A 72,089-nucleotide genomic window follows, 5' to 3' on the forward strand; every position below is an offset into this window, starting at 1 on the left:
AATAAATCCACGGGTAAGTTTCACATACGGCTGGGAGCATAACAGTCAGAAAAATGGACAAAAAGAAGCTCCGTTCAAAAGGCAGACGGGGCGCAGCCCGGCAACCCTAATGCCTAGATGATAAAAGTAACACCACACGTAACAACGAACAATCCCGCACAAAATCCTAGCTAAACACACAGACTAAATAACCCCCCCACTAATGACAAAACACAAAACAGGTGCAAACAAAAACCAGACATAACTAATAGACACTGAAACACAGATCGGTGGCAGCTAGTAGGCCGGCGACGACGACCGCCGCTCGACCGAGGAGAGGCGCCCCCTTCTGTGGATGCTGTGACAACAAGGCAGTTAACCCACCGTTCCTAGGCCGTCATTGAAAATAAGAATGTGTTCTTTAACTGACTTGCCTAGTTAAATAATGGTTTAAAAAATAAATAAAATCGGCAAATCGGTGGCCAAAAATACCGATTACCGATTGTTATGAAAACGTGAAATCGGCCCTAATTAATCGGCCATTCCGATTAATCAGTCGACCTATAATACTTTCTGTAAAACACAATCCTTATGTGGAAATAACACTGACTTATCAATATTAATTTTCAAACCCGAAACTAAGGAAAAGGCTTCAATACAGGAAACTGCTTTAGAAACCACATTCCTGTCTCTTAAAAATATGGTGGTATCATCAGCCAGTTGACATGGTTTAAATTCATTGCCAAGTGCTAAAACACCTTGAAAATTCCCTTTCTTGATATGAAGAGCCATAATTTGAGTAACCAATAAAAATAAAATTGACTAATTGGGCAGCCCTGACTAATGCCACGGCCAATATCAAATCTTTGGGATGTCCCGTGAGCTAATTTTACAGAGCTAGTACAACCACTATATAAAGTTTGGACTGCTTTCAAAAAAAGTCACCAAACCCCAAAAAACGTATTGCTTTGAACATAGACTCATGTTCTACAGTGTCAAACGCTTTATAAAAATCAACAAACATAAGAAAACTATCATCAAGGATGAGGTCATTATCGTCAATCATATTTAAGATCAACCTGATGTTATTACTAATGTGTTGACCATGCATAAACCAGATTGTTCTTCATCAATTACATGATGCAAGCCTTGTTTCAACCTCTTAGGAAATACAAGGGCAAATAATTTCCCATCATTATTCAACAGGCTAATGGGTCTCCAGTTGTCTATATAAAGAGTATCCTTACTGGTTTGGAAATCAAAGTAATTACATCTTGCTTTAAGGAACCCGGTAACTCCCCTTTTTCTATTGATTCTTGAAACATAGCAAGAATGAAAGGAATCTATTTATCATTGAATACTTCATAAAACTCTCTTATTAAACCATCATTTCCAGGGGACCTATTGTCTTTAAGGCTTTTAATAGTCTTTTATCTCAATTTCAGATAACTCATGATCACAAAAATCCCTAAAATCATCTATCTTCTTAGCAATGTTTGCTACATTGTCTAAGAAAATATCCATATTGGAAGTTGACTGGGCTGATGTATACAGATTCTGATACAACTGGGCAACATGCTGAGAGATTTCTTTTGGATTTTCATTGGGAGTATTATTAATCATTAATTTACACATGGAAGTCTTTTCGCCTGTCCTTTTTTCTAAATTAAAGATATATATTTTGTATTTTTCTATCCCTCTTCCATCCATTTTAGTCTTGATCTTACAAACACTCCCCGGGCCTTTTCCTCGTAGATACAGTCTAACTCCATTTGCAATGATGATAGCTCCAGTAATTCCTGATTAGTTAGTTCAGTTTTTTTTTGTATAATCCATTATTCCCTTTACGATGTCATATTCTTTCTCTCTCTTGGCTTCGAGCAATTTCTTTCCCCATTGAAATAGCCAAAAGCCTTATATCAAATTTCATTAGCTCCCAGTAACTTACAAACGTATTAATAACACAGGCACAATTCCAGTATTTATCAATAATTCCTGCTACTTCCTTCTTAAATACTTCATTCTCTAGTAAAGTCTTGTTCATTTTCCAGTAACCTTTACGAACTTTTTTTGTTGACAAACCATGCATATTTATCTTTATTGAGATCCCTTTTTGGTCTGTTAAAATCGATGGTTCAATCAAGACTGTATCAACCTTGTCAGCCATATCTTCAGATATCAGCCAGAAATCAATACAGGATTGTATAGATACATCTTTGGTACTTCATGTAAACATAATCTTATCTGGGTTCTTATGTCTCCAAATATCTAGAACACCTAATCTTAGACATATATTCCTTATCTCACAAACAGAATTGCTATCCTTAGGAGGCCATCTATCTAGATTATCATGTAATACTGTATTAAAATCGCCACCCCATATTACTTTGGCCAATGAAAATTTAGACATCATTTTACTTATTTTCCTCTCAATGTCTCTAAATAAAATAACTTGACTTGTTATTGGAATCATAAGTATTTACAACAATGAATTGAACGTGGTTGACATCTACCAATAGTATAATCCATCTGGCTGTATTATCTGCTTGATGACTCACTATATGACCCTTAAAGTTGCCTTTTAAAATAGCGACACCTGCTGACCGATTAGTACCACATGAAAAACAAATAGCATTCCCCCACTGACACTTCCAAAACGCAGTATCTGTGGAACAGGCATGAGTTTCTTGAATAAAATAAAAGTCGGCACTCTTACCCTTACAATACAAAAATAAAGATTTCCTTTTCAAAATATTACGGATTCCCCTGGCATTAATAGAAAAAACAGAAATTGACATTTACTATCACAGCGACTATATGAAGAATATTAAACTTGTATACGTTCACATGAATCGGGTTCTCACAAAAAGAAAAGTTCTTACTAGTTGCAAATAAAAAGTCCTTTGCGCCACGCAAGTGGTTGGCCTAAATTATATATATTTCTATACAATTGCAAATAACATTGTACTATAGATTGGTAAAAACGAATAGCCATCAAGCTAACATTAAGTGTCAGTGCGAATTTCCCTGCCATAAAAAAAAAATATATATATATACACAAAAAAAAATTGGCTCACACAAACAATGCTCTTTCCTCAAGAAATATTACGTTTTATCAGATGCAAATAAAACTCCTGCACAACTCACTTGATAAATCCAACAGTCATCAAGCTAGGCGTCTGCGTGAATTTCCCTTCCATTAACAAAAGCCTTGGCTCCCGCAAAGTATGCACTTTTCCCTTCCTTCCTTGCTCTCTCAATCATCGGCCACAGACGATTCCGAGCTTCGTTATCAAATGTTGTTGAACCTCAGGTTGTTCTTCTTTAAATAGTCATTTTTCTTTGCACTTTCCATGTCGTATCCCTCGCTGTCTTGGAGATGAATCTCATGATCACTGGTCGTGGTGGCTGGTTGTTTCCCCATCTCTCAGCCTACCCAGGCGGTGCACTACATCCAGAGAACCTGCAACAACATTTCGCTCCTCCTCCGGGACTATCGCCCTGCAAATGTCCTTCACTCTTGCTTTGATGTTCTCGTCAGATTTTTCTGCTATTCCATAAATTCGCAGATTCCATCTCCGACTATACCGGTCATTCTCGTTTACCTTTGACTCCATTTCAGTTCTCCTGCTTTCCAACCTGAATTTTCAATGTTGCGTTCTGCTGCTTCAGAGTTTTTACTCCTCAGCAGTGAAATCAATCGATTTCTTCAGGTTAACGATACTGATAGTGTTCTTTTTTACCAAATCCATGATGTCATCTGCGCTCTCTTTGATTTTTGCAGTGAGGATGCGGACGATGTTGTCCTGTAGGCTGGCTCATTTACGGTTCACTTCTCAGCTTCTTTGGAAGTTGCTCCTTGGTTGGGGTATTCGGGTATGAATCAAATTCACCCCCCCCCCTTTTTTTACACTGCAAGCATATGTGTGAGTTTCAACAATGCCTCTTTTCTCCTTGGAAGTTTCAACCAACCATTATCTCAGCAACAGTTTGGTCATGTCCTGATTCCATGCTACTAGCTATGAAGACGTTAGCAGGCTAACTTCACTACACACGCGGAAACTTTTCGATAGCTAGCTTGTTCGTTGGAAATCAGCAAAAATATATTTCAATGGTTTGATTAATTACAAAATAGCTACATTGTACGGTTAGATATCATTTTTTTGGGTGAAAAAAAACAAATTGCAACTGCAGTCTAAAACTATAAACTTTGTGAGAAAACCCTAAAATTCTTCCTCCCCGGTTATTTTCTAGTTACAGAATCAGCGCGCGCTCTGGAAAGACAGCAGTAGGGTGCAAAGACAGTTTGCCAGTTACAGCAGCGCGTCCCCTGAACGATAACGAAAAGGTAATGTTAGGTGAGAAGCCTGACCACGGAGACGGGGGTGAGAAGGTAATTCAAACAAAAATAAGTACAGTGCCATCCTAGAGTCTTCTTGAAGAGTTGGGTTTAGAGCTACAAGACCAGGGCCAGTGTTTATCAAATGTATGAATGCTAATCTAGGATCAGGTCCTCTGTCCATAATAATCTGATTTATTATGATCTAAAAGGCAAAACAGATCCTAGATCAGACTCCTATTCTGAGATGCTTGATAACACAGTCCCAGAAAGTTATTTTCCTCAAACTGTAGTTTTAGGCTCTTCTAATCACATCTAGTGGATAAATAGAGTACTAACCTATTGCCCTGGTCTACTTATTACACTACATTTATATGGACAGCAATACATGCATAACTACTCAGACTGTGTTTATAGTACAGTATAGTATTAAAGAGAGAGACTGGTGTAGAGTGATACTATCTCTGCTTTGGAGGCTTTAGACCTGTTTCTCTCCTTCCTTCAGACCTCTGTCTCTTCAGGACCACTCTAGCCCAAGGCCCCAGAGGCCAGTCTCAGCTGCCAGAAGCCAGACTCTTCACAGGGCCAGCTCAGCCACCAGAGGATAACGGGGCCCTGGTCAACATGGAACTTCTTGGGTAAACCACAACACACCGCAGATGCATTCAAAATAAGCTCTTTATTGTTTAGAGATCAATGTCTGATATACTATGAGGATGGGGCTTACTATCAAGCATGTCAGTTTTATTACGATATTTATAAACCCATGAATTATGGTCATCTTGGTCTAAAGGACATCCACTTCTTTGTGTACGCATAGAATGACAAAGAACTTATACCTGACCAAGATGGCTGCCATTGTCAGCATTTTCTAGAGTTATGAAGGTTTATGACATAGGCCACTCTATATTTATAGAATATTGTCTCTCTATGTGTGTACTGATGGCTGCTTCTTCTTCACAGGTTGCCTAACATTGGCAACACATGCTTCCTAAACGCCACCCTGCAGTGTCTCCTGGTCCTGCCTTCCTTCTCAAAGGAAATCCTACGCCAGGAACAACTCTGGAGCTCCTCCCCCTTCTCCAACCTGCTCAGGTAAGGGAAGGCTAAAAAGCATACACAACCCCACCCACCCAATTTTTTGTGGTCATAAATTAAAGAAGGAACACACTCTTTTCACGCCACTTCTATAGAAAGTGATTTTCGTAGCAGGTTAGGAAAGCGTTTTCGCTAACCCGAACCACTTCATATTCCGCTGTGTATTGCAATTATTTATTTGTTTCCTATTTCTATTTATTTATTTTCAAAAGCAGACCTCATGTGGAAGGTCAAGTACTCCTTGTCGGGATATGATTTGAAGTATCTGGGGGACACGCAACAGGTAACTGAGAGCACTACTCTCTTCTGAACAAGCACTCTTTTTGCAAAGGTTCATTTTATCTCAATAATTGGATTTTATCTTGGTATTTTTCTTTTTCATCATAGGACGCACACGAGTTACTTGTGAATATGCTGTGCCAGCTGAAGGAGGAGGGCATGATACTGAAGACGCTCGGGGTGAACTATACCTGCCCTGTTTCCCAGGTAAGAGCTCCCGTTGGTTGTAATGTATCTACTGGTAACATGATCTTTCTACAAATAATATTACAAAACACATGGCATAACATTGTAGAGACCTGAAACAGAAACCTGATGCATTTTTCTTCTTTGTCCTGCTTTTGAAGCTGTGGGCGTGAGTCGTCCACTAGAGAGGACTACGATCACCTCTCATTGGACTTCAGCTCTGAGCGCACCTTGCTAAGCAGCCTAGCACTCACTTTCAAAGTCAGCACGTAGGGCTCAGCCCTGGGTGTAGAGACTAATACCCAGGGAAAGCTGCCCACTGCCTTAGAATACGGTATCTTATTATTGAAGTGGTATCACTCATTTTGTAATGCTTTTGTTTCTAACCCAGGGCGAAAAGGTTGAATTCACATGTGATGGCTGCAAAGGCTTCTACCTACGCCTCAAAGGTGGAGCAGTTCCACACACTGCCTCTGTGAGTTGCCCCTTTATAACCTCTCATAGGACTGGCAGTGTTTAATGAAATGAGTGGTCATTGTGTCCTGAGCCTTTCGGAGTAGTTACCTTCCTGAGCATTTTGTAGGACTTAGGGATGAGCACCACCGAACAGATTTCACTCATCTGTTATTTTGTTGACTGGTTTCATTGTCTGTCTGTTCATCTCTTTTCCTCTCTGTCTCTGGGCAGTGTGTTGGTTCTGCATCAGAAGAGGTTTGGAGGACCTGGGGGGTTGGAGAAGCTGGAGGCTCCTCTTTTGTTTCCTTAGGAGCTGAGGCTCTCCACCCTCTGTGGGGACATGGTGCCACCCCTGCACAGTGTCAGCCCACAGGCCCTGACCAACCAGGCCCCCAATATCCAGGTGTCCATCCCCCAGACCCTCGCCAGCCAAGTCTCCAGCCCACCTGGAGAGGCCAAAGATAGCGCCCTCTGCTGTTCAGGTAGGTCATGGCACCACAACACTATTCTTGCGCCAAAACCACACAAGCCACCTACTCCCAAAATGGTCCTGCAGACAGAGAAGCTATAAGCTACAAATTAAAATGTTTCTCAGACATCTTCAGTGATGTATGGGAGCTGTTTTAGACCAGAGCAATTCAGACAAGCGACCACGTTTTCACAGCTCTTTATATGTATATTTGACCCCTCAGATTCAAATGACCAGGAACCAGGGAAAGTGCTGTGGACAGCCTCAGTGGTGAGGAGAGAGAGTGAAACCAGGAATGAAAAATAAGTTATGACAGAACACTGAGATAGTTATGAGGAGTACACGATATAGTGCACCTTCTGCAGTAGACTAGTAATGTAGTAGACTAGACACTGTGGTTGACTGTAGAGGAAATCCAATCCAATGATCACATGTGTTTTCTTACAGAAGCAGCAGCCAGTGAAGTCAGTGAATGGCTACTACCAGCTGACTGGCGTAGTCTCTCATTTGGGAGGCTCCAAACTCCGGTAAGTAAATACCTTAAAACACACATGCAGATGCACAGTACATTTGGCATAGGCTGAAACCCAAATCCCTCCCTTCTCCTCTGCTCTCAATTTGCGCATTCACATGCGCCTCTGCCATATACACAAGTATCCCAAAGCTGAGGGAGTGAAAATTATTGCGGGTGAAGGCCAGGGATAATAATAATTTGTAGACTGCAAATTGACCGTAAGAAGCCCAAACAGATATCATATTTGACTAATTTCAAACCGTGCTTACATTTGTGTACAATCACATATCTCTTTATTGTGCGTGGGAATACTTTGGATCAGATTTCCAAAATGAAAATCACTTGGAACTGATTTGCTGGTGTTTTTACAGTCTTTTAACAATTACATTTTTTTTGCTCAGAAAACATGGGGGGGGGCAAATAAAATCACCCGTGGGCCAAATTCATCCCACGGGCTGCCAGTTGGGGAACCCTGATGTAGGGGATAATTAGACCCTCCAATAGCCACTTCAGCCAAGCGAGCAAGGCTGCAGGCTTCAGAGCGAAGTGCCATCCTGACAAGCACTGCAATATGTTTAGAGTTCGCGCAATTTAATTCAAAGGAATGGAGAGGCATGCCTAATTATATGCCACGTGTATATTTCTTTATCTCTGATTTCCAAACTTGACACATGTAACAGATAAAATACCTTCCAAATGAACTGTTTAACTGTTATAACACACTCCATTACCCACAAGAGCCTGACCTTTGACCTCGAGTCTGTCTGTCTTTGTTCCACAGGGCACTACATTAGTGACATCTTGAATGCCAGTGGAAACTGGTTCTGCTGTAACGACAGCCAGGTGTCAATGTCCAATGAAGCCACTGTGCTGAGGACCAGAGCCCGGAGTGTTTACCTCCTCTTCTATATCTTCAGGTACTGCTTACTCTCGCCATCTATATTCTTGTGTTGCTACATATGTGTACTGTATGTACAGTAAGTGGTTCCTTTCACCCTTCAGGGCAGGAGAGCAGGAGGCCCCAGCACACAGGGCCACCAGCCCCAGCCTCGACAAGGGCAGCAGCTGGACCAGCCTCCACACCCCAAGCCCAGCCTCAAAACCCTCAGCCCAGCCTCAATAGGGGTAGTACCAGGCCCAGACTAAACACCCCCAGCCCAGCCTCAACAGGGGCAGCACTGGCCCAGCCTCAACACCTCCATGTTTGCCCCTCTTCATGTTTTTCCTTGACAACATTCCCACTGCTGTGTAAAAAAAAATAATACTTAAGGAATCAGACTTCCAACCCCTACTACAAAAAATGATGACTGGTCTGTCAATCATGCGGCTCAAGGGAAACTTAATCTTCAACACTAGCATGAGCATCCTTTTCAGTAGCGTATGTCATAAATATCTGCCCTTGTTTTGACTACTTCACCTAATGTATAAAGCGCATGTAAATAAAGGAATAAAGTATACACACTAAATGTAGAACGTAAATGTGGTGGATAGAGTGTCTGATTATTTAGAGGGTATAACATCCCTTCTATTTGGTTAGGTTTGAAATCCTCCTGTTGTGAAATACACTGTGGTGTATAACCTTACTCAGCATGGTCACACCGGATGCACTGCAATATTCAACATTGAATCAGGTCCCCAGGATATCGGGAGATGACTTGTGCATGCCATGCAATTTCAATAAAGAAAAACAAATTTAAGATAATTCTGTTAACTCTTTCAGCTCAGAAAGATTTATCGTCTGGGATTCAGGCTGGTCCTAATAGGAAACGCGACAAAGGGAAGCAGCTGGGCAGCTGATGTTATGGAGCCTTCTAGCCCTCAATCAGGTCTGGAGGAGGAATGCCACATAAAGATTCAGAGATGCTATGAGTATATTTTTAAATTACTCTCCAGTTGTATTTACCATTTGAATAAATACAGACATGAAAATGCTGGGCTACGGATGTAACCTTGGTTCTCTGAGTAGAGTAACAGGTCGCCAAACGACCTATGAGAACTTCTTCCCTTTCACGTGATATCATTGAGATGCTTAATATCAAAGATGTTTACAGTGATGCCACACCCTTACTGTACCCATGTGACCTGTCACTATAAAAGGGGGTGTGATGTGACATACTGTCTTTTCTTCACTCACGTACACTCCCCTACGTATTTATTTTGACAGTGAAGCTAAACTTTTAATTTGGCTCTATACTCCAGCATTTTGGATTTGAGAAACTGTTTCATATGACTATACAGAATGTCACCTTTTATTTAAAGGTAATGAATGGTAAATCCTGTATTGTGCCAATTTGGAGTAATTTTATTGTAAATAAGAATCGAGTATGTTTCTGAACACTTCTACATTAATGTGGATGCGACCCTGATTACGGATTATCATGAATGAATCATGAACAATGATGAGTGAGAAAGTTAGAGGATCATACCCCCAAGACATGCTAACCTCTCACCATTACCAATAATAGGGGAGGTCAGCATTTTATACCGCTGTAACTTTCTCACTCATCATTATTCACGATTCATTCATGATTATCTTTAATTATGGTATTCTATTCTTATTTACAATAAAAGTGACTCCAAAGTGACACAATACATTATTTATGATTAATTTCTATTACATTACATTTTAGTCATTTAGCAGACGCTCCTATCCAGAGTGACAATTAGTGGATTCATCTTCACATACAGTGCCTTCAGAAAGTATTCACACCCTTACACCTTTTTCCACATTTTGTTGTTACAGCCTGATTTTAAAATGGAGTAAATATATTTTTCTCTCACCCAATTACACAAAATACCCCATAATGACAAAGTTAAAACATATTTTTTTAGAAATGTTTGCAAATGTATTGAAAATGAAATAAATTAAGTATTCACACCCTAAGTCAATACTTTGTTGAAGCACATTTGGCAGCGATCACAGCTGGGAGTATTTCTGGGTAAAGCTCTGAGAACTTTCCACACCTGGATTGTGCAGTATGTGCCCATTATTCTTTAAGCTCTGTCAAATTGGTTGTTGATCATTGCTAGACAACCATTTTCAGGTCTTGCCATTGATTTAAGTCATAACTGTAACTTCGCCACTCAGGAACATTCACTGTGTTCTTGGCAATCAACTCCAATGTATATTTATTTGGCTAGTAAGCCACCCATGGAACATCAGATGGCTAGCTAATAGCAAGCCTTTACTAGCAATACAAACCGATTGTCATAGCTAGCTAAAGTTAACCAAATAGATTCTATGTTAGCTAGCAGGCCAGCCATTGAACTTCAGCTGGCTAACTAACAGCAAGCTTTAACTTGGTCTTTTTAAGGCATGTAACGTTAACTCGCTAGCTATTAAAATTAAATTACAATCCATAGAGTAACGTTACTGGCAATACCAACCAATTGTCATAGCTAGATAAAGTTAACCAAATAGGTTCAATGTTAGCAACTAGCAATGCGAAATGGCATTCTGAGAAAACAAGCCAGTCATCTAACCTCCATTAACGTTAGCTAGCTAACAGCAAGCTTTAACTTGGGATCTTTTGTTTAGACATGTCACGTTAACGTTAGCTAAAACATTAACTAAAATCCCTATCCATAGAGTTGTCACTAGCAATAGAAACCGTTTGTCATGGCTAGCTAAAGTTAACCAAATAGGTTCAATGTTTCAGCTGGCTAGCTAACAGCAGGCTATACCTAGCAATACAAATTGATTGTCATAGCTAGCTAGCTAGTTAACCAAATAGGTTCAATGTTACATTAGGCTATAACTAGCAATGCGAAATGGCATTCTGAGAAAACATCGCTAATGCTACACACATGTAAGTTAATGTTAGCTAGCAAGCCAGCCATCGAACTTCAGTTGACAAACCGATTGTCATAGCTAGCTAAAGTTAACCAAATAGGTTCAATGTCACAGCAAACAATGACCTGTCGATCCGGCAGCGTTTTTTGGGTGGCACGCCGTCAGCGGCACACACTCATCGGTACACTAGCGTTTCTTGAGCTCGACTGAAGACAGAAGAGACAACCAACTTACTAGTTACAGCATCAGCACTCTGGAAAGGCAGTTTGCCAGTTACAGCAGCGCGTCCCCTGAACGATAACGAAAAGGTAATGTTAGGTGAGAAGCCTGACCACGGAGACGAGGGTGAGAAGGTGATGAAGCGTACTTCATGAGCTGGAACCGAAAAACAACTGGAAATTTGGAAAGTTTGAGGTGAGGGAGAAAGTGTGATGGAACAAGTATTAGCATTGTTAAGTATCTTGCTAGCTGGATCGAATTCTCCATTAGCTAGCCATAGAAATGTTGAGCAACATTAGCCAACTTAACGGATCAAATAATTGAGTTTATGTTGTGAAAATTTGCTTGCTAATAAAACCAGACAGCCAACATTATCTAGCTAACGTCACTTCATCAGATGAGCTAACATTAGTAACCTAACCAATTCGCTATAGTATACAACTACTTGCCGTTCTTAGTTGCTTACTGTACCCTGACAATCTCTGAAACTAGTTAACCACTATCTGTTAACTAATGTTTTCCCTCTACAGTATGTGGTTCATTTTCAGATTGAGAGAATTAGGTGAAAATGAGGCATTGCTTGTTGGGGCGGCAGGTAGTGGTTAGATGTCCACAGGCAGAAAGTGTACAATGTAATTACGTGCAGTGTAGCCCAAAGAGATTATTTTTGTTGTGTTGAACTTGACAGTAACGTGTGAGGGGGATTATATATTTTTTTTTACTCAGTGAACATTATTTTTGCACACATGTAGCCTTGTGGCCACTATAATAGAGCCTGTTTGTTTCTTTCTATTTTAAGATGTTTTTTCCCCCCCAAGTGCAATATTTAGATGTGTGTGGTCACAAGCGTTCTATTATAAAGGCTGTCATGGCATGGCTAACTACAATATTAGTATTGTTTTTTTCTCAAGACTCATTTGCAGTAGTCTAGGTAACAAATAACATTGGATTGCTTTCTTTACATTTTTTAGCTGTGAGTTAGTTCACATTAACCATTTTTCATTTTACACACAGAGACTGATCATGTAGATCATATTCTTTGTTGTTTAATTAGTTAAAACCTGCACTTCTCCCTTGCAATGATTTTTTGTTGTTGCATGTTTCAGTGCAATAAAACAAAAGTGTCACCTTTTTGGCCCTCACCAGATTGCATTCCTGCAAAAGGTACAGAACGGCAGGTAGTTTCAGTCCAGGGTGGCGTGACAAGGTACAGAACACCAGGCAGGCTCAGGGTCAGGGCAAGCAGAATGGTCAAAACCAGGAAAACAGGAACTATAGAAAAAGACAGGCGCAAGGGGAAAACCGCTGGTAGGCTTGACGGACAAAACAAACTGGAAACAGAGAACACAGGTATGAATACACTGGGGAAGATGGACGACACCTGAGGGAGTGGAGACGAGCACAAAGACAGGAGAAACAGATCAGGGTGTGACAACGGACCTGCACTGAAATGATCAAAATCACCAATTAAAAGGCGCTCTTACCCTCTGTGATTTGCAAATCACCATTAAAAGTTGTCTGTTTACCTTCTGTGTGGTTTGCAAATCACCATTAAAAGGCACCCCTTACCTGATGTGTGGTACCACATATAAACGTTGTCCTGTGGAATCCTCTGGAGAGAACAGCTCATCATCTGGATCACCTTGCTTGCGCATCTGTCTCTAAAAACCCAGTCGGCGTCTCTGTTGTCCCAGTAGAAAGCCAAGGTGAGTTGATGTTACCTAAGAATGTATATAAGTTATATGATAAATTAAAGTATGTTTAAGTTATGGTTATTGTTTGATATGTTATATCATGACAAATAGTATGGCTAAGGTTCATGTTAACAAGGACCCTAGGAACTGTCATGTGTCAATAAGTCAATAATGCCTTTAGGGTTAACGTTAGGGACTTAGTTGATGGACGCTAAAGTTAGACTAGCTAACGTAACGTTAGCCATGTTGGCAGACAACTTTAGGTTTGGCCAACTAACGTTACATGGACAATAAAAGTGCCCTACGAGTTAACATTGTCAAGTTACAAACAGTAACCAGCTAAAAGTTTAAAAATAGTAAAGCAATTTGCTTAGTTAGCTAGCTATGCTAGCTAGTCAACGGTCTTCAGAACAAACTAGCAAGCTGCAGGGATCTCGTGAGTGGCCGTTGGAACTGCATTGTTGTAACGTTAGCTCGGCTAAATTGTAAAGATCAACCTTAAAGCTAGGTTACTTAAAATGATTGCTTCAATTAACTATTTAGCCCTGTTCGCTCACCAACCAAATTGACTGTAATTTATCTAATTTACCTCTCATCCAGCTGCACAGAGGCATCCTCATCACGTTGATAATATTGTAGCATAGCTCTTTGGTGTCGCTTTAATTCAGAGCTGAGACATTTAAATACTGAGTAAAAGGTAATGTGGTCAACAAAAATGAGCACCAATCATAATCGCCATTTCACCAGTTTACGCACCAATAGAATTAACTGTAAATATTTTTAACACTGTTCTGCGATCAGCCACCTCATGTCAAAGATAAAATGTTTTGCTCCACACAGCTGAGGAAACATAGGACTACATCAGTCTAGTATTGGCGTTATATATTCAGTGTAGTATCTGCATGCATAGTAAAACATTTCCACCATCCTTAGACACACACACAAAGAAACATACCATGGAGATTAATTTACATTTAACTTTCCTGTTGTTGCCCTTCTTAGATAACCAGTCTTGCATTGTTTTGTTGTTGACTTAAAGTGATGTTAAACATTCCAGCGTTGATGGTATCATACCGAAAGTTTCCAGGTAAAATGTCCAGTTACTGGAGTAAACGTAGAAATATTCAGAGGGGAGTTGCTCAAGATTTGTAAAAACTAAAGTCATGATCTGTGGAAAGGGAAGAGAGGCATGATTGTTATAAGCAATTTTGTGCAAGTGGCTCTTCCAATGCAGGAGTCAAATAGTAGGGTTTAGCCAGCTGATGTTTGAACACTAAGTGGTAGTGAGGGTGGGGTTAACGAGAGCTTCACTGAGGGCACAGAGGTTGAGCATTGATAAAAGTACAGACGAGGAGGATGATATCAGAAAGTTACTTTCGGATTGGGCTCTTAGGAAACAAATTTTATTAACGAAAGCATAAGATGCCATTATTAGTTACATTGTTTTAGTTTGAACGTGCAGACTGGCACTAAGAACAGAACAGCGGGAACGTTTCCCTAGTCAGCTCCATTATTAGTGCATTGCCCCTTTAAAAAAAATAACTATATTTTGGAGATGATTTCGTTTTCAAATAACGTAAAATGAGTGAGAAAAAGGCCATTCTTGAACATGGGGTGAGACATTGTTACTAATTTGTAAATGAAGCCAGTTTGTTATTTAGAATGACTTATTTCTGTTTTTAGAGGGAGAGAAACCAAAAACTAGTCATCTCATGGGTCTCCCAGTCAAGACCAGCACAAGTATTGAACCAACACAGCTTGCACTGCTATGCAGTGTCTTAGACTGTTGCACCACTCAGGAGCTGTACAATGTGACTGGTTGGGAGTGGCCTACAGTACTACAGTAAGAACAAAATAATCCTAACAAAGACTTTTTAGTAAGTAATACTGAAGTCGTGCACAATTATCAGTTTCTATTTAGGTTTCTATTGCCCATTTATTGTCAGTTAGAGACACAGTAGGACCGAAAAGCATAATCAGTGCTCTTAACTCCCCCTTGCGCTGGTCTGGAGCAATGAAGTGGTGACGCAGGGTACCGTACTAAACCACAAATTACCTCTAAATCCCGCAGCATAATCGCACAACTATTAGTGGAGCAACCACTGTTTGTTAGGTCCTGATCTGGCTATGCCAAATGGCTATGGGCTACACTAGTTATTTAGCAGGATTTGCTTAGAATTCTGTGGCATTATTTTATATTATGAAGAATACAATTGAACAAAGCTGAATAAAATTGAAAGGATATTTTCTCGAAACGATGAGGGAGTGCACACGTGGCTATTCTGTGTTGAGCGGTTAACAAAGAAATAGGTACTCCTGTATGCTTAATTTAGAGTTATTAATGTAACTTTAGTTGTTCTACAAACGTTGGGCTATATGTTTAGCTTAGTTTTTTGCGCCCGCTGTACACGCTCAATTTAAGCACTTGATAATGCCTCGAAGTTCACTGCGGCATCTCCTTTGTGTGGCCGTAATGCACCCTAAACAAATGGCCGTAATGCACCCCTCCCTTGGCCTGGAGTTCTGTGTTGTGCCCTTCTCCGTGAGTGCTGCCCGCTCTGTAGCACCTCTCACTCACATGGCTTTCCATCTCTTGATCAGGTCTTTCTCACAGGCTACAAGTGAAGACAGACACATCAGGGACATGTACTTGTCCAATTCCGAGGTTGCATATTGAAGACATTGGAAGAATTCTCCACATTTACTTTTCGTCAGCCAACAAGATTAGTAGGCCTAACAAACAGCAAAAGCCCTAGCCTATGTCAATCTACTCTCTCCCATAGTACAAAAGTCGGAACTATTCTACTCTGTTCGAGAAATAAATATTCCAAACATAGTCTGGGACAACCACTAGCATCAAAAACCTTTGTGTGTAAAAAAAAAAAAAATCTGGCTGACGCAATAGATCAGAACACTTAGCTTGAAATGTTGATAAACTATTAGGATATTTCTTCACATTATAAGCACACCAATGCAGTAGGCTATAACATAGCAAAAAAAAAAAACAGTAACCACAAATGCGATTATGCATGTAATGCTTTTACTATAAAGGGGTGAAAATGATCTATCGCAAACTTGAAACACACATTTTGCACACAGATCCAGAGAGGTCTGGATAGGGGCCTGAGTGGGTGGGAGGTGGTGAAGGTAGATCGGCTATTCCCAAACTCCCAGGGGTACGCGCAATGCTGTCGGGGGTACGCCAAATAAAACAAATTTGAACAGTCTTTTTAGATTTTCCAACAGGGCTATACATTTGGGTGATGTTTTTCTCTCGCCTGAGTAGCCTTGTTTCACTGCCAAAAATAAAATTAAACCATCTAACTCATGCTTCGTAATAACTACATGTAGCTACATACAGTTGGAGTCGGAGGTTTACATACACCTTAGCCAAATACATTTAAACTCAGTTTTTCACAATTCCTGACATTTAATCCAAGTAAAAAATCCCTGTTTTAGGTCAGTTAGGATCAGTACTTTATTTTAAGAATGTGAAATGTCAGAATAATAGTAGAGGGAATGATTTATTTCAGCTTTTATTTATTTCATCACATTCCCAGAAGTTTAAATACACTCAATTAGTATTTGGTGACGTTGCCTTTAAATTGTTTAATTTGGGTCAAACGTTTTGGGTAGGCTTCCATGAGCTTCCCACAATAAATTGGGTGAATTTTTGCCAATTCCTCCTGACAGAGCGGGTGTAACTGGGTCAGGTTTGTAGGCCTCCTTGCTCACACAAGCTCTTTCAGTTCTGCCCACAAATGGTCTATATGATTGAGGTCAGAGCTTTGTGATGGCCACTCCAATACCTTGACTTTGTTGTCCTTAAGCCATTTTGCCACAACTTTGGAAGTATGCTTGGGGTCATTTGGAAGACCCATTTGCAACCAAGCTTTAACTTCCTGACTGATGTCTTGAGATGTTGCTTCAATATATCCACATAATTTTCCCGCCTCATGATGCCATCTATTTTGTGAAGTGCACCAGTCCCTCCTGCAGCAAAGCACCCCCACATCATGATGCTGCTACCCCCGTGCTTCACGGTTGGGATGGTGTTCTTTGGCTTGCCAGCCTCCCACTTTTTTCTCCAAACATAACGATGGTCATTATGGCCAAACAGTTCTATTTTTGTTTCATCAGACCAGAGGACATTTCTCCAAAAAGTACAATCTTTGTCCCCATGTGCAGTTGCAAACTGTAGTCTGGCTTTTTTATGGCGGTTGTGGAGTAGTGGCTTCTTCCTTGCTGAGCGGCCTTTCAGGGTATGTTGATATAGGACTTGTTTTACTGTGAATATTTTTGTACCCGATTCCTCCAGCATCTTCACAAGGTCCTTTGCTGTTGTTCTGGGATTGATTTGCATTTTTCGCACCCAAGTACGTTCATCTCTAGGAGACAGAACGCATCTCCATCCTGAGCGGCATGACGACTGCATGGTCCCATGGTGTTTATACTTGCGTACTATTGTTTGTACAGATGAATGTGGTACCTTCAGGCTTTTGGAAATTGCTCCAAAGGATGAACCATACTTGTGGAGGTCTTGGCTGATTTCTTTTGATTTTCCAATGATGTCAAGCAAAGAGGCACTGAGTTTGAAGGTAGGCCTTGAAATTCATCCACAGGTACACCTCCAATTGGCTCAAATTATGTCAATTAGCCAATCAGAAGCTTCTAAAGCCATGACATCATTTTCTGGAATTTTCAAAGCTGTTTAAAGGCACAGTCAACTTAGTGTATGTAAACCTCTGACCCACTGGAATTGTGATACAGTGAATTATAAGTGACATAATCTGTCTGTAAATAATTGTTGGAAAAATTACTTGTGTCATGCACAAAGTAGATGTCCTAACCGACTTGCCAAAACTATAGTTTGTTAACAAGAAATTTGTGGAGTGGTTGAAAAACTAGTTTTAATGGCTCCAACCTAAGTGTATGTAAACTTCCAACTTCAACTGTACATATTACCTCAATTACCTTGACACCAGTGCCCCCGCACATTGACTCTGTACCGGTACCCCCTGTATATAGCCCCGCTATTGTTATTTGCTGCTGCTCTTTAAATATTTGTTATTCTTATCTCTTACTTTTTTACAAGTATTTTCTCAAAACTATTGATGGTTAAGGGCTTGTAAGTAAGGTCTACTACACCTGTTGTATTCGGCACATGTGACAAATAAAAATTGGATTTGAAGTCATGACAACATCAAATTCCTTATTATGTAAACCCGATGGCACACTTTTTTTTGGAGGGGGAGGGGGGTTTACAGACAGCCAAGGGCACAATCCAACGCTCAAGACAATTTACAAACGCAGTGCGTGAATTGGACCATATTGGGGTCCTGCCTGAGCAATCGAAATGTAATGAGTACTTTTGGGTGTCAGGGAAAATGTATGGGAGTAAAAAGTACATATATCTTTAGGAATGTACACAACCGTTCATAAATTTGGGGTCACTTAAACATTTCCTTGTTTTTGAAAGAAAAGCAAAATTTTTGTCCCTTAAAATAACTTCAAATTGATCAGAAATACAGTGTAGACATTGTTAATGTTGTAAATGACTATTGTAGCTGGAAACGGCTGCTTTTTTAAATGGAATATCTACATAGGCGTACAAAGGCCCATTATCAGCAACCATCACACCTGTGTTCCAATGGCACGTTGTGTTAGCTAATCCAAGTTTATCATTTTGAAAACCCTTTTGCAATTATGTTAGCATAGCTGAAAACTGTTGTACTGATTAAAGAAGCAATACAACTGGCCTTCGTTAGACTAGTTGAGTATCTGGAGCATCAGTATTTGTGGGTTCGATTACAGGCTCAAAATGGCCAGAAACAAAGAACTTTCTTCTTACACTATTCTTGTTCTGAGAAATGAAGGCTATTCCATGACATAAATTGCCAAGAAACTGAAGACAGGGTTCCCAACGGTGCCTTGAAATCCTTGAAAGGTTTTGAAAATATAAATAGACATGGGTCATTGAAAGTGCTTGAATTTATATATTTTGTGCAAGAATAGAAATGGAAGTTTTTGCGTTTTCAATAAAAAAAAAAACTTAATGTCAGTAATAGGCTACGTTCCGCTGTCTGTGTGTTCTTTTTTCACGCGTCACCTGCCTCGAGAAAGTGCGACGGTCACGTGCGTGCATGAATGATTGAAGTCAAATGATGCAGGTTAAACAGCGGCAAACAAGCGAGAAAGCTAACTTTAAGCGAACCTTCAGCTATGCCTGGAAAATGTAAATTCCAGGACTCGTGGTTCACCAAAGACATTTACGAAGACTGGCTGGTTAAAGATCCACTGGACATCCATATGGCCCGATGCAGAGCCTGCAGCAAATCGAGGGGATTTATACTACTATCTGTACTTACTGGTGGCACAGACGCTGTTTCATCCTTTTCTACACTGAAATTACCCTTGCCTAACGATTGTGTCTGAAGCTTCGGCTGGTGGAGGTCCTGACGAACCACGTCCAGATAAAGCGTCCGGGGTGAAAAAGTTGAATGAAAAAAAAAGTCGAGCGAGGGAAAAACAAAAAATATAAACGGTAATTAAAAAGTAAAAACCGTAAAGTTGTCAGGTAGCAAAGTAAGGTTAGCAACAAAACGCACAGCATCACGTAAACAAGTCTGCAAGTTGTGACCTACAGTATGTGAATACAAATAGGCGATCTCAGTTAGCCAATGCGAGAAAAGCAGTGAATAAAATAAAACAATTGCCTGATCCGCCGATCGAGGCAGTGGCAGTACAGGTAGAGGAGGAAAAGGAGGGAGCCCGCAGCAGCGCGTTGAGACGCAAATTAGTTGAGATGAAGATGACAACTAGCAGCGATCAACCAGACAGCAGCCCGCCAACAGTGGCTTTTATTCCACATCTCGAATTAACCAACTTGTACATGATTTGATTTGCCCTAAGTGTCTAAACACTGAACTGAATATCACCATAAACTTCACCAACCAGTGATTCTGTAATTCTGTCACGATAGAATCAGGGGCGAAAATCTGATATCAACTTTGGAGGGGACAATTACATGACATTTTCTCAAGAGCAATTCCTGAGGGGGACACCAAAAGTTGTGCTGTAACACATAGCCTACATTGTAATATGGTAAATGTATATTGAGGAACCAAAGAAATAAGGTGTTTGCCGTACTCCTAACTACCGGAACCCAAAACTACACAACTAATCACAACAGCAATACCATTGCCTTTAACCAATCTTAGTTTAAGTTGAGAGTGGGGGTATCCATGGCATTTTCCCATTATGTTCCTATTTTACAAGTCAAAAAAATTGAGAACCTTTCATAATGTTGCCAAACAAAGACTCAACAAACTTACCTGAGACGCCCTGTCTCTGCCAGTCTGTCCCTGCATATCTGTCCCCAACTTTGCTGTCTGTGTGCCATCTGTTGCCTGCTCTGCCTAATGACATCATTGTGAAACATTTCCATTAGAATTTCATTTCTTTCTTATGAACATTTTTATCAACTAGTCTTTCAGATATTAGGCTACTAGGGTTCTTACTTTGCGTTTTGGTGTACTGAAAAATACTCTGATGTCCGTCTTTTATTTTTCTGCCATTTTTCTACCTGGCTGGCTACACACACACACACACACAGTGTGTAGGTTATTTACAGTAGGAGTAGGGCTTCTATCATCTTATCTTTTATCATTCTATTTGGGCTTCGATCTAAAAGCTAGCTAGCAAATGTGAAACGGATTAAAATGACAAGAGTTGACAGCTGTATGAGTTCACCATTTACACAACATATGCTGCAACCTTTTGTAATATTAATAGTTTGTTTCATATTGGCTGGCTTCCAACAATAGCTGAATTTGCAAAGCAAGCGAGCACCAATTCCGTTTCAGTGGCGTTTGCTATAATCTTTGCTACCCGGGTTAAATAAAATAAATAAATAAAAGTTCCCTTGCGACAATTTAGCTTTTGCAACGAGACCATTAAATATACTTAAGACAATGGTAGAAGAGAGTGTAGTTCTGTTCAGTTTGGACTTCAGTTTATCGCTAACCTTATCACAGGGACTTTGAAGCACTAACTTACATCATCTGCATGCTGATCTTGGAATAAATTGACGATAGCAAAGATTCCATCTTTGACGAGGCCACATAAATGGAATAGGTACTAGCTAGCTTAATAGTTAATATTTGCGCGCTAGCTCTGCATATTCAGCTAGTGTGTGTGCGCGATTGACTGGATTAACCTCACGTCAGTTACGTTCATTGAGTGCCTTTCAGACAGTAGACAAGACCCCTCTTTTACCTTGCCAACTAAGGAACTGGCAGTGGATCAAACCATTGTGAGGCAAAGGGTGGGGGGGTCGCAATCTTTTGAAACTTAAAAACACGCTATTAAGTGTCTATAATCAGCACAATTGCTTTCATTGCGTATTATTAATATTATTTAAATTACATAGTTATGTTTCAGTGATATATTGGGGGGGACAAATCATATTTTTCCCAGGATGGGGGGGTCGTGTGTCCCCCCTGGGATTTCCGCCCCTGGATAGATTGGGAAGACTGTGAAGGTGATCATGATGCATTTAGGAGTGTTTAGACTTCCTCCAGGCTGCAGGAGAGCTCCAGGGGAGATGTGGCATTTGATATAAATGTGAGGATGGTTCTTCTAGCCCAAAAACTTGGACTTGGTTATGCAGCTCTAAAGAAAATAAGCAATGTCCTAGGGATTCCTTCCTTGCTTCTCAGCTCATATCAGAGACATGATAGGAGAATGACAGGTAAATAATAAGTCAGAGTGGACCAATATTGTCAGGTGACTTGCTGTGTATAAAAAATATGTATTTCCTTGCTCCAGCAAATGTATTTGAAATGATTTGCTGTTTTCCTAAACAAAAGTACTAGTGCATGAACAATTGTAAAGTATTAATTTCATTAAGAAATATTCATGGAAATATATTAATGACGATTTATAAAAACAGTAATTTGAGGATTGTATCACACTGTATTGTGCCCTTATACCGTGCCTTTACACATGAATCAATCGTGTCTTCTCTTTATGCTTCGGGTCCACAGTCAGCATACAGCTTCAGGGCTTTGTGTGAGCAAGCCCCACAAACAAATCGGTTGCACTGAACAGTTTTTATGGGCCTCGTTTCGTGTGCACCTGCCGACATTACATTGCCTTATTTTTCCTGAGTGGGAGCTGTTGTGCTTGGGGAAGAGGGCGAGCAGGACCTGCTGCCTCCGTGGCCTGCTTGCTTCTTTCTTGGCGTTAGTGCTCACGAAGCTCATATGCCTGCCAAGGAAATTGATGTGAAGAAGTTATCCATGGTCAGATTTCTGCCTTTGCCCATGTAAGGCTCCACGAGTCTCAAAACCAGTCTCGGACAGTCGCTCACCCTATGGCCTGATTTAATCTTTCCCCAGATATGGAAAGCCATTGAGCAACTACTTGGTTTCGACATCGGCGGCTAACCAAAACTTAACTAAAGTCACATTTGCCATTATCAGTTTCTATCGGCCATTCATCCATTGATGACAGAATAGCATTTTTAAATTTTACGTTCATTATGTTACTAGGTTTTGCTTAGTAGCCAGAGCAATGCTGTTGCGCATGTGCTGAATGCATGGACAGCATGGATATTCTTGGAAAATGTGTAATTTGGAAAAAGAGTTGCACCTGTTGAATTTTGAGTTATTTGACAAAGGTAAGTGTCAGAAACCGGAGAATTTGCTCTTTCAGATACTATATAGAAAACACAATGTTTTACCTGTTTGTTTCCCGCTTATTAACTTGGATAGTGTCAAGAATATGTTTTGCATTATTCTAAAGGCCTACTGCAACACATAGCATGTTTTCGTTTTCCTTACAATAAATTGCTTAGTAATATTGTTACAGTAAATAAAACAGTCCTGTAACATATTCTTTTTACAAAGTAAAATGTAAAAGAAAATGGTATCAACCTGCAAGGCGCACGGTCAAAATGATTAAAATGAGTGCCAACGCTGCTAAATAGGCATAACACAAAATTAAATCAACCTCTTCACCCTCATCATTCAGTTAGGCGTATTTCAAATTCAATTGTGAAGTAACTTGCACTATTATCGCCCATTCCATCCATTTGTCATTCATTCAGTGGGCTGGTATTGTTTGTCGCTGGATAGAGTCACGGATATTTTAGCTTTATTTTAAAGGCCTACAGCAACATGTAGCATATTTTTGTTTTCCTTACAATACATTTGATTAGTAATAGAATCACAGTAAATAAAACAGTCCTCCTGTAAAGGATTCTTTTTACAAAGTAAAATTTAAAAGAAAATGGTATCAACCTTGCAAGCCATTCGGTCAAATTATTAACATGAGCGCCAACGCTGACAAATAGGCATAACACAAACTCCATCATTACACTATTGTCTTTCTAAATTAAATGAACTTCTTCACCCTCCTTATCATTCAGTTAGTCCTAATTTAAATTAAATTGTGAAGTAAGGTGCACAATTATTGGCTATTCTTTCAGTAACTAAAGAGAGTTACATTAGCGCCTGCCTGAGTAGCAACGTCCTACAGCAACATTGTCTTAGCGAATTAAGTTAGGAATAGGTAAAAAGGCTCTAAACAATTTTCTGTTTGGGATATCAAAATTCGGACATATGAGCAGTGTAAAATACAGACATTTTCAGGGAAGGAGCAGGGCATAACTTTTTTTGGGGGGGGGGCTGATTTGTATTTATAAAATCAAACGTCAGGGGCCTTTGGCCTATGAAGGTTGTAGTGTTAAGTAGTACTTCAAATTATTTTTACTTAGTTAATTTACACCACTGCCAACACTGGAGACATTCTTCAGCAAAGATACTAGGATGGAAGCAAACGTAAGTAATTATAACGTCATAATGAATAGTGCAAATATGTTAGTTAATGTAAATTGTTAGGATTGAACTGGCTATTTGTTTGCATAACCTATATAATATAACAGAGAAGCTATGCTACAATATTTGAAATGTACATACAAGGGGGGTTTAGGGGTTTTAGAGAACTGTGCATTGTGCAGTCACAAGATAAGTCAACTGCTAAAGACAATAACTACACCCGGCAACAGGAAGTGCGTCACGAGGTTGGGACCAACCTCAACGATAGGATGAGTAACTTTAAACCATGCTCATCCTCCCTCTGACAGGCCAGCAGTGAGCGGGAACTATCTCTGTCAGAGTATTTAAGGAAGAACAAAGGATGTGTCGTTCTCTTCTCTGTTTTGACCTGCGTTGTGTTACAGTGAGACCGTATATACGAACATCATATTTACCATTCAAGTGTTTGCATTAATTAAAGTACAAAGAAATCAGAAGTTACTCTGCTAACTATTTAGTTCTGATACCAGATTTGAATTGACGTGACCCGACAAAATGACTATACATATTTTTTGTCATCAAGTTAATTTAGGAAAATTGCTATCAGCAAGCTAACTTTAGGAGCGTTTTGACATAAGTATGACATTGTAATTCGTGTTTAATGATTTAGGGACTCCTGAGAAAACCAGGCTGTCGTCTTGTGAAAAAGTGGATGTAAAGAATCTAGCTAATGCTGGGCGATGACCAATCACAGGGGTTGGTATAGGGTCCTGCTAGAATATGTAAAGTTTAGTTCCAACAATCACTGTTCGTTGTTTCTACGTATGTCCATCGCTAGCTTTAACAAGAAGAATGGAGGAGAAATTGATTACTGCTGTGGTGGGGTTCCCAGAACTCTTATCATGTGACTGACTCTTTTTAAGTACCAACAAACAAACAAAAATGCAGCGTGAAGGAAATGTGGCATAAGTCATTGGTGTCCCTGGTGGGTTTAATAAAATAATGGTTGTGTCAATATTAAATATGTCAATATTAGCTGGCTGGCTAGCTATAAACCTTCCCAACAAACATGACTGAGCTTTGGGGCTGAGATGGCCCAAAATCAGCCATCAGTGGCCCCTCGCGGTCGAGAACATTCCAGGATTGAACCCGCAACTCAGTGAAGACGTACGCGAGCTGCGTTTAAATGTGAATGATTTTTAATGAGGGAACGGTCGACTTCACAAACTGACATGTAAGCAATCGGCTCAGCCATAACATTTGTTAACGTTACTTGTTTTGTGAAAAAACGTGATTTGTTAACTTAGTAAACGTGTAAGCGACCTCCTAGACTGAATGGTTTGAATATTTTACCGATAGTCACATTGCTTGTCTGGCCAACAAAACGAATTTAGCAAGAGCTAGAAGTTATTTAATGTTGACTTTGTGGCCGTTTTACAAAAGTAAGTCAATTATCAGCGAATTCGCTGTTTCAACCCAACCTGTTTCAACGCAAAGATATTTATTTTAAAGCTAAACCGCCACCATAGGTCACTTACCCAATGTTAACTTTTGTTTATAGCCATTATGATGTTAGCTTACGTTAGCGCGTTAGCCACACTAGCTCACGTTTAGCATAAAAATATTACAAAGCATAAATTGACTACGATCACTTTGTAATATGTAAGTCATTAGCTAAGTAACATCTATTAAAGGGGGCATAACTAACTTGAGATGAAAATGTACACATCTAGTGCAAGGGAGTAAGCTTATACATCTATGTACTAGGTTGCTATCTTAACCTGTTAGGGCTAGGGGGCAGTATTGACACGGCCGGATAAAAAACGTACCCGATTTAATCTGGTTACTACTCCTGCCCAGTAACTAGAATATGCATATAATTATTGGCTTTGGATAGAAAATACCCTAAAGTTTCTAAAACTGTTTGAATGGTGTCTGTGAGTATAACAGAACTCATATGGTAGGCAAAAACCTGAGAAGATTCCAAACAGGAAGCGCCCTCTCTGACAAGTTGTTGTTCATCTTGGCTCTTTTTATTCAAGACTGAGGATCTTTGCCGTAACGTGACACTTCCTACGGCTCCCATAGGCTCTCAGAACCCGGGAAAAAGCTGAATGATATCGAGGCAGCCTCTGGCTGAAACACATTATCGCGTTTGGATAGTGGCTGGTCAGAGTACTCTGAGACTCACGCTCGTGCACGAGGGCACGAGATGTATTTATTTTCTCTCTCTTTGTACGTATTACAGGCTTTCCCGGTTGGAATGTTATCGCTTTTTTTACGAGAAAAATGGCATAAAAATGGATTTTAAACAGCGTTTGACATGCTTCAAAGTACGGTAATGGACTATTTCGAAAAAAAATTTGTCACGAAATGCGCCATGCTCGTCACCCTTATTTATCCTTTCGGATAGTGTCTTGAACGCACGAACAAAACACCGCTATTTGGATATAACAATGGATTATTTGGTACCAAACCAACATTTGTTATTGAAGTAGAAGTCCTGGGAGTGCATTCTGACGAAGAACAGCAAAGGTAATAACATTTTTCTTATAGTAAATCTGACTTTGGTGAGTGCTAAACTTGCTGGGTGTCTAAATAGCTAGCCCTGTGATGCCGGGCTATCTACTGAGAATATTGCAAAATGTGCTTTCACCGAAAAGCTATTTTAAAATCGGACATATCGAGTGCATAGAGGAGTTCTGTATCTATAATTCTTAAAATAATTGTTATTTTTTTGTGAACGTTTATCGTGAGTAATTTAGTAAATTCACCGGCAGTGTTCGGTGGGAATGCTAGTCACATGCTAATGTAAAAAGCTGGTTTTTGATATAAATATGAACTTGATTGAACAAAACATGCATGTATTGTATAACATAATGTCCTAGGGTTGTCAACTGATGAAGATCATCAAAGGTTAGTGCTGCATTTAGATTATGTCAGCAGAGTACCCAGCCAGAAATAATCAGACACCCATTTTTCAAGCTAGCATATAATGTCACATAAACCCAAACCACAGCTAATGTTTTGCTTTCGTTGTAAAGCCTTTTTGAAATCGGACAGTGTGGTTAGATTAACGAGAGTCTTGTCTTTGCTACAAGTGGTTTACCCCGCTGCCTAGGCAGCGAATAGCCTGAGAGAAAATTATGCACACACCTGCAGCCAATAGGAGTACAGGTGTCCCTATATAAGGGGATGCTTCCCCTCAATCAGCCTCCCGAAAAATTATCTTCAGCGTGACTGGGGATCGGCAGGGCCTTAAGCCCTATGGGGCTCCGCTCCACTCATAGAACTGGAGTTACACTCCGGTAACTATCGTTCTACATCGTGGAGCTCCGCCCCATAGGGGAGCTCTGCTCCTAGTGGTTTAAGGCGGAGCGAAACGCTCCCAAGATGTACTCCCTGCCGAGCCAAACACTTTCCACTTAAGAAAAGGTCAGCTCAGCAATGGCTGCGACCAATTCCCACAGTACTGTAACTTACTGTGAACCACAGTAAGTTACAATGTGCTGCGTCCTTGATCTAATCCGCTCACTCAGTCTAAAGGCAAAGCCAATGACTAGTGACCAGATCATAGAATATGAGTCATACTTACTGTACCACAGATAGATGAACTCAACTCTATTGATATTCAGATTGGTCTAATAGTACTGTAATATCAATTACAAAACTATATCCCTAATCCTTCTGCCCAACACAGTCAGCCTGGTGGGCAAATTATAGTACATGACTCCACTGTGCCATTCAGCCAGGAGTCATGTCCTGCAGTCCTTCTAATCAACGGGGAAAAAACGGACCTGATGGAAACCCTGTCCATTAGTCCTGTGTTTTTCCGCCTTATTTCTAGCCTTCACCTCAGCAAAGCTGAGTACAGGCTGAACCAATTTAGAAGACATGTTCACTGCTTTCTCAGTGTAATTCACCACACTCAATCCATAGGCAGAGCCAATGATTTGTGGGCAGACGATATATTTTAGGCCAACTATCCTGCTTTAGCAGATGTATGAGGCCTCAATATTCCTTCAACTTTAGTGACCGGTCTAATAGTCAAGTAACACTAGGTTACAGTACTATTTCCCAGCACGATGACACACTGGTGGCAGTCTAAACATTCCCTGTTGTATTGACAATGTCAAACAAAGGCTATGTTACACGTGTCTCTCACGTGTCTGTCAAAAAAAAAGAGCGGACCTAATGGGAACCCAGCCCATTAGTCCTGCAACCTTTCTCAACTACGCTGAGTACAGAACGAGCTAAAGAATTAGACGACATGTCCAATAGGTAGAATCGGATAAAAGGAGACGGTGACGACCACGACGCCGCTGCACAAATATCCTCTACTCCAATTCCTCTGAAAAGTGCCGTAGACGCCGCTACTCTTACGCCATGAGGCATTGGTCGGCCCGCCGTCTCAATGCCTTCGCAAAGCCAATGAGACAGCCGCTGTTTTGAAAGTGGTCTACCCAGTGCGTTAGCACCGTGACACACAAACAACTGAGGTGATGACCTAATCATCGCTGTGCGCTGCACGTAGCACGCTAAGGCGCGCACCGGGCACAGGCGATGAAGTCTCTCCTCTCTCCGCTCCTCATGAGGAGGGGGGGAGAAAGCCCATAGCTCAACAGTCTGTGACCTGTATGAGTTCTTAATAACCTTCGGCGTAAATGCCGGGTTAGGACGTAACACCGCTCTGCTCAAGTCGCCATTTATGGCAAGGCAGTCGGGTCTCGTCGAAAGAGCACACAAATCACTGACACGCTTGGCTGTAGTCAAGGCAAGCAACAGTGCCGTCTTCAAAGACAACATCTTGAGGGGGATTTGACTCAATGGTTCGAACGGCGTCTCACAGAGCGCCTCGAGTACCAACGTTATATCCCACTGTGGTAGCGTGGCTCTAGCCACTGGCCTAAGCCGCCGCGTCCCCAATAGAAACCGTTTCACTAAAGGATGACTGAACACAGTGTCTCTGCCAAACCCCTCATGACAAGCTGAAATCGCTGCCGCGAACACCTTAATGGTGGCGGGTGAGCGCTGCTTGTCAAACATGAACTATAGGAAAGAGAGCACACTCTCAACCTGACAGCACACGGGGTCCACATTCTCTGTAACGCACCATTGTGAAAACACGTTCCATCTACTGGCATAAGTCCTGTATGTGGAACTGGCACGTGAGCCCTGTATGGTTCTGATTACCGAATCAGATAACCCACGGCGCTCTAACCTGTCCCTCTCAGTTTCCAGACCTTCAGTGGCTGGCTGATCAGAGGCCATTGCTTTATCATGCCTGCCGCCTGAGACATTGCGTCCTGTCGATGTGGAATTGGCCATGATGGCGCAATCAACATTTGAATCATCTCTGCGTACCACAGAGCCCCTGGGCGGTCAGGGGCTATCAATATGATTGACAGCCCTCCTGTTCTCACACGGGCTAGCAGTGGGAGAATGCAGGACAGCGGTGGAAATGCGTACAGGAGAACCTCTGGCCACTGGTGCGCAAAAGCGTCTATCCCTAGTGGCGGTTCGTCCTGGGCTCGTAGAGAAAACCATAGGGGACACTGCGCGTTCACACGTGATGCGAACAGGTCCACCTCGGCTCTCCCGAACCGTTCCCATATTTGGAGAACAATCTCGGGGTGCAGTCGCCACTCGTCGTCTCGGGGACCCCCTCGAGACATGAGGTCTGCGTGCTGCTGTCAACGAGCGAAGGTGCTCGTGAGCCCACAGCCACAATTCCTCCGCCAACCGGTGGAGTGCAGGAGACCTGACTCCCCCTTGGCGATTTATGTAGGCTACTGTCGTTCTGTTGTCTGACCAGACCAGCACGTCGTGCCCCCGTAGGGTGGACACGAAGTGGGTCAGAACCAGTAGAACCGTTTCCAATTCCAGGAGGTTGATGTGACGTCCCGATTGGGACCACACACCCCCGACTGCCCGAGCCTGACATGTCCCTCCCCATCCAGTCAGACAAGCATCTGTGTACACTGGGAGGTAGGATGACACCGCCTATTGCGACCCCTTGCGTCATTACGCACGGGTCTCTCCAATAGTTCAGATCCGCTCTGAGCGAGAGGGGAACTGTCACCAACCGACGACGGTGCCTCACTGGGTCCAGTCGTAGTTGAGCAAACCATCGCTGTGTTTTGCGCATGTGCAAAAGTCCCAGCGGAACCACGGAGTGGGCAGACGACATGAGACCCAAAAGTGTCATGACGGAATGCGCCGTCACCATGTGATTCGGATAAAACTTTCTCAGGGCTAGCAACAGGGCAGCCCGTCGAGGATCCGAAATTCGCGCCCTCATAGTCACAGTGTCGATCTGTAACCCCAGATAGACAATCTGCTGACTGGGCCAAGGCGCACTCTTTTTCCAATTCACAGCGAACCCCAGACGCGTGAGGTGAATCACTGTCTGTGTCGTGTGTGTGATCGCCAGCTCTGCTGACGGGGCCAAGACCAGTAGGTCGTCTAGGTAGGCTAATAGCCTTATCCCCTGACGGCGTAGCGGCTCCAATGCCGTCTTTACACATTTGGAAAATGTGCGAGGTGCCAGAGCGTACCCGAATGGCATTCTCGCATACTCGTACGCCATCCCTTGAAAGGCGAAACGCAGAAATTTCCTGTGACGCGGAAGTACCGGCACATGAAAATACGCGTCCTTTAGATCTATGCTCACACAAAAGTCTCTGTTGTGAATACATTCCAGTAGGCGTTTTGTCGTGAGCATTCGGAAAGGCCGTTTGGCTACGCTCTCGTTGAGAGTGCGTAAATCCAATATCGGCCTCATTCCCCCCGTCTTTTTTGGCACTAGGAAATAGGGCGAATATAGCCCGCTGTTCCTTTGCTCTTGGGGAACTACTGTGACCGCCTCCTTCGCCAAAAGTTCCGTAATCTCTTTCACAAGAGCGGCTACTTTCTCTGGCGTCTTCATCACCGTCTCCACCACACCCGAGAACGGGGGTGGGGTTCGATAGAATTGAATGGCATAACCCTTCTCCAGCGTCCGACTTAGCCAGGAGGAGAGGGTGCAGCTTCGCTGCCACTCCCAATAGTGCTCTGAGAGCGGGAGAGCGCGAAGCTGTGGTACAGACAGTAGGAAGGACCTGTATTCCTCTATGGCCCAAGCCGCCGCTGTCTCCCAACACTGAAGTGGTGGGACAGCCCAAGGTGGGCCCCTTGCGAAAGGGGGAGGGAACACTGACGCGTTCTGTGAGAATCGGGGGCGCCGACACTTCGGTTATACATGTAACCTTGTGGTTCCAGCCCTCCGTGAACTCAGCACGGGTCTGCGCTACACTAATTGAGGCGCCAGCCTGAATTAGTGCGCCGTCTCCCAACAGCGATTGCTTCATCGGCCCGCTAAGGGGCAGTGTATGCATGCTGCTATTAAAACCCCTATCTACTTCACTCCTCAGAGTGTGTAGTGCTGGGTTTTTATGAGGTATAGCATGACGGCTCATTACGAGCGTCCGTCTTGCTTTCCTCTTGTCATTCACACTCACAACTTTCCTCTGTGTGCGTTCAGCTCCGCTGCTGCACACAGAGTGGTGAGAGGAAGAGCGAGAGATAGAGAGAGAAGGAATCTGAGCGGTCTCTGTTTTGTTATGGAAAAGAGGTTCTCTTGTGACAAAGTCAGATGGAACACATTCTTTATTGAACACAGACACAATGACTCCTCCATCCCTTTGCAGGGGTGGGGGATGAACAGTGGGCGCCCTCACATGAAGTGCAGCACTCTCTCCCGTCCTCTCCCCCTCGTCCCGTCATGGCCGTCGTCTCTTCTGACTGCCTCTCGACTGCCAGGGCGACGAAATGAACGGGGTCTCTCTCGCCGGTTTCACCGCCGCCTTCTCTGGTGCCGCCGTAGGGGCTGGGCCCGCTCTCGGCATTCCAGGTGTAGCTGCTCGACGGGCTCTCCGTCTGGCCGTAGACCCTGGTCTACTGGAGACGGTGTAGCGATGGGGATCTTTAGTAGCTGTCTTCGACCCTCCTGCCAAAGGCAGGTGTCTAGCCAGCTGCTTTTTCTCCTCCTCAAGCTTCCCGAAACGCGCCGTCGCATCTGTGACGGCGGCTCCAAAAAGGCCGCTGTCAGAGATGGGGGCGTTTAATAGGGCGGCTTTGTCGGTCTCCTTCATAGCCGTCAAAGACAACCAGAGGTGTCGTTCCAGGACCACCAAAGTGGCCTTGGATCTCCCCGCACATACAGCCGATGCCTGTGTGAGATGGAGAATGGCGCCAGAAATCCTAAACGCTTCCTCCATCTCCTCTCCCGACAGCCCCTCTCTACCCGTGGTGAGACGGGGGAGAGAGGCTGCTAAGAGGGCAATATTATTTGCTGCTGCTACAGCCTGTGTACTTAGAGCAAAGGCCTTCTCATCCAGCTGCGCTGTGAGGCGGTCCTTGTTCGTAGGTAATGTGGGTCTCTTGGCAGACGGCCAAGAGCTCGAACCTGGCACGAGGTGAGCTGCCTCGAGCCTAGGTATCTCTTGGAGTCGTTCTCCGTCTACCTTGGTGAATGGAATATACGCCTTCACCGGCGCTCTGGCCGTCAAATGCGTTTCCCATGCACCCTCCACATATCTTGCGAGCGAGGACATGGTCGGCGCTAAAAGTACCGTTGCCCGTCTTGGTCTGGAATAGGGGCCGCCCACCATCAAATCCACATCCGGAACGGAGGGAGTGGGGGGCAGTGGAATGTCCAGTCTGCTCGCAGCCCGCTCAATGAGCCCTGTAAAATCAGAGCGCAGAGAGGCCACCGCGAAGGAGAGGGCTGCTGAAAATTCAGAGCCCATCTCCTCCTCGCCAAAGGATGAGAAAATCCCCTCTCTCTCCCTAGGGAGGGGGGTCCTTTCAACATCGGTCGGTTGACTGGATTCTTTTGGTGGAGAACCCAGACATTTCCCAACATCCTCCTCCTCCTCTTTAGAGGCGCCGTCATCAAATGATGCCTCAGAATCTGAGGCTATCATTGATATAGCGTCCTCAAGAGGGAAATCCTCACTGAAAAACGCCCATCGCTGTTTCCTCTCCTTTAAAGAAAGAAGTGAACAGCTAGGGCATTCCGGAGGATCTGTGAGGCCGCCCCTAGCGTGCTTTGAACCTAAGTACACAAAACAAAGTTCGTGTGGGTCCAGAGCCGCCATAGTGGAGCAATGACACTGAGCTCTTAAAAGAGCTTTTGGGGGTGGAAAAGATGTGCTCATATTCGGACGACGTCAACAACAGGATATTGACGACGGGTTCGTCCTGAGATTCTTCTCTTCTAGGCTTCTTCAGTCCAGTCCTGTCGCTGAAGATAATGGGAGGCTGACTGAGGGGAAGCATCCCCTTATATAGGGACACCTGTACTCCTATTGGCTGCAGGTGTGTGCATAATTTTCTCTCAGGCTATTCGCTGCCTAGGCAGCGGGGTAAACCACTAGGAGCAGAGCTCCCCTATGGGGCGGAGCTCCACGATGTAGAACTCCAGTTCTATGAGTGGATCAGAGCCCCATAGGGGAGCTCTGCTCCTAGTGGTTTACCCCGCTGCCTAGGCAGCGAACAGCCTGAGAGAAAATTATGCACACACCTGCAGCCAATAGGAGTACAGGTGTCCCTATATAAGGGGATGCTTCTCCTCAATCAGCCTCCCGAAAAATTATCTCACGGGTCGCGTGATGTGAATCACTGTCTGTGTTGTGTGTGTGATCGCCAGCTCTGCTGACGGGGCCAAGACCAGTAGGTCGTCTAGGTAGGCTAATAGCCTTATCCCCTGACGGCGCAGCGGCTCCAATGCCGCCTCCACACATTTGGAAAACGTGCGAGGTGCCAGAGCGTACCCGAATGGCATACTCGTACGCCACCCCTTGAAAGGCGAAACGCAGAAATTTCCTGTGACGCGGAAGTACTGGCACATGAAAGTATGCGTCCTTTAGATCTATGCTCACACAAAAGTCTCTGTTTTGAATACATTCCAGTAGACGTTTTGTCGTGAGCATTCGGAAAGGCCGTTTGGCTACGCTCTTGTTGAGAGTGCGTAAATCCAATCCAATATCGGCCTCATTCCCTCCGTCTTTTTTGGCACTAGGAAATAGGGCGAGTATAGCCCGCTGTTCCTTTGCTCCTGGGGAACTACTGTGACCGCCTCCTTCGCCAAAAGTTCCGTAATCTCTTTCACAAGAGCGGCTACTTTCTCTGGCGTCTTCATCACCGTCTCCACCACACCCGAGAATGAGGGTGGGGTTCGATGGAATTGAATGGCATAACCCTTCTCCAGCGTCCGACATAGCCAGGAGGAGAGGGTGCAGCTTCGCTGCCACTCCCAATAGTGCTCTGAGAGCGGGAGAGCGCGAAGCTGTAGTACAGACAGTAGGAAGGACCTGTATTCCTCTATGGCCTAAGCCGCCGCTGTCTCCCAACACTGAAGTGGTGGGACAGCCCAAGGTGGGCCCCCTACGAAAGGGGGAGGGAACACTAACGCGTTCTGTGAGAATCGGGGGCGCCGACACTTCGGTTATACATGTAACCTTGTGGTTCCAGCCCTCCGTGAACTCAGCACGGGTCTGCGCTACACTAATTGAGGCGCCAGTCTGAATTAGTGCGCCGTCTTCCAACAGCGATTGCTTCATCGGCCCGCTAAGGGGCTGTGTACGCATGCTGCTATTAAAACCCCTATCTACTTCACTCCTCAGAGTGTGTAGTGTTGGGTTTTTATGAGGTATAGCATGACGGCTCATTACGAGCGTCAGTCTTGCTTTCCTCTTGTCATTCCCACTCGCAACGTTCCTCTGTGTGTGTTCAGCTCCACAATGGGCTGTGCTGCACACAGAGTGGTGAGAGAGTGGTGAGAGGAAGAGCGAGAGATAGAGAGAGAGAAGGAATCTGAGCGGTCTCCGTTTTGTTATGGAAAAGAGGTTCTCTTGTGACAAAGTCAAATGGAACACATTCTTTATTAAACACAGACACAATGACTCCTCCATCCCTTTGCAGGGGTGGGGGATGAACAGTGGGCGCCCTCACATGAAGTGCAGTGCTCTCTCCCGTCCTCTCCCCCTTGTACCGTCATGGCCGTCGTCTCTTCTGACTGCCTCTCGACTGCCAGGGCGCCGAAATAAACGGGGTCTCTCTCGTCGGTTTCACCGCCGCCTTCTCTGGTGCCGCCCGAGGGGCTGGGCCCGCTCTCGGTACTCCAGGTGCAGCTGCTCGATGGGCTCTCCGTCTGGCCGTAGACCCTGGTCTACTGGAGACGGTGGAGCAATGGGGATCTTTCGTAGCTGTCTTAGATCCTCCTGCCAAAGGCAGGTGTCTAGCCAGCTGCTTTCTCTCTTCCTCAAGCTTCCCGAAAGTGACGGCGGCTCCAAAGAGACCGCTGTCAGAGATGGGGGCGTTCAATAGGGCGGCTTTGTCAGTCTCCTTCATAGCCGTCAAAGACAACCAGAGGTGTCGTTCCAGGACCACCAAAGTGGCCATGGATCTCCCCGCACATACAGCCGATGCCTGTGTGAGATGGAGAATGGCGCCTGAAATCTTCGACACTTCCTCCATCTCCTCTCCCGACAGCCCCTCTCTACCCGTGGTGAGACGGGATAGAGAGGCTGCCAAGAGGGCAATATTATTCGCTGCTGCTACAGCTTTTGTACTCAGAACAAAGGACTTCTCAGCCAGCTGTGCTGTGAGGTGGTCCTTGGTCGTCGGTAATGCGGGTCTCTTGGCATACAGCCAAGAGCTCGAACCTGGCACGAGGTACGCCGCTAGTGTGGCCTCGAGCCTAGGGATCTCTTGAAGTCGTTCGCCGTCCACCTTGGTGAATGGGATATACTCCTTCACCGGCTCTCTGGCCCTCAAAGGCGTCTCCCATGCACCCTCCACATATTTAGTGAGCGAGGGCATGGTCGGCGCCAAAAGTACCGCTGCCCGTCTTGGTCTGGAATAGGGGCCGCCCACCATCAAATCCACTTCCGGAACGGAGGGAATGGGGGGCAGTGTAATATCCAGCCTGCTCGCAGCCCGCTCAATAAGCCCTGTAAAATCAGAGCGCAGAGAGGCCACAGCGAAAGGAGGGGGCTGCTGAAAATTCAGAGCCCATCTCCTCCTCGCCTAAGGATGAGAAAATCCCCTCTCTCTCCCTAGGGAGGGGGGTCTTTCAACCTCGGTCGGTGGACTGGATTCTTTCGGTGAAAAACCCAGACATTTCCCAACATCCTCATCCTCTTTAGAGGCGCCGTCATCAAATGACGCCTCAGAATCTGAGGCTATCATAGATATAGTGTCCTCTAGAGGGAAATCCTCACTGAAAAATGCCCATCGCTGTTTCCTCTCCTTTAAAGAAAGGAGTGAACAGCTAGGGCATTCCGGATTATTTGTGAGGCCGCCCCTAGCGTGCTTTGAACCTAAGCACACAAAACATAGTTTGTGTGGGTCCAAAGCCGCCATAGTGGAGCAGCGACACTGAGCTCTTAAAAGAGCTTTTGGGGGTGGAAAAGGTGTGCTTATATTAGGACGACGTCAACAACAGGATATTGACGACGGGTTCGTCCTGAGATTTCTTCTCTTCTAGGCTTCTTCAGTCCAGTCCTGTCGCTGAAGATAATGGGAGGCTGACTGAGGGGAAGCATCCCCTTATATAGGGACACCTGTGCTCCTATTGGCTGCAGGTGTGTGCATAATTTTCTCTCAGGCTGTTCGCTGCCTAGGCAGCGGGGTAAACCACGATGTAGAACCATTCGTTAGTATACAATCTAGAAAAAGGATACAATTCATCATGGCAAGCACATACAGCTTGCGCCTTTTGTAGCAGCTAGAACTGTTCTACATCGTGGAGCTCCGCCCCATAGGGAGCTCTGCTCCTAGTGGTTTACTCCACTGCCTAGGCAGCGAATAGCCTGAGGGAAAATTATGCACACACCTGCAGCCAATAGGAGTACAGGTGTCCCTATATACAGTGAGGGGGAAAAGTATTTGATCCCCTGCTGATTTTGTACGTTTGCCCACTGACAAAGAAAATGATCAGTCTATAATTTTTATGGTAAATTTATTTGAACAGTGAGAGACAGAATTACAACAAAAAAATCCAGAAAAATGCATGTCAAAAATGTTATAAAATGATTTGCATTTTAATGAGGGAAATAAGTATTTGACCCCTCTGCAAAACATGACTTAGTACTTGGTGGCAAAACCCTTGTTGGCAATCACAGAGGTCAGACGTTTCTTGTAGTTGGCCACCAGGTTTGCACACATCTCAGGAGGGATTTTGTCCCTCTCCTCTTTGCAGATCTTCTCCAAGTCATTAAGGTTTCGAGGCTGACGTTTGGCAACTCGAACCTTCAGCTCCTTCCACAGATTTTCTTTGGGATTAAGGTCTGGAGACTGGCTAGGCCACTCCAGGACCTTAATGTGTTTCTTCTTGAGCCACTACTTTGTTGCCTTGGCTGTGTGTTTTGGGTCATTGTCATGCTGGAATACCCATCCACGACCCATTTTCAATTCCCTGGCTGAGGGAAGAAGGTTCTCACCCAATATTTGACGGTACATGGCCCTGTCCATCGTCCCTTTGATGCTGTGAAGTTGTCCTGTCCCCTCATGTGTCCACCTCCATGTTTGACGGTGGGGATGGTGTTCTTGGGGTCATAGGCAGCATTCCTCCTCCTCCAAACACGGCGAGTTGAGTTGATGCCGAAGACTTTCACCCAGTTGTCCTCTGAATCATTCAGATGTTCATTGGCAAACTTCAGATGGGCATGTATATGTGCTTTCTTGAGCAGGGGGACCTTGCGGGCGCTGCAGGATTTCAGTCCTTCACAGTGTAGTGTGATACCAATTGTTTTCTTGGTGGCTATGATCCCAGCTGCCTTGAGATCTTTGACAAGATCCTCCCGTGTAGTTCTGGGCTGATTCCTCACCGTTCTCATGATCATTGCAACTCCACGAGGTGAGATCTTGCATGGAGCCCCAGGCCGAGGGAGATTGACAGTTCTTTTGTGTTTCTTCCATTTGCGAATAATCGCACCAACTGTTGTCACCTTCTCACCAAGCTGCTTGGCGATGGTCTTGTAGCCCATTCCAGCCTTGTGTAGGTCTACAATCTTGTCCCTGACATCCTTGGAGAGCTCTTTGGTCTTGGCCATGGTGGAGAGTTTGGAATCTCATTGATTGATTGATTCTGTGGACAGGTGTCTTTTATACAGGTAACACGGTGAGATTAGGAGCACTCCCTTTAAGAGTGTGCTCCTAATCTCAGCTCGTTACCTGTATAAAAGACACCTGAGAGCCAGAAATCTTTCTGATTGAGAGGGGGTCAAATACTTATTTCCCTCATTAAAATGCAAATGAATTCATAACATTTTTGACATGCGTCGTTCTGGATTTTTTTGTTGTTATTCTGTCTCACTGTTCAAATAAACCTACCATTAAAATTATAGACTGATCATTTCTTTGTCAGTGGGCAAACATACAAAATCAGCAGGGGATCAAATACTTTTTTCCCTCACTGTACTGTGCATCTGCATGTGTGTGTTTTAAGGTATTTACTTACCGGAGTTTGCAGAGCCTCCCAAATGAGAGACTACGCCAGTCAGCTGGTAGTAGCCATTCACTGACTTTACTGGCTGCTGCTTCTGTAAGAAAACACGTGATCATTGGGTTCTCATTTCCTCTACAATCCACCACACTGTCTACAGTTCATTACACTACTAGTCTACTGCAGGAGATCTACTATATCGTGTACTCATAACTATCTCAGTGTTCTGTCATAACTTATTTTTCACTGGTTTCACACTCTACCTCTCCTCACCACTGAGGCTGTCCGCAGCACTTTCCCTGGTTCCTGGTCATTTCAATCTGAGGGGTCAAATATACATATAAAGAGCTGTGAAAATGTGGTCACTTGTCTGAATTGCTCTGGTCTTAAACAGCTTCCGTACATCACTGAAGATGTCTGAGAAACATTTTAATTTGCAGCTGCAGGACCGTTTTGGGAGTGGGTGGCCTGTGTGGTGTTGGAACAAGAATAGTGTTGATGTGCCACTGGGGGATGGACACCTGGATATTGGGGGCCTGGTTGGTCAGGGCCTGTGGGTTGGCACTGTGCAGGGGTGGCACCATGTCCCCACAGAGGGTGGAGAGCCTCAGCTCCTAAGGAAACAAAAGAGGAGCCTCCAGCTTCTCCAACCCCCCCAGGTCCTCCAAACCTCTTCTGATGCAGAACCAACACACTGCCCAGAGACAGAGAGGAAAAGAGAAGAACAGACAGAAAATGAAACCAGTCAACAAAATAACAGATGAGTGAAATCTGTTCGGTGGTGCTCATCCCTAAGTCCTACAAAATGCTCAGGAAGGTAACTACTCCGAAAGGCTCAGGACACAATGACCACTCATTTCATTAAACACTGCCAGTCCTATGAGAGGTTATAAAGGGGCAACTCACAGAGGCAGTGTGTGGAACTGCTCCACCTTTGAGGCGTAGGTAGAAGCCTTTGCAGCCATTACATGTGAATTCAACCTTTTCGCCCTGGGTTAGAAACAAAAGCATTACAAAATGAGTGATACCACTTCAATAATAAGATACCGTATCCTGAGGCAGTGGGCAGCTTGCCCTGGGTGTTAGTCTGAACACCCAGGGCTGAGCCCTATGTGCTGACTTTGAAAGTGAGTGCTAGGCTGCTTAGCAAGGTGCGCTCAGAGCTGAAGTCCAGTGAGAGGTGATCGTAGTCCTCTCTGGTGGACGACTCACGCCCACAGCTTCAGAAGCAGGACAAAGAAGAAAAATGCATCAGGTCTGTTTCTGTTTCAGGTCTCTACAATGTTATGCCATGTGTTTTGTAATATTATTTGTAGAAAGATCATGGTACCAGTAGATACATTACAACCAATGGTAGCTCTTACCTGGTACATGTGCACACTGACACAAGCTGGAACTCCAGCTGGGAAACAGGGCAGGTATAGTTCACCCCAAGCATCTTCAGTATCATGCCCTCCTCCTTCAGCTGGCACAGCATATTCACAAGTAACTTGTGTGCGTCCTATGATGAGAAAGAAAAATACCAAGATAAAATCAAATTATTGAGAGAAAATAACCCTTGCAAATAGAGTGCTTGTTCAGAAGAGAGTAGTGCCTCAGTTACCTGTTGCGTGTTGGCCAGATACTTCAAATCATATCCCGACAAGGAGTATTTGACCTTCCACATGAGGCCTGCTTTTGTGGCCTGGTTTGCGCCACTGTCAGGTATACCCGAACGGTTCAAATCAGACAGACACCTGTAGAGGAGACAGAGAGTAAATTAGTAGCTGACTGGATGGTGTCAACCTTCTGGCTTCTGCCTGAAGAGGCAGATTATATCCAGAGTATATCCAAATATTTTTTATCTAGCCCATCATTAGAAATGATTAATTCGATAAACCCCGACTTAGATGGGGAAAAGATTTCGGTATTGATCTTGATGAGGGTCTATGGAGTGACCTATGCAGGGATGGTGTTACATCCACATTGAACTCCAGATACAGACTGCTCCAGTTTAATTTCCTCCATCAGCTCTATATCACCCCATCTAGACTGCACAATTTCAACCCTGATATCTCCTCCCTATTGTTAGGGTTGAACTGGCTATTTGTATGCATAACTTATATAATATACCGGGGAAGCTATGTTACAATGCTAAGTACATAAACTACGAGTAAATCAACTGTTGAAGACAAGAAGAACTACAACCGGCAACAGGAAGTGCATCACGACGCTGGGATCAGCCTGCACGCCGACGACAGGAGGAGCAAGTTTAAACCACGCTCCTCCTCCCTCGGACAGGCCAGCATTGAGCGGGAAATATCTCTCAGTATAAAAGAGAGAACAATAGAATGTGACGCTCTCTTTCCTGTTTGCCCTGCGAGGTGTCACAGAGAGACCGTATACGAACGACATATTTACCACACACGTGTTTGCATTAATTAAAGTACAGCTAAATCAGAAGTCACTATGTGCTGACTCTTTTGTTCTGTTACCAGAAACGAACTGTCGCAACATTTACACTATGTTTTAGATGTGGCTCAGATGAAGGTACATTCCTCCATTCCACTTGGCAGTGTTCAAAACTACACGGTTTCTGGCAGGGGGTATGCGATACCATATCCTCAATTCACGGGGTTGCATTTCCTTTAGACCCAGAGGTCTGTCTACTGGGTAACTATACTAACTCCATTCTTAGGCAAATCCATACTATAAAGCTAACAGAAATATTGCTAGCGATTGCCAAGAAATGTATTGCCTTGAAATGGAAATCGGATTCCCCCTGCCAGTTGCAATGTGGCTATCGGAAGTTAATAGTTGTATCCCACTGGAGAAAATCACTTACTGCTTGAGGAATAAGTTAGACATTTTACAGAATTTGGCAACCTTTTATTGACTATATGGAGAATCACATTGATTGAATCTCTATATAACCCTTATATAATATTTCACACGTAATGTATAATATGTAGCTTAAGGCAGGTGACCATATGATCCAATGTCTTGTTATTATTATTTTTTATTTGACTCTTTATTATGACTTATTTATTGTATGTTTGTATATATAATTGTTATTATTTTTTTTTTAATTACGCTCGTCTCTTACTGTCACTTTGTCCTATTGCTGTCTAATAGCTTTTCACTTTTTGTTTTGAATGTTCTTAATTGGAAAATGGAAAAATAAATATTCAAAAAAAGAAATGATTAATTCGATTCAATGCAATTTCACCTTTGAGGACTGACAATGAAGCAAAACAACAAAAATGTGTTGTTTATTCTCCTAAGATATTTGGTTTGGATTCTGCTCTCAATTCCAGAGCATTTTAAAAACTACCAAATTTCCCATACTAATGTGGAATGTTCAGTCAATGAGCATTATGGGCAATGTAGTCATTCTATAGTTTTCAAATTGGCCTACAAATATCTACATCATGATTGTTGTTCCTCTGGGTTATGAAGATTCCGAAGAAAAAAAAAACTGGAAAAAAATTAATAAATGCAGTGCACAGCAGAATATGAAGTGGTTAAGGTTAGGGAAAGGGTTAGGGTTAGCGAAAATTCTTTCCTAACCTGCTCCGAAAATCACTTTCAGTAGAAGTGACGTGAAAAGAGTGTGTCCCTTCTTTAATTTATGACCACAAATAATGGGTGGGTGGGGGTGTGTATGCTTTTTAGCCTTCCCTTACCTGAGCAGGTTGGAGAAGGGGGAGGAGCTCCAGAGTTGTTCCTGGCGTAGGATTTCCTTTGAGAAGGAAGGCAGGACCAGGAGGCACTGCCGAGTGGCATTAAGGAAGCAAGTGTTGCCAATGTTAGGCAACCTGTGAAGAAGAAGCAGCCATCAGTACACACATAGAGAGACAATATTCTAGAAACATAGAGTGGCCTATGTCATAAACCTTCATAACTCTAGAAAATATTGACAATGGCAGCCATCTTGGTCAGGTAAAAGTTCTTTGTCATTCTGTGAGTACACAAAGAAGTGGATGTCCTTTAGACCAAGATGACCATAATTCATGGGTTTATAAATATCTAATAAAACTGACATGCTTGATAGTAAGCCCCATCCCCATAGTATATCAGACATTGATTTCTAAACAATAAAGAGCTTATTTTCAATGCATCTGCAGTGTGTTGTAGTTGCATTTGCGGTGTGTTGTGGTTTACCCAAGAAGTTCCATGTTGACCAGGGCTCCCCATTTGTCCTCTGGCCCCCTGGGTGTCCTCTGACCCTCTGGTGGCTGAGCTGGCCCTGGGAAGAGTCTGGTTTCTGGCGGCTGAGACTGGCCTCTGCGGCCTTGGGCTAGAGTGGTCCTGAAGAGACAGAGGTCTGAAGGAAGGAGAGAAACGGGTCTAAAGCCTCCAAAGCAGAGATAGTATCACTCTACACAGTGTCTCTCTTAAATACTATACTGTACTATAAACACAGTCTGAGTAGTTATGCATGTATTGCAGTCCATGTAAATGCATTGTTCTAAGTAGACCAGGGCAATAGGTTAGTACTCTATTTATCCACTAGATGTGATTAGAAGAGCCTAAAACTACAGTTTGAGGAAAATAACTTTCTGGGACTGTGTTATCAAGCATCTCAGAATAGGAGTCTGATCTAGGATCTGTTTTGCCTTTTAGATCATAATAAATCAGAACTTCATGTACATTTCATGTACACTTTTTATGTATTCCTCAATCAGAATGTACTTTTACTTTTCTTCTTCCCACTAGGTCTAAGAGAAAAATACTAATTACCTGATTTCATACCTTTTTTGCACCAGCAGAAACAAGCCATGTTGATAACCAATGAAGACTGATACATATCCACATTAACCCATTGTTCAAATTGGCTTTAAGACCATTGTGATGTCATAGGTCATGTATCACACCACTATCTGGCAACCCAATCTAGATTTGTTTTAAATATAGTGTTCAATTATCAAATATGTTTTATTGAAAGCAAAGTTATGCAGTATACATAAAGTATTGTAGATGTGCTCCATTGTTTTCTTGTTCCTTTTTTTACATACATTTTTTATATATTGTTTAATTGAACATGCCACCACAATAAAGGCATTTTAAGTGCCTTCATCTTCCTTGTTTTTTAATAGCTTCCATGTTGTTTGTGGGTTGGTGATCGGTTTATTGAAATGCTAAATGCTTTTTCTCTTATTCACCAGCAGATGGACAACGGGTTGGTCAAAAGAATGTGAACAGGTGATAGAGATTTAGCCTAAACCTCAAACAACGATCCAGATTGGTTAGGGACAGTTGTCCGTATTCAATCACATTTATTTATAAAGCCCTTCTTACATCAGCTGATGTCACAAAGTGCTGTACAGAAACCCAGCCTAAAACCCCAAACAGCAAGCAATGCAGGTGTAGAAGCACGGTGGCTAGGAAAAACTCCCTAGAAAGGCCAAAACCTAGGAAGAAACCTAGAGAGGAACCAGGCTATGAGGGGTGGCCAGTCCTCTTCTGGCTGTGCCGGGTGGAGATTATAACAGCACATGGCCTAGATGTTCAAATGTTCATAAATGACCAGCATTGTCAAATAATAATAATCATAGTAGTTGTCGAGGGTGCAACAAGTCAGTAACACAAGAGTAAGTGTCAGTTGGCTTTTTCATAGCCGATCTTTGAGAGTATCTCTACCACTCCTGCTGTCTCTAGAGAGTTGAAAACAGCAGGTCTGGGACAGGTAGCACGTCCGGTGAACAGGTCAGGGTTCCATAGCTGCAGGCAGAACAGTTGAAACTGGAGCAGCAGCACGGCCAGGTGAACTGGGGACAGCAAGGAGTCATCAAGCCAGGTAGTCCTGAGGCATGGTCCTAGGGCTCAGGTCCTCCGAGAGAGAGAAAGAGAAAGAGAGAATTAGAGAGAGGACACAGGACACCGGAAAAGACAAGAGAAATACTCCAGATGTGACAGACTGACCCTAGCCCCCCGACACATAAACTACTGCAGCATAAATACTGGAGGCTGAGACAGGAGGGGTCAGGAGACACTGTGGCCCCATCCGATGAAACCCCCGGACAGGGCCAAACAGGTAGGATATAACCCCACCCACTTTGCCAAAGCACAGCCTCCACACCACTGGAGGGATATCTCCAACCACCAACATACCATCCCGGGACAAGGCCGAGTATAGCCCACAAAGATCTCCGCCACGGCGCAGCCCAAGGGGGGGCACCAACCCAGACAGGAAGACCACGTCAGTGACTCAACCCACTCAAGTGACGCACCCCTCCCAGGGACGGCATGGAAGAACACCAGTAAGCCAGTGACTCAGCCCCCGTAATAGGGGTAGAGGCAGAGAATCCCAGTGGAAAGAGGGGAAACCGGCCAGGCAGAGACAGCAAGGGCGTTGCTCCAGCCTTTCCATTCACCTTCACACCCCTGGGCCAGACTACACTTAATCATAGGACCTACTGAAGAGATGAGTCTTCAGTAAAGACTTAAAGGTTGAGACTGAGTCTGCGTCTCTCACATGGGTAGGCAGACTATTCCATAAAAATGGAGCTCTATAGGAGAAAGCCCTGCCTCCAGCTGTTTGCTTAGAAATTCTAGGAACAATTAGGAGGCCCGCGTCTTGTGACCGTAGCGTACGTGTAGGTATGTACGGCAGGACCAAATCGGAAAGATAGGTAGGAGCAAGCCCATGTAATGCTTTGTAGGTTAGCAGTAAAACCTTGAAATCAGCCCTTGCCTTAATGATGAGTATTGTATTGAATGGCCTCTAAAAGTACATTTGAACGTGTCCCATTGTCACGTCCTGACCAGCAGATGGAGCTATTGTATTAGTTTTGGGGTCAGGACGTGGCAGTTTTGTGTGTGTGAATGTTTGTTGGGGATTGGGACTTCCAATTGAAGGCAGGTGTGTTGAGTTGCCTTTGATTGGAAGTCCTATATAGGTGTGTGTGTTTTTCTTTGGGGTTGTGGGTAGTTGTTTTTGCACTGCGTTTGTAGAGCCTGTAAAACTGTTGCTGTTGTCACCTTTATTGTTTTGTCGGTGAATACTTTACTCCTTTTTTAAAATTAAAACCATGAGTATTCACATTCTCGCTGCGCCTTGGTCCTCTTCTCTCCAGTACGACATTTTCCGTGACGAGTACGACATTTTCTGTGACACCCATACAATAAGGGGATCTGCTGTACCTATGTTGTTCACAAAAAAGTTGATTATGAATTATTATTCGATTCTCAATATCATTAATAAATATAATAAAATGTTTTAACATTTTTTTCCATTAAAAATGTTTTTTTTATTAATCAATATATTTAAGTTTAACCATAACATTTGTGATAATATTTATTCTATATTTTCTGGAGGATAAAACTGAAATTATAACCAGCTTTGTATATCTTGTTTAAGAAAGGGCGATACTTTAAACAACATTTCATTTTCAATGAGTTGGAAATTAGAAATTGTAGTCTGTATGAAGGGAAAAAAGCATTTTTTGAAAAAAGGATGAGTTTTTGTTAAACCCAAAATGGTTCTCCAGTAGATTATTAAGTATAATTTATGTATGAGTGAAGCTTTTAGTGAGAGGTTTAAGCTTTAATATTGAATAATTTTAGCCCCCAAAAGTAATGTTCATTAAATAAATTGGCACGTTAAATTTTGTCTGGTTTGGCATTCGAAATAAATTGAAATATTTTTTGCTCATATGATTTCAAAAATGAATCATCTGGATTAGGCAATGCCATTAGTAAGTAAGTCAACTGTGATAGGATCAAAGAGTTAATCAATGTAATTTTTCTATAAATAAACAAGTATTTACCTCTCCATGGTTGCAAAATCTTAGCTATTTTTGCTATCTTTCTATTGCAATTAATTGTGGTCAGTTCATTTATATTTTTTGAGATGTGAATACCAAGTATGTCTACTTTACCATCCGCCCATTTTATTGGTAAACTACAAGGTAGTGTAAACACTGTGTCTTTTAACGATCCAATGCGTAATATGGTACACTTGTCATAATTAGGTTTTAATCCAAAGAGGCTAGAAAAGTGATCAAGATCGTCAATGAGACTGTGCAGGGATCCAGATTGCGGATTTAAGAAAAATCTAGAGTCATCAGCATACATTGACACTTGTGTTTTTATCCCCTGGATTTCTTATCCCTTGATGTTCTTATCCCTTGATGTTCTTGTTGGATCTAATTTTAATAGCCAGCATTTTAATGGCCATAATAAATAGATATGGAGACAACGGATAGCCTTGTTTTACTCCTCTTAAAAGCCCAATACTTTCTGAGAAGTAACCATTGTTTACTATTTTACATCTGGGGTTGCTGTACATAACTTTAACCCTTTGTATAAGAGATTCACCAAAATTAAATTATTCCACACATTTATATATAAATTGTAATAGTACTTTATCAAAAGCCTTTTCAAAATATGCTATGAAGACCAGACCTGGTATCTTCAATGTTTCATAATGTTCAATTGTTTCAAGTAATTGTCGTACATTATCTCCAATATATCATCCGTGTAAAAAAAACTGTCTGCTCAGGATGAACAATATCTGGCATAACCTTTTTTATTCAATATGTTATGCATTTTGCCAGGATTTTCGCATCACAACATCGAAGTGTTAGAGGCCTCCAGTTTTTTAAATGGACTGGATCTTTATACTTTCCACCTGGGTCCTGTTAAGGTAGTAATGAAATCAGACCTTGGTGAGTACCTGAAAGTCTACCATTTGTATAAGAGTAATTAAAACATGCAAATAGTGGATCTTTGAGTATATCAAAAAAGGTCTTATATACCTCTACTGGTATACTGTCAAGCCATGGTGTTTTTCCAGACTGAAAAGATTTTATTGCATCAAAGTTTCTCTTCTGTAAGTTGGCCTTCACACCGGTCTTTCTGTAATTTAGTTAATTTTACATTATTATCAATATTATTCATTACTAGGAAAGAAATCCTTACAGTTAACATCATTCAGTGTAAATGGAGGAGGCTGAAAAGAAAACACGCTTAAAATATTTTGCTTCCTCTTTCAAAACATAATTTTGTGAATCATGGATAACCCCATCATTTGTAACGAGTCTCTGTAAATTATTTTTGATAGCATTTCTGTGTTGAAGATTCAAGAGAAATGTTGTGCATTTTTCCCCATTTTCCATCCAATTCGCTTTATTTTTGTAATACATTACACTTGATCGTTCTTGAATAAGTACCTCCATTTCTTTTTGTTTTTCCTCTAACCTATTTTGTTCCTCTATAGTAGTTTCCATTACCATTTACCTGCGCTGTTACTTCCTCTATTTCCTTTATTAGTCTAATCTCTTTTGACCTAAACGGCTTTTGTTTTAATGATGAGTATTTTATTGAATGGCCTCTAAAAGTACATTTGAACATGTCCCATACAATAAGGGGATGTGCTGTACCTATGTTTGTCACAAAAAAGTTGATTGTGAATTATTTTGTCTTAGTTAAGAACAAATTGCCATCCAATAGGCTTTGATTACATTTCCAATATCCCCGTCCACGTGGAAATTCTGTAAGAGTTATATGGGGGCCAATTAGATGGTGGTCCGATTGCATTGGGTCTCCTATTAATACTTTTGTTAACTTTTGATGCCAGCAAGAACAAGACTAGCAAGTAATCAAGACGGCTAGCTTGATTAAGCCTCCTCTATGTATATCTCACCAGGTCAGGGTTTTTCAACCTCCATATATGCATTAGTTCTAATGTATCCATGATCTTTGTAATCTCCTTAAGTGCTTGAGGGTGATAGTTTGTAGAATAATTTCCTTTATGATCCATTGAGGTTCTTAAAACTGAGGAAGAGCTCAGTTTTGTTTCTTTGGAAAGTGTGTTGTTTAAAAGTATATTGGAAAGTTCTTAGTGGCTACCTAGCTTCTTATGTTGGATCCCGCGACGAAGTTGGCATCAGTTGCTGGGACTGCTTGTATCTTTCCAGTGATCCTGCCGACCAAGGACGGGTCTGAGGAGCTATTTGGCGTCACAGCTAGCCTAGCTGCTAGCTAGCTGGACGTCAAGCTAGCGAGGTGTTCTTGAACGCAGCCCGCGACGCAGTTAGCCATTGTGGCTGGGACCGTGTTTTGTCCCGGATTTGTGGCTGTCTAGGTCCTTGCTGTTTGTTGTTTTCAATTTTCCCTGTGACCTGCCCTGTCTGGAATTGCGAGGAGTAACAGCCTAACATACGCTGCTAGCTACCATGACAAAGACCAAAGTCGGTAGAAGTACCATTGAGGACAGTGCCAGTGGTGTCTATTTTTCACACATGAAGGATCTTTTAAACAAACAAAAAGAGACCTTATAAGCAGTTGTTACAACAACAAGAAAATAGTTTCAAGTGTTCTGTCCAAATACTTGTGGATTCTACTAATAAAAGAATGGACGACCTGACCAGAGAGGTCCAGGACCTGAAGATCAGTTTGCAGTTCTCCAAGGGTCAGCTCATTGAGTTGAAACAGGAGAATGGCAAGATGACAGCAATCTGTAAGTCATTGAAAGAGGACATCAGTTTTGTGTGTAATTCCATGATAACGATGACAGATAAATCACACTCGAGGGACACTCAAAGCGAAACAATATGGTTGTGGATGCAATTGCAGAATCTCTACGAGACCTGGATGGAGTCTGAGGACAAAGTGAGGGAAATGATCTCTGAGAAATTAACAGGAGGATTGAGGTGGCGCGCGCCCACAGGACTGGAAAACCCACCACCGGCCCAGGTGATAGGCCCAGGTCGATAGTGGTCAAGTTCCTGAGGTTCAAGGACAAGGTAGCTGTTCTGGAAAGAGCCAAGAACTTGAAAGGAACGTATATCTTCCTCAATAAGGACTATCCTGAAGGTGTGCTCCAGAAGAGGAAAGAACTGATCCCAGCCATGAAAGCTGCCAGAATGTGTGGGGACATTGCGTACATCCGCTACGACAGGCTCATTGTCCACCCTCTCTCCCAGAAGCCTGGAAGGGATGAGAGAGCCAAGCCTATGGGTTCATAGCCTCAACCCCGCAGCACACACACATACCAAATGATTAATCGACTGCTGAATGTATATTTTTTTCTCTTGCTTTGTCTGCTCTTTTCAGTATTATGTCTATCTCTGATAAGCTTCCCAGGAAAGGGCTGAAAATAGCCCATATTAATATATGTAGCCTTAGAAATAAGGTTCATGAAATAAATAACTTGCTAACATCACATAACATTCATATATTAGCCCTTTCTGATTCTCACTTAGATAATTCATTTGATGATACATCAGTAACAATACAAGAATATAAAATGTATAGAAGAGACAGAAATGCTTATGGGGGAGGAGTTGCTGTACATATTCAGAGCCATATCCCTGTAATGCTTAGAGAAGATCTTATGTCAAGTGTTATTGAAGTGTTGTGGTTGCAGGTTCATTTGGCATGTCTAAAGCCTTTTCTTTTTGGTTGTTGCTATTGGCCACCAAGTGCTAACAGTCAGTATCTAAATAATATGTGTGAAATGCTTGATAGTGTATGTGATGTAAACAGAGAGGTCTACTTTCTTGGGTACATGAATATTGACTGGTTTCCATCAAGCTGTCCACTCAAGAGGAAGCTTCTTACTGTAACCAGTGCCTGTAATCTGGTTCAGGTTATTAATCAACCTACCAGGGTGTTTACAAACAATACAGAAACAAGATCATCCACATGTACAGTTGAAGTCGGAAGTTTACATACACTTAGGTTGGAGTCATTAAAACTTGTTTTTTAACCACTCCACAAATGTCTTGTTAACTATACCAACTATAGTTATGGTAAGTCGGTTAGGACATCTACTTTGTGCATGAAACAAGTAATTTTTCCAACAATTGTTTACAGACAGATTATTTCACTTATAATTCACTGTATCACAATTCCAGTGGGTCAGAAGTTTACATACACTAAGTTGACTGTGCCTTTAAACAGCTTGGAAAATTCCAAAAAATGATGTCATAGCTTTTGAAGCTTCTGATAGGCCATTTGTGGAGTGGTTGAAAAACAAGTTGTAATGACTCCAACCTAAGTGTATGTAAACTTCTAACTTCAACTGTATATCAACATAACCTGAAAGGCCACTCAGCAAGGAAGAAGACACTGCTCCAAAACCGCCATAAAAAAGCCAGACTACGGTTTGCAACTGCACATGGGGACAAAGATTGTACTATTTGGAGAAATGTCCTCTGGTCTGATGAAACAAAATTAGAACTATTTGGCCATAATGACCATTGGTATGTTTGGAGGAAAAAGGGGGAGGCTTGCAAGCCAAAGAACACCATCCCAACCGTGAAGCACGGGGGTAGCAGCATCATATTGTGGGGGTGCTTTGCTGCAGGAGGGACTGGTGCACTTCACAAAATAGATGGCATCATGAGGAGGAAAATTATTTGGATATATTGAAGCAACATCTCAAGACATCAGTCAGGAAGTTAAAGCTTGGTTGCAAATGGGTCTTTCAAATGGACAGTGACCCCAAGCATACTTCCAAAGTTGTGGCAAAATGGCTTAAGGATAACAATGTCAAGGTATTGGAGTGGCCATCACGAAGCCCTGACCTCAATCCTATAGAAAATTTGTGGGCAGAACTGAAAAAGTGTGCTAGTAAGGAGGCCTACAAACCTGACTCAGTTACACCAGCTCTGTCAGGAGGAATGGGCCAAAATTCACCCAATTTATTGTGGGAAGCTTGTGGAAGGCTACCATAAACGTTTGATCCAAGTTAAACAATTTAAAGGCAATGCTACCAAATACTAATTGAGTGTATATAAACTTCTGACCCACTGGGAATGTGATGAAATAAATACAAGCTGAAATAAATCATTCTCTCTACTATTACTCTGACATTTCACATTCTTAAAATAAAGTGGTGATCCTAACTGACCTAAGACAGGGAATATTTACTAGGATTAAATGTCAGGAATTGTGAAAAACTGAGTTTAAATGTATTTGTCTAAGTTGTATGTAAACTTCCAACTTCTACTGTATCAATCACATCTTTACTAATGCTGTAGAACTTTGTTCTAAGCTATTGGATGTAGTGATCACAATATAGTGGCTATATCCAGGAAAGCCAAAGTTCCAAAAGCTGGGCCTAAAATAGTGTATAAGGGATCATACAAAAGATTTTGCTGTGACTCTTATGTGGATGATGTTAAAAATATTTCTTGGTCTGATGTGATTAATAATGAGCATCCAGACACTGCACTTAATTAATTTATGAAATTGCTTCCAATTATTGATAAACATGCACCTGTTATTAAGAAACTGACTGTTAACGCTCCATGGATTGATGAGGAACTGAAAAACTGTATGGTTGAAATGGATGTGGCAAAAGGAGTGGCTAATAAGTCTGGCTGTACATATGACTGGCTTACTTACTGCAAATTGAGAAATTATGTGACTAAACTCAGCAAAAATAAGAAACTTTATTATGAAGCCAAGATCAAAGATATAAAGAATGATGGAAAAAGAACTTTGGAGTACTTTAAATTAAATTATGGGCAGAAAGACATTCAACTCCATCTTTCATCGAATCAGATGGCTTATTCATCACAAAACCATTTGATGTTGCAAATTATTTTAATGATTATTTCATTGGCAAAGTGCGAAAACTTAGGCAGAAAATGCCCACGACAAAACAGTGAGCAATTATATTCATGCATAAAAAAACTAATAATGAAAGAAAAGCAGTGCAAGTTGGAATTTTGTTAAGCTAATGTGGGAGAGGTGGGAAAATTATTGTTAACGATCAATAATGACAAAGCTCCTGGTATTGACAACTTAGGAGTGGCTATAGTGTCAGCCACCATCCTCAGTAGCTTTCCATCTATCTGTCATATTTTTAATATGAGCCTCGAGGAAAGTCTTTGTCCTCAGGCCTGGAGGGAAGAAAAAGTAATGCCACTACCCAAGAGTGGTAAATAGGCCTTTACTGGTAAATAGGCCTTTACTGGTTCTAACAGCAGACCTATAATCTTGCTGCCAGCTCTTAGCAAACTGTTGGGAAAAAATGTGTTTGACCAAATACAATGTTATTTCTCTGTAAACAAATTAACAGACTTCCAGCATGCTTATAGAGAAGGGCACTCAACATGTACTGCACTGACACAAATTACTGATGATTGGTTGAAAGAAATTGCTATTAAGACAATTGTGGGAGCTGTACTGTTAGATTTCAGTGCAGCCTTTGATATTATTGACCATAACCTGTTGTTGAGAATTTAAGTGCTATGGCTTTTCAACCTCTGCCATATCGTGGATTCAGAGCTATCTATCTAATAGAACTCGGGTTTTCTTTAATGGAAGCGTCTCTAATGTCAAACATATAAAGTGTGGTATACCGCATGGCAGCTCTCTAGGCCCTCTACTCTTTTCTATTTTTACCAATGACCTGCCACTGGCATTAAACAAAGCATGTGTGTCCATGAATGCTGATGATTCAACCATATATGCATCAGCAACCACAGCTAATGAAGTCACTGAAACCCTTAACAAAGAGTTGCAGTCTGTTTTGGAATGGGTGGCCAGTAATAAACTGGTCCTGAACATCTCTAAAACTAAGAGCACTGTATTTGGTACAAATCATTCCTTAAGTGCTAGACCTCAGCTGAATCTGGTAATGAATGGTGTGGCGGTTGAACAAGTTGAGAAGACTAAATTACTTGGTGTTACCTTAGATTGTAAACTGTCATGGTCAAAACATATAGATTCAATGGTTGCAAAGATGGGGAGAGGTCTAGCCGTAATAAAGAGATGCTCTGCTTTTTTGACACCACACTCCAAAGAGCAAGTTATGCAGGCTCTAGTTTTGTCTAATCTTGATTATTGTCCAGTTGTGTGGTTGAGTGCTGCAAAGAAAGACCTAGTTAAGCTGCAGCTGGCCCAGAACAGAGCAGCACATTTGCTCTTAACTGTAATCAGAGGGCTGATATAAATACTATGCATGCCAGTCTCTCTTGGCTAAGAGTTGAGGAGAGACTGACTGCATCACTTCTTCATTTTAGAAGAAACGTGTTGAAAATCCCAAATTGTTTGCATAGTCAACTTAAACACAGCTCTGACACACACACTTATCCCACCAGATAAGTGTGTGGGATAAGTGTGTGTGTCAGAGCTGTGTTTAAGTACAGAAATACACACACACACACACACACACTTAGGTGTGTTGGACTCCGAGGACAAAGGACACTGCCAAGGGCCAATGGGAAGTCGACACCACCTGGAGAGTGGACCGTCCCTCCACTCATCGACCAGTCAGGAGAGCGGACCTACTAGACTCAACGTCAACACACTGTTATTTCATTGTATAAATTGGATGTATACTATGTTTCGGGGCTCTCTTCTGCTAGTTCCCTATGAGCTAAACGAAGGAGTCCGTGCACGCTTTGCCAAATATCTTTGTCTCATAATAAACTGCCTTACTATAAACTGAATCACCCGGTCCAGCGTCTTGACTTGTCTCCTTCTCAAATAACTAATCATCAACAGGTGGTAATAGAGTCGCCTTCGTCTTACTGAAAGTGATAGCCAAATCGGCATACTCTGAGGGAATGTGCACGGTGGAGACTTGGTCTGGACTCTCCACCGTAGTCGCACCGATGGAAACTCCTATGCACCTACCTGAGCACTCCCTCGACCACCCCGTTAGAGCCCTCTGCCCCCACGAAATCTGGGGGTTGTGTGTGGCTAGCCAGGGGATTCCCAGTACCACTGGGAACGCTGGGGAGTCAATGATGAACAGGCTGATACGCTCCACATGACCCCCCCACGTCTGCATAACCAGTGGCACGGTGACCTCCCCTACTTGGCCTGACCCTAGCGGTCGACTATCTAGGGCGTGCACGGGGAAGGGGTGGTCCAGCTGAACCCGGGGAATCCCTAACCTCTTAGCTAACCCATGGTCCATAAAACTCCCAGCTGCACCTGAATCGACTAGCGCCTTATACTGGAAGTGAGGGGAAAAATTAGGAAAACAAACGGAGGTGTACAAGTGGTCGACAGGGGGCTCTGGGTGTGGCTGGTGCGGACTCACCTGGGGGGTCGAAGCAGTGCTCTGCCTGCCCTCCGAACTCCCGGAGGGACCTCTCCAGCACCGGTCCACAGTGTGTCCTCTGCGTCCTCATCGGGTGCAGGAGAGACCCCCCCCTCCGGTCCTCCTCGATGCAGCCCCCCCTATCTCCATAGGCTGTGGAGCGGGAGGACTGGTAGGCGGAACGAACAGGCCCCCGACTGGAACGTCCCCGGGCAGCCAGCAGGTTGTCCAATCTAATGGACAAATCCACCAGTTGGTCCAGAGTGGAGGTGTTGTCCCTACATGCCAGCTCCCGGCGGACGTCTTCGCGAAGGCTGCACCTATAGTGGTCTATCAGGGCCCGCTCGTTCCACCCCGATCCAGCGGCGAGAGTCCGGAATTCCAACGCGAAATCCTGAGCGGTCCTCGTCTCCTGTCTCAAATGGAATAGTAGCTCACCCGCCACCCTGCCCTCCGGGGGATGATCGAAAACCGGGTGAACTCAGGGTAGTCACCCCGGGCCGAGTCTGGACCATCCCAGACCGCATTGGCCCATTCCAGGGCTCGACCCGTGAGACACGAGACGAGGACGCTCACCCTCTCTTCGTCGGAGGGAGGGGGGCGGACGGTCGCCAGGTACAGTTCCAGTTGGAGGAGGAACCCCTTGCACCCAGCGGCCGTCCCATCGAACTCCCTGGGAGGTGAAATCCGGATCCCGCTGGCACCCGCTTCAGTGGATGTGGGTAGGGGCGCAGGGTGAGGGACCGGAGCTGGTCCTGCTGGGGAGGCACCTCTCTCCCATCTCTCCAACCGGGCCAACACCTGATCCATGGCCGAGCCTAGGCGGTGGAGGAGGCCGGCATGTTGGGAGACCTGCTCAGCCATGGATGGCGCTTCTGCTCCTGCTGACTCCATCAGTTTTGGTGCGGGATTCTGTCACGTCTGATTTGGACTGGCTGATAGGCGGAATCAAGTGCAGGAGACAGAGGTGCTGGAGGTGACTGTCTTTTAATAATCCTTACTCACACAAACGCCGAAAAAACACAGGGCGCTATACAAAGTTCACGTATTCGTTAATTAACTGCGCCCGTAAAGCGCAAAATATAATTCCAAGGCAAGGAGCGCAGCCCGGTAAATCCCTCTACAAAAAAACTGTCGATAACACTTGGACAATAAACAATCCCGCACAAAATCCCAACTGAAAACACACATTAAATAAGTCCCCACTAATGACATACACAAAACAGGTGCGGAACAGACAGACAAAATTAAATGACACAGAAACAACGATCGGTGGCAGCTAATAGGCCAGCGACGATGAGCGCCGCCCGACCGAGGAGGGGCGCCACTTTCGTTGGATCCTGTGACAGACGTCTTGCTCCCAGACAAATTAAAAACGTCTTTGCTCGCTTTGAGGACAATACAGTGCCACTGACACGGCCCGCTACCAAAGCCTGTGGGCTCTCCTTCACCGTGGCCAACTAGAGTAAAACATTTAAACGTATTATCCCTCGCAAGGCTGACGGCCCAGACGGCATCCCTAGCCGCGTCCTCAGAGCATGCGCAGACCAGCTGGCTGGTTTGTTTATGGACATATTCAATCAATCCCTATCCCAGTCTGCTGTGCCCCCATGCTTCAAGATGGCCACCATTGTTCCTACTTTCCGGCTACCCGGATAAAGCACTAAATAAACTTCAGTTAGTGCTAAATACGGCTGCTAGAATCCTGACTAGAGCCAAAAAATTGGATCATATTACTCCAGTGCTAGCCTCCCTACACTGGCTTCCTGTTAAGGCAAGGGCTGATTTCAAAGTTTTACTGCTAACCTACAAAGCATTACATGGGCTTGCTCCTACCTATCTTTCCGATTTGGTCCTGCCGTACATACCTACACGTACGCTACAGTCACAAGACGCGGGCCTCCTAATTGTTCCTAGAATTTCTAAGCAAACAGCTGGAGGCAGGGCTTTCTCCTATAGAGCTCCATTTTTATGGAATAGTCTGCCTACCCATGTGAGAGACGCAGACTCAGTCTCAACCTTTAAGTCTTTACTGAAGACACATCTCTTCAGTAGGTCCTATGATTAAGTGTAGTCTGGCCCAGGGGTGTGAAGGTGAACGGAAAGGCTGGAGCAACGAACCGCCCTTGCTGTCTCTGCCTGGCCGGTTTCCCCTCTTTCCACTGGGATTCTCTGCCTCTACCCCTATTACGGGGGCTGAGTCACTGGCTTACTGGTGTTCTTCCATGCCGTCCCTGGGAGGGGTGCGTCACTTGAGTGGGTTGAGTCACTGACGTGGTCTTCCTGTCTGGGTTGGCGCCCCCCCTTGGGCTGTGCCGTGGCGGAGATCTTTGTGGGCTATACTCGGCCTTGTCCCGGGATGGTATGTTGGTGGTTGGAGATATCCCTCCAGTGGTGTGGAGGCTGTGCTTTGGCAAAGTGGGTGGGGTTATATCCTACCTGTTTGGCCCTGTCCGGGGGTTTCATCGGATGGGGCCACAGTGTCTCCTGACCCCTCCTGTCTCAGCCTCCAGTATTTATGCTGCAGTAGTTTATGTGTCGGGGGGCTAGGGTCAGTCTGTCACATCTGGAGTATTTCTCTTGTCTTTTCCGGTGTCCTGTGTCCTCTCTCTAATTCTCTCTTTCTCTTTCTTTCTTTCTCTCTCTCGGAGGACCTGAGCCCTAGGACCATGCCTCAGGACTACCTGGCTTGATGACTCCTTGCTGTCCCCAGTTCACCTGGCCGTGCTGCTGCTCCAGTTCCAACTGTTCTGCCTGCAGCTATGGAACCCTGACCTGTTCACCGGACGTGCTACCTGTCCCAGACCTGCTGGAACCCTGACCTATTCACCGGACGTGCTACCTGTCCCAGACCTGCTACCTGTCCCAGACCTGCTGTTTTCAACTCTCTAGAGACAGCAGGAGCGGTAGAGATACTCGCAAGGATCAGCTATGAAAAAGCCAACTGACACTTACTCTTGTGTTACTGACTTGTTGCACCCTCGACAACTACTATGATTATTATTATTTGACAATGCTGGTCATTTATGAACATTTGAACATCTAGGCCATGTGCTGTTATAATCTCCACCCGGCACAGCCAGAAGAGGACTGGCCACCCCTCATAGCCTGGTTCCTCTCTAGGTTTCTTCCTAGGTTTTGGCCTTTCTAGGGAGTTTTTCCTAGCCACCGTGCTTCTACACCTGCATTGCTTGCTGTTTGGGGTTTTAGGCTGGGTTTCTGTACAGCACTTTGAGATATCAGCTGATGTAAGAAGGGCTATATAAATAAATTTGATTTGATTTGTAGTAAACACAGACTACTCCTTCAACCTAATTTGAACCAAAATGTAATATCGACTCAGTCACATCCCCCTTTTTTCCCACAGCTATTACATGAAAAACATCCTATAATTTATATTCTATTCTTAACACTACAGCCAACAGTATTTACATTTTATTACTGATGCATAAATGTCAAATGGCATTTGGATTGTCAATGTTTTTTACTTTCAGTTTTTGCTTTTATGAATTGTTCAAACTAAATATTTTATTCTCCCTGTTATTGATTTCATGTTTTTTCTTTTTATTTACAGTTAATAAGTTTAAACAACAATCTTTACATGAACAATAAAAAAAAATACATGCTGTGAGGTGAAATAGTTGCATCTCTGTATTTATTCTGTAGTCATTTTTCATGTAGGTTCAATCTTCATGTAGGTTCAATCTAATAGGGAGAAATGTGTAATTGATTTATATTTCATTGATATTCATTAGTGTGACTTTTTAGCAAGACCACACAACATGTAGGCTATATTTCTTCTCATTTAAATCCATAGGACATTCTATCTCTGGGTCCCTATTCACATGTAGGCACAAGTAAGACCTCTATCGGTAAACATTAGTAATACATAGTAGTAAAGATGACCTACCAGTTACATGCAAATCCACACCCTTTTCTCATGTATAATATATTTTTCTGTGATTGTACATAGGTTCTTTTTAATGCCTTTTTACCAGTAGTTTCTGGCTCCTTCATGTAGATGAAAATAATAGAAAAGTATTGCCATATAATGTCTTCAGTGTCAAGAATAAAACCACTTCACATAAACTTTGACATTAGATTAAGATCAGCCCTGTGTTTCCCAACCCTGGTCTTCGAGTACCCACAACAGGACTTGTTGTGTGGGTCGCTATGTCAACTTCCTGGTCATCTAACAATAGATGTTGTGGTTGGAAACAACATCCTGTACCTCACAATGGGGAAGAAAAGAGTGTCTTTGAGAAGACCTATGTGTGAGAGATATGTGGACGAATAATAACAAGATAACGCATGTTAAATAAACTGTCTGTAAAATGTAACTCAGCAAAAAAAGAAACGTCCTCTCACTGTCAACTGCGTTTATTTTCAGCAAACATAACATGTGTAAATATTTGTATGAACATAAGATTCAACAACTGAGACATAAACTGAACAAGCTCCACAGACGTGTGACTAGCAGAAATGGAATAATGTGTCCCTTAACAAAGGGGGGGTCAAAAGTAACAGTCAGTATCTGGTGTACTGCATTAAGTACTGCAGTGCATCTCCTCCTCATGGACTGCACCAGATTTCCCAGTTCTTTCTGTGAGATGTTACCCCACTCTTCCACCAAGGCACCTGCAAGTTCCCGGACATTTCTGGGGGGAATGGCCCTGGCCCTAGCCCTCACCCTCCGATCCAACAGGTCCAAGACGTGCTCAATGGGATTGAGATCCGGGCTCTTCGCTGGCCATGGCAGAATATTGACATTCCTGTCTTGCAGGAAATCACGCACAGAATGAGCAGTATGGCTGGTGGCATTGTCATGCTGGAGATTCATGTCAGGATGAGCCTGCAGGAAGGGTACCACATGAGGGAGGAGGATGTCTTCCCTTTAACACACAGCATTGAGATTGCCTGCAATGACAACAAGCTCAGTCCGATGATGCTGTGACACACCGCCCCAGACCATGACGGACCCTCCACCTCCAAATCGATCCCGCTCCAGAGTACAGGCCTCGGTGTAACGCTCATTCCTTCTATGATAAACGCGAATCCGACCATCACCCCTGGTGAGACAAAAACGCGACTCATCAGTGAAGTGCACTTTTTGCCAGTCCTGTCTGTTCCAGCGACAGTGGGTTTGTGCCCATTGGCGACGTTGTTGCAGGTGATGTCTGGTGAGGACCTGCCTTACAACAGGCCTACAAGCCCTCAGTCCAGCCTCTCTCAGCCTATTGCGGATAGTCTGAGCACTGATGGAGGGATTGTGCTTTCCTGGTGTAACTCGGGCAGTTGTTGTTGCCATCCTGTACATGTCCCGCAGGTGTGATGTTCGGATGTACCGATCCTGTGCAGGTGTTGTTACACGTGGTCTGCCACTGCGAGGACGATCAGCTGTCCATCCTGTCTCCCTGTAGTGCTGTCTTAGACGTCTCACAGTACGGACATTGCAATTTATTGCCCAGGCCACATCTGCAGTCCTCATGCCTCCTTGCAGCATTCCTAAGGCACGTTCACACAGATGAGCAGGGACCCTGGGCATCTTTCTTTTTGTGTTTTTCAGAGTCAGTAGAAAGGCTTCTTTAGTGTCACAGTTTCATAACTGTGACCTTAATTGCCTACCGTCTGTAAGCTGTTAGTGTCTTAACGACCGTTCCACAGGTGCATATTCATGAATTGTTTCTGGTTCATTGACAAGCATGGGAAACAGTGTTTAAACCCTTTACAATGAAGATCTGTAAAGTTATTTGGATTTTTACTAATTATCTTTGAAAGACAGGGTCCTGAAAAAGGGACGTTCGTTTATAAGGAATTTGAAAGGATTTTTACTTTTGATACTTAAGTATATTTAAAACCAAATACTTTTAGACTTTTACTCAAGTAGGATTTTACTTGGTGACTTTCACTTTTACTTGAATCATTTTCTATTAAGGTATCTTTACTTTCACTGAAATATAATTGGGTACTTTTTCCACCACTGATCTGTGCCACAAAATGAGTGACAACAAGTTACAAAACCTGGCCAGATAGTTTCTAGTCATCAGTCTCAAGTCAAAGTCGAGAAACAGCAGGGGTTCAAACTGTAGAAACCAGTTCCTATATTTGAATATTAAAATGGGATGTTTTTCAAACAAAACTATGCTACATTCTATCTCTGGGACCCTCAGGATAACACATCGGAGCCAGATTAATGTATAAAACCAGTTGCTATGCTAAGTTTTTTGTTGTTGTGCACTCTCCTCAAACAATAACATAGTATTTCTTCCCTGTACTAGCTACTGTAAATTGGACAGTGCAGTTAAATTAATAATAATTTAAGCTTTCTGCACATATAAGACATGTCTATGTCCTGGAAAGTTGGATTTTACGTACAACGTCATTCTAGTCACATTAGCGCACGTTAGCAACAACCGTCCCGGTATAGGGACACAGATCCCGTAGAGGTTTTTGACCAGCATGGCTACCACAGCATTCTGCAGCGATACGTCATCCCATCTGGTTGCGCTTAGTGGGACTATCATTTGTTTTTCAACAGGACAATGACGAACACACCTCCAGGCTGTGTAAGGGCTATTTGACTAAGAAGGAAAGTGATGGAGTGCTGCATCAGATGGCCTGGCCTCCACAATCACCCAACCTCAACCCAATTGAGATGGTTTGGGATGAGTTGGACCGCAGAGTGAAGGAAAAGCAGCCAACAAGTGCTCAGCATATGTGGGAACTCCTTCAAGGCTGTTGGAAAAGCATTCCTGGGTGAAGCTGGTTGAGAGAATGCCAAGCGTGTGCAAAGCTGTCGTCAAGGCAAAGGGTGGCTACTTTGAAGAATCTGAAATAGAAAATAACACTTTTAACACTTTTTTGTTACTACATGATTCCATATGTGTTATTTCATCGTTTTGATGTCTTCACTATTATTCTACAATGTAGAAAATAGTAAACATAAAGAAAAACCCTTCAATGAGCAGGTGTGGCCAGACTTCTGACTGGTACTGTATGTGTATTTATATATAAATATATACATTTACAAAAAAATGTATGGGGGATTGAAAATGATGCAGACAATTACATTGATCGAAGCTACAATATATCTGCAATGTTAAAGCTAATCTATCCCCCAATTTTTTTTAAGATATGTGTAACATGTTGGGGAGTCAAAGAAGCAAACATCCTGTTGACACCACCCTGTTTGATACTCGGTGGTTGGAAATGTGTGTTTCACACATGCATGGTAAACCTATGCACAAAAGTATAATTATAGTCTGCAAGGATGAGTCACGATACACACTGTATAGTCACATTTCTCATAGTCATTTACATTTCTCAGTAGTTACAGTAACTTCAAAATCAAGTTTGTGAGATGCTTTCAGTAGTCAAAAGCGGTCTAATGTTGAGTAGTAGTACTACATTAGGAAATAGTGTTTTAGTGTGGATGACAAGTACAACACCGGATGCAAACTGACAGGGGTTTATTGGCCGCGCTGACACGTGACTTGTTGTCATTCCACCATATTCCCAGCAGCAATACTCCCGGAACTGCCTACTTCTGACCCCAGCCTGTGAAAGACAAAAATAAATAAATATACATGGGTACTTGTCTGTAATGCAGTATGTGATATTTCACAATTTATATATACTGAATATAAAATATAAATGCAACAATTTCAAATATTATGCTGAATTACAGTTCATATAAAGAAATCAGTCAATGGAAATAAATTCATTAACCCCTAATCTATGGATTTCGCATGACTGGGCAGGGGTGCAGTCATGTGTCGGCCTTGGAAGGCTCATCCACTTGGGAGTCAGGCCCAGCCAATCAGAATGAGTTTTCCCCCACAAAAGGGCTTAATTACAGACAGAAATACTCCTCAGCACTCCCCCGCAGGTGAAGAAGCCGGATATGGAGGTGCTAATTACCACAAGTGTTATCATCTTTCAGAGTGTTTCATCTTGAGTGTACTGTCTTATAAAGAGTGTTTTCGTCACGTGTGTTATCCTAAGGAGTGTTCCAATACGAGTTTGCTATCTTACAAGTGTGAATATACTTTAAAGTTTGCATGTTTTCTCCTAGAAGTGCTTTACATGTCAGGCTTACATCCTGTGTTCTTATACATATTCTCGTCCTGGTGCTGATTCATTGTGTGTGATCTGTAGGTCCTAGTCCTAGCCGGTGGAGGGATTGGGGAATACTGGTGACTCTTTTTATATATTGTAATTTATTGCTCTTGTTGTAATAAACCATGTTATTTGACGTACCTGTGTTTAACTTGTCCTTAGGACCTCCCCTCGTGTGACAAAAAGGTGGCGTTGTACAGTTCACACAATTATACGTAGCATTCCATTTATTGCTTTTAACCACCCCATAGGAATGAATTATAAATTGGATGGATATGTACTGAATGATATACCTGCTCATCGTCTACTCCTTTCCCGTCCATCTTTGTTTGCCCTGTGTGTACAATGTTAAAATTGTACAAATTAAACTATAGATATATATGAAATAATGACACAATAATGATGAGAGATCTGTTCAACATAACCCAACATGTCTTTAGGCAACTGCATATTTGATTAGGTATACATTTTAAAATTAAATACAATATTTGCGTAAGAATGGAGCAGAGTAGTTGAAGATAATTACAAAATATACAAATATATACTTTGTATTTATTTAATCATATACAATATTAAACTTTATCAATCATGAATAAGCAGTGGTCAAACCCCAATTCTTCGAAATAAACCCAGAACAACATGTGCATGCATCAAGTACATAAAACATCTTAGTAAAAAGCCATACCTTTTCATTTGTAGATCCAACAGGCACCGATAGAGGAGTGCAGGGCGGGCATAGCAAAGATGACATAAAGGGGACAATATAGCCACCATCATTGATCAGCGGAAGGGGTAGCTAAAGACAGGAAGAGCATCAATAGACTGAGAAGGGGAAGGTGTCTTTGACCCACTGGTTTTATCTGTTTCAAGGAAATACACTGAATACACAATTCAGTTGATTGTCTTGTCTCATCAAGCAAATCATAGAAATAGTGTGAAAGTTTAAAGGTCCAATGCAGCTGTTTTTATCTCAATATCAAATCATTCCTGGGTAACAATTAAGTACCTTACCTTGATTTTTTGTCTATTAAAATGGACAAAAAGAAACAAAAATAGCTACTTCGCAAAGGGTAATTTCTCAAGCAAGAATTTTGCGTGGAATGTCTGGGGGTGGGGAAGAGATCTGAATATTACACATTTTGTTGTGTTACAGCCTGAATTCAAAATTGATTACCGTAATTTCCGGACTATTGAGCGCACCTGAATATAAGCCGCACCCACTGAATTAAAAACATTTTTTTATTTTGAACATGTCTATAAGCCGCAGGTGCCTACCGGTACATTGACACAAATGAACTTTACACAGGCTTTAACGAAACACGGCTTGTAACAAAAATAAATAGGCTTTAACGAAACACGGCTTGTAACAAAAATAAATAGGCTTTAACAAAACACGGCTTGTAACAAAAAATAAAAAATTTGCAGTAAACAGTAGCCTACCAAGAAAGTCATTGGTCACTATCTTCCTCCTCCTGTGCACTGAAACCACTGAAGTCATCTCCTTTCAAAAAAAATTGAAAGCGGGAAAAATCCATATATTAGACGCGTCATTGTTTAAGCCGCGAGGTTCAAAGTGTGGGAAAAAAGTTGCGACTTATAGTCCGGAAATTACGGTAAGTATTTTTTTTAAATCTGGATCATCTACACACAATGACAAAGTGAAAACATGTTTTTAGAAATGTTTGCAAATGCATTGAAAATGAAATACAGAAATATCTCATTGACATAATTAGTCTGTAAGAGTTTTCCACACAGATTGTGCAACATTTGCCCATTATTCTTTAAAATATTATTCAAGCTCTGTCAAATTGGTTGTTGATCATTGCTAGACAACCATTTTCAGGTCTTGCAATATATATTTTTAAGTAGATTGAAGTCAAAACTGTAACTCGGCCACTCAGGAACATCCACTGTCTTCTTGGTAAGCAACTCCAGTGTAGATTTGGCCTTGTGTTTAAGATTATTGTCCTGCTGAAAGGTGAATTAATCTCCCAATGTCTGGTGGAAAGCAGACTGAACCAGATTTTCCTCCGGGATTTTTCCTGTGCTTAGCTCCTTTTTTATCCTGAATAACTGCCGAGTCCTTAACGATTACAAGCGTAACCATACCATGATGCAGCCACCACCATGATTGAAAATATAGAGAGTGGTACTCAGTAATGTGTTGTATTGGATTTGCCCAAAACATAACACTTTATATTAAGTTAATTGCTTTGCCACATTTTTTGCAGTTTTACTTTAGTTTTGGAATATTTCTGTTCTGTACAGGTTTCCTTTTCACTCTTGTCAATTAGGTAAGTATTGTGGAGTAACTACAATGTTGTTGATCCATAATCAGTTTTCTTCTATCATAGCCATTAAACTCTGTAACTGTTAGTCAACATTGGCCTCATGGTGACATACCTGAGTGGTTTCCTTTATCAAGACAAGACCCAGATGCAGACAGTTCGAATCACAGATGTGTATTATAAAACAATGGGCAGGGAAAAGGTAAGTGAAGGCAAGCAAAGAGTCGTAATCCAAATCAGAGTAAGGCAGGTACAGGACGGCAGACAGGATCAGGACAGGCAGAAAGGTCAGTGCTGGGAAGACTTAAGAAAAACTACCGCACAGGAAACACGCTGGTAGGACTTGACGGGACACGACGAACTGGCAACAGACAAACAGAAAACGCAGGAAAATTCACAGGAGATAATGGGGACAAAAGGTAGACACCTGGTGGAGGGTGAAGATAAGCACCACACAGGTGAAACAGATCAGGGTTGACATCCTTCCCCTTCGGCAACTGAGTTAGGAAGGACAGCTTTATCTTTGTAGTGACTGGGTGTATTGATACACCACCCAAAGTGTAATTAATAACTGCTCAAAGGGATATTCAATGTCTACCAATAGGTGTTTGAAATTCAATGCAGGACTGAGGGACCTTACAGATAATTGTATGTGTGGGGTACAGAGATGAGTCTTATGCAACTTATTACGTGGCTTGTTAAGCACATTTTTACTCCTGAACTTATTTAAGCATGCCATAACAAAGAGGTTGAATACTTTTTGACTCAAGACATTTCAGCTTTTCATTTTTTGTTCATTTGTAAAAATGTCTAAAAACAATACCACTTTGGCATTATGGGTGGTTGTGTGTAGGCCAGTGCCCCCCAAAAAATCTATATTTAACCTATTTTAAATTCAGGCTGTAACACAACAAAATGCGGGAAAAAATCGAGGGGTGTGAATACTTTGAAGGCACTGTATATACAGTAGGCCTACTAGTGATTGCCATTGGCAGCAGAACAAAAGTAGAGCAAGCCAAAGTAAGTAAAATGCTCTGTGCATTCTCAGATCATCTCGTCAACAACATATCAACAATGTGCTAACAAAAACTAAAATCAACATCTCTAGCCACTTTAATAATAAAAAATTGGATGTAATATATGTATCACTAGTCACTTTAAACAATGCCACTTTATATAATGTTTACATACCCTACATTACTCATCTCTTATGTATATACTGTACTCTATACCAACTACTGCATCTTGCCTATGCCGCACAGCCATCGCTCATCCATATATTTATTTGTACATATTCTTATTCATTCCTTCACACTTGTGTGTATAAGGTAGTTGCTGTGTAATTGTTAGATTACTTGTTATATATTACTGCATGGTCGGAACAAGAAGAACAAGCATTTCGCTACACTTGCATAAACATCTGCTAACCATGTGTATGTGACCAATAAAATTTGATTTGAACATCACTAGGTATGACGCTACAAGCTTGGCACACCTGCATTTGGGGAGTTTCTTCCATTCTTCTCTGCAGATTCTCTCAAGTTCTGTCAGGTTGTATGGGGAGCGTCGCTGCACAGCTATTTTCAGGTCTCTCCAGAGATGTTCGATCGGGTTCAAGTCCGGGCTCTGACTGGGCCACTCAAGGACATTCAGAGACTTGTCCCAAAGCCACTCCTGCGTTTTCTTGGCTGTGTGCTGACGGTCATTGTCCTGTTGGATGATGAACCTTAGCTCCAGTCTGAGGTCCTGAGCGCTCTGGAGCAGGTTTTCATGAAGGATCTATCTGTACTTTTCTCCGTTCATCTTTCCCTCGATCCTGACTAGTCTCCCACTTCCTGCCTCTGAAAAACATCCCACAGCATGATTCTGACACTACCATGCTCACCGTAGAGATGGTGCCAGGTTTCCTCCAGACGTGACGCTTGGCATTCAGGCCAAAGAGTTCACTCTTGGTTTCATCAGACCAGAGAATCTTATTTCTCATTGTCTGAGAGTCCTTTAGGTGCCTTTTTGCAAACTCCAAGCAGTCTGTCATGTGCCTTTTACTGAGGAGTGGCTTCCGTCTGGCCACTCTACCATAAAGGCCTGATTGGTGGAGTGCTGCAGAGATGGTTGTACTTCTGGAAGGTTCTCCCATCTCTACAGAGGAATTCTGGAGCTCTGTCAGAGTGACCATCAGGTTCTTGGTCACCTCCCTGACCAAGGCCTTTCTCCCCCGATTGCTCAATTTGTCTGGGCGGCCAGCTCTAGGAAGAGTCTTGGTGGTTCCAAACTTCTTCCATTTAACAATGATGGAGGCCACTGTGTTCTTGGGGACCTTCAATACTGCCTACATTTTTTGGTACCCTTCCCCAAATCTGTGCCTCAACACAATCGTGTCTCGGAGCTCTACGGACAATTCCTTTGACCTCATGGCTTTGTTTTTGATCTGACATGCACTGTCAACTGTGGGACCTTATATAGACAGGTGTGTGCCTTTCCTAATCATGTCCAATCAGTTGAATCTACCACAGGTGGACTCCAATCAAGTTGTAGAAACATCTCAAGGATGATCAATGGAAACAGGATGCACCTGAGCTCAACTGAGTCTCATACCAAAGGGTCTGAATACATATGTAAATAAGGTATTTCAGTTCAGGTTTTTTATATACATATATACATTTCTAAAAACCTGTTTTTTCACTTTGTCATTATGGGGTATTGTGTGTAGATTGATGAGGGAAAAAAGTAATGTAATCAATTTTTGCTGTAACGTAACAAATTGTGGATAAAAGGGAAGGGGTCTGAATACTTTCTGAATGCACTGTACATATGACCCCTGGGCTGAAGCTCTGTTGTAGCACAAGCAAGGGATCTGGCGCCCTCCTGTGTCTCTCTGACCAACAGCAAGCTGCATACCATTTTGGGGCACCATTTGGATAATGTCAGACAAATTCAGAACATTCTTACTGAAGGTATTAGAATGGACTAAGAACGAAAGAGAAAATTGAGAGCCACTCTAGTTTTGGAAAGCCCTGTCTTAAAACCGTCAATTAATCCTTTGATTAAACTGACATCATGGATGGGACCATGTTCATGATCTATAATAGTTACTATAATGGAAAGTAAATGCAATCTTTAATCATGTGTAACACCTTTCAGAAACATTTGCTAGTAGCCTAGTATGTGAGTAGAGACATCCTGTTATTTGTGATGCTCCCCTGGCTGGTTGGAAAGTATATTTTGGCTTGTGGTTTCACACATGTTCCACAGTCACACATTCAACAACAGATGACAATTAACATATCATAGACATTTCTTTTAAAAATACCACATCTAATGAATCTGTTCCAAGATTCCACTGAGTTTGTTTTATATACATTGCTATAAAATAAATGATCAACTGCATTTTTTAACAGACAACAATCACTGGATTGTAGAAGACAACAGATGTGTGGTGACATAATAGTAAAATCTAAATATGCACTGACTCATGAAGTAGATGCAAAGTATAGCGGTACAAACACAGGTCACGGCAGAATGCTGTAGATAACCAATACAGTGTTAGACATTATAGGACTTCATTGGAAAAAACAGTACATTTTACAGGAGAAAACAGAGGTGGGACCAAGTCCCTATTATTCAAGTCACAATCAAGTTACAAGGTTCAAGTCTTAAGTCAAGTCCCAAGTAGAACAGGTCGAGTCTTGGGTCAAGTCTCAAATCAAGTCCAAGTTGTGCATTCTAAGAGCAAGTCAAGTTTTTTCAAATCAAGTAAAATAAATCTATACAGGCAATGACTTATTCAGCTACAAATCCTTGTCTATTTATTGAGGCTACCAGACAGCCCTTTTCATTATTTTGTCTAAAACACATTTTGATTATGTAATAATGAATTGTAACAACAAATTCCAAATGCACGCTTCATATGTAAATCATACATTTCAAGCAATGTTGACATACCAAAAGACCAGTAGTCTTATGCTAGTAATTGTTGATTGATGCCCTCATTGCTGGTGAGCTTCCAGAGTAAAAGGTTCATATTCTTGATTACCAAACAGTTTTTGGAGCTGCATATTCATTTATGGTAATCATCTCTCCCTACAATTTCGACGTTTGCGCTGCACCCGATCCTATAGCTGTACAGCAAATCAGCAATCTGTTCTGCTAGGTCAGTAGCTTTCAAACCAAAAAAGGTGTGGTTCAAAACTTGCACGCGTGCACAGGGCGAACACGGGTGCACAATAGCTGCGCAAATGTCATTACAGACATAAACGTCATGCGTTTTCAAAACGCAAGATACAGAAATAAACTGCGTTTTACACCTGCATTTTGAGCTGAATGTCATTAATGTTAGCAGTCAATATCTACTTGGGATATCTTGTCACACTGTCCATTCTCTGGAGTTCATCCCATAAGTATTGAAGGTAGTGCGATTTGTTACAGCTATCTTTAGACATATAGCCTGTAACACCACTGAGCCTATATAATTATAACCCACTCAAACTAGGCCCATCTGAAATATGAAAATTATCAATGAAATCACCAGGTAGCCTATTGTTGTGACAAAGATGTGTCCGTAGCAGATTGATAAATTATACTTTATATGGATAATATTGACGGGCAAAACCAGATAAAATTAAACAAGCTCTTGCTAGTCACTAATGTGTAGCACTATATGTGCGACAACCTTTGCGCGCCAATGCTGATGACTGGTCATTGGTCAACAGTAAAGACATCCTACGTTTTAGTTCTGAAGCACAGATTAGATGTTTTTGACACAATAATTTGGTGCAATGCCCCAGGCTATGTTAGTGACCAGATCGAATAAGCAAAGATAAATATAACATACAAATGGTAGGCTATGTAGCCTGTTAAAATATGTATGAAAAAATATATAATTTTCTCATTCAGTTTCACGCTCCCAAACCTTCTCACTGCGCAAGCTCACCCGACCTGGGTTGATTGACAGTTTTCTGGTCCAATCAGAGGATTGAGTGCGTTTCACTAGCCAATCAGTTTTTGCAAGTGCAATACAGTCTGGCTGCATGGCGAGAAATCTGCTAATTGATCGAACGCAGCAAGTGTATCAATAACTATAACCAGTTAGCAAATCAGACATTTCAGAGTTTCCTAGTGCTGACTAGCACATGAATGCGACATCTGTACCAGTGGTGTAAAGTACTTAAGTAAAAATACTTTAAAGTACTACTTAAGTCGTTTATTTGGGTATCTGTTTATATTTTTGACTACTTTTACTTCACTACATTCCTAAAGAAAAGTGTGTACTTTTTACTCCATACATTTTCCCTGGCACCCAAAAGTACATTACATTTTGAATGCTTAGTAGGACAGGAAAATTGTCTATTTCACACACTTATCTGGTCATCCTTACTGCCTCTGATCTGGCGGCTATCCCCCCCCCCCAAAAAAAGAATGCTTAATATAAGGAATTTGAAAGGATTTTTACTTTTACTTTTGATACTTAAGTATATTTGAGCAATTACATTTACGTTTGATACTTAAGTATATCAAACCAAATACTTTTACTTTTACTCAAGCAGGATTTTACTAGGTGACTTTCACTTTTACTTGAATCATTTTATATTAAGTTATCTTTACTTTCACAAAAATATAATTGGGTACTTTTTCCACCACTGATCTGTGTCACACAATTAGTTACAAAGTTACAAAAGTTACAAAACAAGTTAAAAAACCTGGCTAGATAATTTCAAGTCATCAGTCACAAGTCAAAGTCAAGTCTTGATGATCCAAGTCAAGTCTCAAGTTATTTTATTTGTGACTTGAGTCAAAGTCATGTGACTGGAGTCCACACCTCTGGGAGAAAATCTAACCACAACAATATCTGTACCAGCAGGTATACTAACTTATAGAAATATCACATCAGCATGTTCCAGCTACAACTGCAGCTGCTAAGAAATACATAGGATCACACTAGTTATGTGTGTTCTTTCCTTTGCTTCTGCGATCTCCATTTGAGAAATGTTAAGGCGCTGTAAAGCACGTCTTCCTCTCCCTCCCTGTTAAAATGAAAATAGCATAGGTTTGTGTATTCTACTATTACAGTACATGTTTAAACATATATACAAAATTCAAGGCCTTTGCATTTAACTGTTAAATAGACCTAGCCATTAGCTAGGATACAAAACATTATTGACGTGGACCGAGCCTAGTTTTTGGACAGTACAGTTTAACATTGTGATCAATTAACAAGATCAATGATCAATTAACCAGTAATGTATTTGCTTGTCCTGTTGTATTCTGTGCTGCTCTGCATGTGCACATTGTCTGTTTCTATTGTAATTTCATTTGTTTTTAATGAGCTGCCCAGGGACTGCAGTTACAAATTTGTCGGCTGGCTAAAACTGGCACTTTTACAATAATGTTGATTAATGTGCACTGTCCCTGTAAAACTGCATTTAGTAAAGTAAAAGTAAATACCTACATACCTGCACATCGTCGTTGCGTCGCTGATCTATTTTCCGTCTCTCCAGTTCATTGTTTCCTGTGGGTACAAAGAAACTATTTCAAAATGTGATTCAACAATTTTCATAAATTTTCATTTCTGTCAAACAACTGATATACTGTATAATTATTCAGTGGGGCCGGAATTATTGACACCCTTGATAAAGATGAGCAAATAACAAAAAGTAACACTAATACAATTGTTCAGGGAAAGAGATTTTGTTGAAGAAGTTTTAAACATTTCTAAAATGTTTTATGAGTTGGTGAACACATTGGGAGGGATCTTTGACCATTCCTCCATACAGAATCCTTCCAGATTATTGATATCCTTTGACTATGCTTATGGACTGCACTTTTCAAATACAAAAATGTATTTTGTAGCCAATTAACCATTTCTTTGTGGTTTTTGATGTGTGCTTGAAGATCCACTTGCAGCCAAATTTCAGCCTCCTGGCAGAGGCAACTAGGCTAAAATGTCCGGGTACTGGGTAAAGTTCATGATGTTGTTGACCCTAAAAAGAGCCCCAGGACCAATGGAAGCAAAATTGCCCCATAACTTCGAAGATCCACCACTATATTTTACAGTAGGTATGGGGTTGTTTTCTGCTCATGCATTCTTATTTTGATGCCAAACCCACCACTGGTGTGCGTGGCCAAAGAGCTCTATTTTCCAGTCACCCAAGGGTGTTATATAGGTCCTGGATTGCAGGAAGCTTGGCCCCAGTAATGTACTGGGCCGTACGCACTACCCTCTGTAGCGCCTTATGGTCAGATGCCAAGCAGTTGCCATACCAGGCGGTGATGCAACCGGTCAGGATGCTCTCGATGGTGCAGCAGTAGATGTTAATGGGGGCCTGTTCGGCCCGCCTTTTCCTGTAGTACATGATCAG

At 42.5% G+C, this 72,089-nt stretch overlaps 1 protein-coding gene and 2 long non-coding RNA genes across 8 annotated transcripts; 1 reads left to right on the forward strand and 2 right to left on the reverse strand.

Moving 5' to 3' along the window:
• Positions 1-3,582: 3,582 nt before the first annotated feature.
• Positions 3,583-9,665, forward strand: LOC106565259 (uncharacterized). 5 transcript variants are annotated; one of them, XR_006758002.1, is made up of 9 exons: positions 3,583-4,372; positions 4,824-4,956; positions 5,282-5,413; positions 5,632-6,356; positions 6,569-6,819; positions 7,030-7,076; positions 7,254-7,333; positions 8,102-8,237; positions 8,323-9,665. It is a non-coding gene; the product is annotated as an uncharacterized lncRNA (long non-coding RNA). The 5 variants fall into 5 exon arrangements; XR_006758003.1 differs by having other exon boundaries at positions 3,583-4,327; XR_001319634.2 differs by having other exon boundaries at positions 3,584-4,956; positions 5,632-5,699; positions 5,804-6,356.
• A 2,374-nt stretch (positions 9,666-12,039) lies between these two features.
• LOC106565260 (uncharacterized) lies at positions 12,040-14,488 on the reverse strand. Its single transcript, XR_001319638.2, has 3 exons — positions 13,616-14,488; positions 12,902-13,053; positions 12,040-12,713 (listed from the first exon to the last, which is right to left on the reverse strand). It is a non-coding gene; the product is annotated as an uncharacterized lncRNA (long non-coding RNA).
• A 5,915-nt stretch (positions 14,489-20,403) lies between these two features.
• LOC123725512 (ubiquitin carboxyl-terminal hydrolase 37) lies at positions 20,404-43,106 on the reverse strand. Of its 2 annotated transcripts, none has more exons than XM_045691428.1 (8): positions 42,481-43,106; positions 42,003-42,134; positions 39,941-40,073; positions 39,702-39,838; positions 39,244-39,557; positions 38,859-39,031; positions 38,353-38,657; positions 20,404-20,444 (listed from the first exon to the last, which is right to left on the reverse strand). In XM_045691428.1, the coding sequence occupies exons 1-5, from the start codon at positions 42,492-42,494 to the stop codon at positions 39,446-39,448; spliced, it is 528 nt and encodes a 175-aa protein (XP_045547384.1). In that variant the 5' UTR covers positions 42,495-43,106; the 3' UTR covers positions 20,404-20,444; positions 38,353-38,657; positions 38,859-39,031; positions 39,244-39,445. The 2 variants fall into 2 exon arrangements, with proteins under 2 accessions (XP_045547384.1, XP_045547383.1); XM_045691427.1 differs by having other exon boundaries at positions 38,353-38,434; positions 38,601-39,031.
• Between the last annotated feature and the right edge of the window lie 28,983 nt (positions 43,107-72,089).

This window comes from Salmo salar, chromosome ssa12, assembly GCF_905237065.1.
Source record: "Salmo salar chromosome ssa12, Ssal_v3.1, whole genome shotgun sequence".
In the NCBI taxonomy this organism is placed as follows: domain Eukaryota; kingdom Metazoa; phylum Chordata; class Actinopteri; order Salmoniformes; family Salmonidae; genus Salmo; species Salmo salar.

Coding starts and splice junctions, on each gene's coding strand:
- LOC123725512 (XM_045691428.1), bottom strand. Junction 39,839..39,940: donor ATCTGGCCAACACGCAACAG/GTAACTGAGGCA, acceptor TTCTCATCATAG/GACGCACACAAGTTACTTGT. Junction 39,558..39,701: donor TCAGTGTGCACATGTACCAG/GTAAGAGCTACC, acceptor CTGCTTCTGAAG/CTGTGGGCGTGAGTCGTCCA.